Below are 72,089 nucleotides of genomic sequence, written 5' to 3'. Positions count from 1 at the left end.
CACACCTCCAGATTCAGGGGACAGTTTCTCCCCAGCTGTTATCATGCAGCTGAATCATCTTGCCAACAAAGAGAGGGCAGACAAGAGAACACAAAATGCTGGAGTAACTCAGCGGGTCAGGCAGCATCTCCGGAGAGAAGGAATGGGCGACGTTTCGGGCCGAGACCCTTCTTCAGACCGAGAGTCAAGGAGAAGGAAAACTAGAGGAATGAAAAGGTACGAAAGAAATCAGAACTGGCACCAATGACTCTGGAGAGGTGGAGCCCACAATGGTCCATTGTTGGCTGGTGAAGAGGTGATAATGAAGGTATACGAACAGTGGAACCAGCAGGATGACTTGGGTTGGGGAGGGACAGAGAGAGAGAGAGAGAGGGGCAAAGCACAGGTTACTTGAAATTAGAGAAATCAATATTCATACTGCTGGGGTGTAAGCTGCCCAGGCGAAATATGAGATGCTGTTTCTCCAATTTGCACTGGGCCTCACTCTGACAGTGGGGGAGGCCCAGGACAGAAAGATCAGTGTGGGAATGGGAAGGGGAGTTAAAATCCTTGGGATCAGGTCGGCCAAGGCAGACTGAGCAGTCCTGCGCTGCTATCTACCTCATTGGTGACCCTCGGCCTATCTTTGATTGGACTTTACTGGACTGTATCTTGCACTAAATGTTTACTGAACACAGTTTAAGAATTTGAGGAAGGATATTCTTGCTATTGAGGGCGTGCAGCGTAGGTTCACTAGGTTAATTCCCGGAATGGCGGGACTGTCGTATGTTGAAAGGCTGGAGCAATTAGGCTTGTATACACTGGAATTTAGAAGGATGAGGGGGGATCTTATTGAAACATATAAGATAATTAGGGGATTGGACACATTAGAGGCAGGAAACATGTTCCCAATGTTGGGGGAGTCCAGAACAAGGGGCCACAGTTTGAGAATAAGGGGTAGGCCATTTAGAACGGAGATGAGGAAGAACTTTTTCAGTCAGAGAGTGGTGAAGGTGTGGAATTCTCTGCCTCAGAAGGCAGTGGAGGCCAGTTCGTTGGTAGCTTTCAAGAGAGAGCTGGATAGAGCTCTTAAGGATAGCGGAGTGAGGGGGTATGGGGAGAAGGCAGGAACGGGGTACTGATTGAGAGTGATCAGCCATGATCGCATTGAATGGCGGTGCTGGCTCGAAGGGCTGAATGGCCTACTCCTGCACCTATTGTCTATTGTCTATTGTCTAATAAAGGGTAGGCCATTTAGGACTGAGATGAGGAAAAAACTTTTTCACCCAGAGAGTTGTGAATCTGTGGAATACTCTGCCACAGAAGACAGTGGAGGCCAATTAGACAATAGGCAATAGACAATAGGTGCAGGAGGAGGCCATTCGACCCTTCGAGCCAGCACCGCCATTTAATGTGATCATGGCTGAACATTCTCAATCAGTACCCCGTTCCTGCCTTCTCCCCATACCCCCTGACTCCGCTATCCTTAAGAGCTCTATCCAGCTCTCTCTTGAATGCATTCAGAGAATTGGCCTCCACTGCCTTCTGAGGCAGAGAATTCACTGGATGAATTCAAGAGAGAGTTAGATCAGCCATGATCATATTGAATGGCGGTGCTGGCTCGAAGGGCCGAATGGCCTCCTCCTGCACCTATTTTGTATGTTTCTATGTTCATTCCCTTCATACACTGTGAATGGCCTTATTGTGATCATGGGTTGTCTTTCTGCTGACTGGTTAGCAAAGATACTAGAGGAGCAAGATAGACCACTCGACCTGAAAAACCGTAGTACGTCTCGGCGCCATTTTAGTCGGCAGAAACTTGCAGAAACATTTTTAAAGAAAAAGAACAAAAATCTGTGAATTGATAGATGAGATATATTCTGCATTTTTATGGTATCATCACACATACTGTTCCCCCAAAACACTGATTACACTGCGAGAGGCATAGCGAACAACGGGTTTTGCTTACTAAAATGGCGGCCTTTGCGTACTGCACTTCAGTGTAGGCGATTTCCACGGAGTGGTCCATCTTGCTCCTCTAGTATCTTTGCTGGTTAGCACGCCACATCGGCATTTCACTGTACCTCGTTGCGCGTGACAATAAATCGAACTCACTCTAAAATAAACTAATACTGCATTTCCCTCTCTGAGGCAGCAAATCTACCGCTGCGCCACCGTTTTGCGCAGTGCTCCGGTTTTTTCCCACTTTCCAAAGATGTGCAGGTTTGTAGGTTAATTGGCTTTGGTAAAATTGTAAATTATCCACCCCACAGCGTGTAGGATAGTGCTAGTGTACGGGGTGATCGTACCAGACCGTCGCAGACTCGGTGGGCCGAAGGGCCTGGCGGAGTAGACTTGATGGGCTGAATGGCCTAATTCTGCTCCTATGACTTCTGAGCATGACCCAATGAATGTCCACTCTGTAAAGCGGCCAACTTGCCCACACCGGCCAACGTGTTCCATCTACACTAGTCCCACCTGCCCGGATTCGGCCCATATCCCTCTAAACCTGTCCTATCCATATACCTGACTAAATGTTTCTTAAACGTTGGGATAGCAACTAAATGTTTCTTAAACGTTGGCATCAACTGCCTCGGGCGTGCAGCGTAGGTTCACCACGTTAATTCCCGGGATGGTCCATCTTGCTCCTCTAGTAGGGGCTTAGGACCTTCATCGCCCTGCTCGCTCGGCCTGGGTCTTTCCATCGCCCGGCGGGGGTTTCAAAAGTCGGGAGCCTCGATCGCCTCGAGGCAGCAGTTTGACTGCCTGAGCACGGGAGAAGAACGAGGACGAGATAAGACTTTTCTTTGCCTTCTATCACAGTGAGGGTGTGCCTGGAGCAACCACTGTGATGGTTGTTTGTGTTCAATTGTAATTGTGTGTCTTGTGTTCTTAATTGTTTACTGCCGGACCCTGACGTGAGAGGACGCTGGCGCTGTTTGTTCGCCGCTTCTCCGTCAGGACAAATCTTTTGTTTGTTTGTTTGTCTTGTTCGCTCTGTAAAGCGTCTTTGAGTATCCTGAAAAGCGCTATATAAATTAAATGTATTATTATTATTATTATTATTAGTATCTTTGCTGGTTAGCACGCCGCATCGGCCTTTCACTGTACCTCGGTGCGCGTGACAATAAGCCGAACCCGAACTAAAATAAACTGACACTGCATTACCCTCTCTGCGGCCTGCCGCTAGGTGACGCTGACGGCCGAGACTGACTGCCGTTTCGCTGCCTGGAGGAGGAAGAAGCTCTACCTGTTGTTCGCCCGGCACCGCCGCATCTCCAGACTCTTCTCCGTCTTGATCGGCAAGGACATCGCGGACAAGCTGCACTCCCTGAACGACAAGGTCTGCGCCAGGAGCGGCCTGCGCTACGACATCCGGCTGCCCAGCTTCTACCACCTGGCCGTGCCCATCAGCGAGCTCTCGGAGCGCCGATCCAGGCGGCTCAAGTGATGGCGACCCTCCCTCCCTCCATCCCTCCCCGGCTGGACTGGACTGGACGGCTCGCCGGGACCCCCGCCCCGCTATCTTCCTCCGACGGGTCAAGCCGGGAGTCACGGAGTGGACCCGATGGGCCAAATGGCCTCATTCGAACTCCCACCCCCGATGACCCTCACAGGCTGTTGGGCAGAGTTTGTGTGTTTGCAGTTCGCCACCTTGCAAGGCGTGAAAGGTGGTTGTGGCGGTAGCAGGGGAGGGTGTTTATATTTAAAAAACGACCCTATCATTTACCTCACACCTCAAGAATAATAGGACGTGCCTTTCGAACTCAGACTGGAGGGGCGTAACTTTAGAAAGGAGACGAGGAGGAATTTCTTCAGTCAGAGGGCGGTGAATCCGTGGAATTCTTTGCCGCGGAAAGGCTGTGGCGGCCGAGTCAAAGGACAGAGATCGACAGACTGTTGATTCGCACGGGTGTCAGGGGTTACGGGGAGAAGGCAGGAGAATGGGGTTGAGTGGGGAGAGATAGATCAGCCATGATTGAATGGCGGGGTAGACTCGATGGGCTGAGTGGCCTAATTCTGCTCCTAGAACTTATGAACATGCTTCACCTCATCCCGCTGAAAGAGGTAACATCTGCAGACGCATCAGAAACATAAATACCAGAGAGTCTATCTCGGTGGTTTGGCAGTACTGTAATGACTTACTGTATACTGTAGTTGGGGGGAAAAACACAAGCCTTATACATCGATTTCAGCTCAGTTTGGTTTTCTGAATGAAATATATTTATCTATGGTATATCCTGATAGAAGTATATTTGATTATGGGAGGTACGGATAGGGTAGACACTAGAGGTTGCCAACTACCTCACTCCCAAATATGGGACAAGGTGACGTCACTGCCCCGCGCCCCACGTGACCTCACCCGGCCAGCGGCCACGTGCTCCGGCTCCACCAATGGCGGCCGCCCGGGCCGGGATGCAGGTTGCTATGCAACCTCCGTTAGGCGGCGCCCAGGCCTCCGAGCCTACACTGTCCGAGCTTACACTGTCCAAGCTTACCCTCTCTGGGCCTACAGCGTCCGGGCCTACAACGTCCGGGCCTACAGCGTCCGGGCCTACAGCGTCCGGGCCTACAGCGCCCGGGCCTACAGCGTCCGGGCCTACAGCGCCCCCCCAGGCCTGATAAGGGAGGTCCCGTACGGGACAAACCAACTTAGCCCAAAATACGGGATGTCCCGGTTAATACGGGACAGTTGGTAACCCTAGTAGAAATTGAGAACCTTTTACTCAAGGTGGAAATGTCAAGGACTAGAGGGCATAGCTTTAAGATGAGAGGGTCAAATGTTAAAGGAGATGTGTGGAGCAAGATTTTTTACACAGAGGATGGTGGGGACCTGAACTGCATTGCCAGGGGTGGTGGTGGAGGCAGATACAAGTGGCATTTAATACGCTTTAAGATAAGCACATTGGATAGACAGGGAATGGAGGGACATGGATCACGTTTAAAGGGGATGTGCAGGGCAAGTTTATTACGCAGAGGGTTGCGAGTGCCCGAAATGTGCTGCTGGGGACAGTGTTGGAGGTAGTTTAGTTCAGAGAAACAGCACGGAAACAGGCCCTTCGGCCCAACGAGTCCACACCGACCAGGGATCTCCGTACAGTAAAACTATCCGACACACACGTGACAATTTTTCTTTTAAAACCTAGCCAATTAACCTAAAAACCTGCACGTCTTTGGAGTGTGGGAGGAAACCGGTGCACCCGAAGAAAACCCACGCAGGTCACTGGGAGAACGTACAAACTCCGTACAGACAAACACCCGTGGTCAGGATGGAACCCGGGTCTCTGGCGCTGTGAGGCAGCAACTCTACCGCTGCGCCGCCGTTTTGCGCGATGCTCCGGTTTCATCATCATCATCATATATCTACAGCCGGAAACAGGCCTTTTCGGCCCTCCAAGTCCGTGCCGCCCAGTGATCCCCGTACATTAACACTATCCTACACCCACTAGGGACAATTTTTACATTTACCCAGCCAATTAACCTACATACCTGTACGTCTTTGGAGTGTGGGAGGAAACCGAAGATCTCGGAGAAAACCCACGCAGGTCACGGGGAGAACGTACAAACTCCTTACAGTGCAGCACCCGTAGTCAGGATCGAACCTGTGTCTCCGGCGCTGCATTCGCTGTAAAGCAGCAACTCTACCGCTGCGCTACCGTGCCGCCCGTGGGTTTCTTCCCACTTTCCAAAGATGTGCAGGTTTGTAGGTTAATTGGCTTTGGTAAAATTGTAAATTATCCACCCCACAGCGTGTAGGACAGTGCTAGTGTACGGGGTGATCGCTGGTCGTCGTAGACTCGGTGGGCCGAAGGGCCTGGCGGAATAGACTTGATGGGCTGAATGGCCTAATTCTGCTCCTATGACTTCTGAGCATGACACAATGAATGTCCACTCTGTAAAGAGGCCAAATTGCCCACACCGGCCAACATGTCCCATCTGCACTAGTCCCACCTGCCCGCATTCGGCCCATATCCCTCGAAACCTGTCCTATCCATATACCTGACTAAATGTTTCCTAAGCATTGGGATAGCAACTAATTGTTTCTTAAATGTTGGCATCAACTGCCTCGGGCGTGCAGCGTAGGTTCACCAGGTTAATTCCCGGGAAGGCGGAACTGACATATGATGAAAGAATGGGTCGACTGGGCTTGTATTCACTGGAATTTACAAGGGTGAGAGGGGATCTTATAGAAACATATAGATTTCTTAAAGGATTGGACAGGCAAGATGCAGGAAAATTGTTCCCGATGTTGGGGGGAGTCCAGAACCAGGGTTCTCAGTTGAAGAATAAGGGGTAGGCCATTTAGGACTGAGATGAGGAAAAACTTTTTCACCTAGAGAGTTGTGAATTTGTGGAATTCTCTGCCACAGAAGGCAGTGGAGGCCAATTCACTGGATGTTTCCAAGAGAGAGTTAGATTTAGCTCATTAGATCTAACGGAATTAAGGGATATGTAGAAAAAGCAGGAACGGGGCACTGATTTTAGACGATCAGCCATGATTATATTGAGTGGCGATGCCGGCTCGAAGGACTGAATGGCCTACTCCTGCACCTATTTTTCTATGTTTCAACTACCTCCTCAGGCAGCTCATTCCATACACCCACCACCCTTTGTGTGAAAAAGTTAACCCCTCAGGTTCCTATTAAATACTTACCCCTTCACCTTAAACCCACACCCTCTGGTTCTCGATTCCTCTACTCTGGGCAAGAGACTCTGCAGGTTGGTGAGAACATGCATCGCATTGATCATGGGAGAGCAGTTTCATTTTGGAGAATGGAAAATCTGATATCTGCTGCTTTAATACATCTCCCTCCTGATTAATTTCACTCTGACACCAAATGGTTAAAAAATGATGGGGATACAAGGAACTGCAGATGCCAGTTTACTAGAAAAAAAAGACACAAAGTGCTGGAGTAACTCAGCGGGTCAGGCAGCATCTCTGGAGAACATGGATAGGTGACGTTTCACAGAGTGCTGGAGTAACTCAGCGGGTCAGGCAGCATCTCTGGAGAACATGGATAGGTGACGTTTCACAGAGTGCTGGAGTAACTCAGCGGGTCAGGCAGCATCTCTGGAGAACATGGATAGGTGACGTTTGGGGTCAGAACCCCTCTTCAGACTGCAGATGTTCTACAATGGTACTGAATACATCATAAATTTCATAAGATTTCTATCATATTATGATCACTGATTCCTAGAGGTCCCTTCACCTTAAGGTCCCTAATTAGACGTCGAATCCAGAATTGCATCTTCCATAGTGGGCTCAACCACAAACTACTTTTTCGGTTAGTTTAGTTTAGAGATACACCGTGGAAACAGGGCCTTCCACTCATCGAGTACCCACCGACCAGCGATCCCCACACACTATCACTATCCTACACACACCGGGGACAATTTACAATTTTTACCAGGCCAATTACTGTAACCTACAAACCTGTACGTCTTTGGAGTGCGGGAGGAAACCAGAGATCCCGGGGGAGGGGAAACCCAAGCAGGTCAATAGACAATGGGTGCAGGAGGAGGCCATTTGTCCCTTCGAGCTAGCACCGCCATTCAATGTGATCATTGCTGATCATTCTCAATCAGTACCTTGTTCCTGCCTTCTCCCCATACCCCTGACTCCGCTATCCTTAAGAGCTCTATTTAGCTCTCTCTTGAATGCATTCAGAGAATTGGCCTCCACTGTCTTCTGAGGCAGAGAATTCCACAGATTCACAACTCTCTGACTCCCCCAACATTGGGAACATGTTTCCTGCCTCTAACGTGTCCAACCCCTTAATAATCTTATATGTTTCGATAAGATCCCCTCTCATCCTTCTAAATTCCAGTGTATACAAGCCTAGTCGCTCCAGTCTTTCAACATATGACAGTCCCGCCATTCCGGGAATTAACCTAGTAAACCTACGCTGCACGCCCTCAATAGCAAGAATATCCTTCCTCAAATTTGGAGACCAAAACTGCACACAGTACTCCAGGTGCGGTCTCACTAGGGCCCTGTACAACTGCAGAAGGACCTCTTTGCTCCTATACTCAACTCCTCTTGTTATGAAAGCCAACATTCCATTGCCTTTCTTCACTGCCTGCTGTACCTGCATGCTTCCTTTCAGTGACTGATGCACTAGGACACCCAGATCTCGTTGTACGTCCCCTTTTCCTAACTTGACACCATTCAGATAATACTCTGCCTTCCTATTCTTACCACCAAAGTGGATAACCTCACACTTATCCACATTAAACTGCATCTGCCATGCATCCGCCCACTCACACAACCTGTCCAAGTCACCCTGCAACCTCATAGCATCTTCCTCACAGTTCACACTGCCACCCAGCTTTGTGTCATCTGCAAATTTGCTAATGGTACTTTTAATCCCTTCATCCAAGTCATTGATGTATATTGTAAATAGCTGCGGGGAGGTCACGGGGAGAACGTGCAAACTCCGTACAGACAGCGACCGTGGTCAGGATCGAACCCAGGTCTCTTGGTGCTGTAAGGCAACAACTCTACCGCTGTGCCACCGGGTGACTCTAAGAGACCATCTGGTAGGCAGTCTACTAATCCCTTTTCTTGACATCCATTACCAACCTGATTTTCCCAGTCTACCTGTACATTGGAATCCCCCATGACCACTGTAGCAGCATTGCCTTTCTTATATACCACTCGCTTCTCCTGATGTGACCTGTACCTTATGTTCTGGCTACGGTTCGGAGGCCTGCCATTAGGGCATGACTGCCATTAGGGTCTTTTTACCCTTGCAGCTTCCGAACACCACCCACAAGTATTCAACATCTTCTGTGACCCTATATCGAGTCACGACAGGGAAACATAGAAACATGGAAAATAGGCGCAGGAGGGGGGCCATTCGGACCTTCGAGCCGGCACCGCCATTCATTGTGATCGCGGCTGATCATCCACAATCGGTAACCCGTGCCTGCCTTCTCCCCATGTCCCTTGATTCCGCTAGCCCCTAGAGCTCTATCTAACTCTCTTTTAAATTCATCCAGTGAATTGGTCTCCACTGCCCTCTGTGGCGGAGAATTCCACAAATTCACAACTCTCTGGGTGAAAAAGCTTTTTCTCACCTGTTTTAAATGTCCTCCCCTCTATTCTTAGACTGTGTGGCCCCTGGTTCTAGACTTCCCCCAACATTCTGAAGTCTGAAGAAGGGTCTCGACCCGAAACGTCACCCGTTCCTTCTCTCCCGAGATGCTGCCTGACCCGCTGAGTTACTCCAGCATTTTGTGTCTAACCCCAACATCGGGAACATTTTTTTCCCTGCATCTAGCTTGGTCTAGTCCTTTTACAAACAGTGAAACTGACCAGGACGACAGTGAAACTAGTAGGACCACTGGAGCTGGGGGAAGGGATGGAGATAGAAGGATTGCAAGGGTTACTTGAGATTAGAGAAGGCTATATTCTCTCGGAGAAGTCTTGCGCTTGTCGTAAGCAGTAACCTCCTCAGTGGGGAGACACTTAGAAACATAGAAACATAGAAAATAGGTGCAGGAGTAGGCCATTCGGCCCTTCGAGCCTGCACCGCCATTCAATATGATCATGGCTGATCATCCAACTCAGTATCCCGTACCTGCCTTCTCTCCATACCCCCTGATCCCTTTAGCCACAAGGGCCACATCTAACTCCCTCTTAAATATAGCCAATGAACTGGCCTCAACTACCTTCTGTGGCAGAGAATTCCACAGATTCACCACTCTGTGTGAAAAAAAACTTTCTCATCTCGGTCCTAAAAGACTTCCCCTTTGTCCTTAAACTGTGACCCCTATCCTTAAACTGTGACCCCCTATATCCTTAAACTGTGACCCCTTATCCTTAAGCTGTGACCCCTATCCTTAAACTGTGACCCCTTGATCAACATGCATTGAATGAAGCTAGATATAGCTCTTAAGGATAGCGGAGTTAGGGGGTATGGGGAGAAGGCAGGAACGGGATACTGATTGAGAATGATCAGCCATGATCACATTGAATGGCGGTGCTGGCTCGAAGGGCCGAATGGCCTCCTCCTGCACCTATTGTCTATTGAAGCTTATTTACTTTTGCACAACTGGGTTACACCATAGGAAAAAAAATTAAAAGATGCCGTCTCCTCTATTGTGCCTCAAAATGTGTTATTGTTCTCTGTCTTCTTTCACATTTCCACTCTGGAAAAAAAAAGTTCTGACTTTGGTATTGGGAAACCGGAGCACCTGGGGGAAAACCCACGCAGGTCACGGGGAGAACATACAAACACCACACAGATAACACCCCGTGGTCAGCATCGAACCCGGGTCTCTGGCGCTGTAGTAATAAAATAACATAGAAAGTAGGTGCAGGAGGAGGCCATTTGGCCCTTCGAGCCAGCGCCGCCATTCATTGTGATCATGGATGCAATCACTGGACGGATTTAAGAGAGAGTTCGATAGAGCTCTCGGGGTTAGCGGAATCAAGGGATATGGGGAGAAGGCAGACACGGGATATTGAATGTGGACGATCAGCCATGATCACAATGAAAGGCGGTGCTGGCTTGAAGGGCTGAATGGCCTCCTTCTGCACCTATTTTCTATGTTTCTATGGCCGATCACCACAATCAATATCCCGTGCCTGCCTTCTCCCCACATCCCTTGATTCCACTAGCCCCTAGAGCTCTATCTAACTCCCTTGTAAATTCATCCAGTGAATTGACCTCCACTGCCCTCTGTGGCAGAGAATTCCACAAACTCACAACTCTCCGGGTGAAAAAGTTTTTTCTCGCCTCAGTTTTAAATGGCCTCCCCTTTATTCTGAGACTGTGGCCCCCTGGTTCTGGACTCGCCCAACATTGGGAAAATTGGGGAAAAATAGTAGTAGATTAATAATTGGGAAAAATAATAGTAATTTTAAACACCATTAACTCAATCAGAAGATAATTTCTGCTGACAACACTCCATTTATATCCTGATACAAAGAACTGTACTAATTTTGAAAACCTTTTTCATAATAAGTTAAAATAAAATTTAAATCAGCAGATTGGTTTAAATACTGTCCAACAATGTTTGTTTTACATTTTCTGTTGAGTAATGTACGATTGCAAATGCGTAATGGATTGATAAGACATTCCTCTGTGTACTATTTTTAGGCAACAGGAAAGATATTACATTCCTTCAAGCATACTCGAGCTACAAGATATGTCAATGTCTATCTGAGACACCTTCAGAAATAATTCCTGTCAATACAATGCGCTGCCTTCTGCAACATAACTGTGCAGAGTTCCCTTACGAACATCAATACTTGCTATTGAGGCAGTGCAGCGTAGGTTCACGAGGTTAATCCCTGGGATGGAGGGACTGTCATATGAGGAAAGGTTGGAAAGACTGGGCTTGTATTCCCTGGATTTTAGAAGGATGAGAGGGGATCTTATAGAGACGAATAAAATCATAAAAGGACTGGACAAGCTAGATACAGGAAAAATGTTCCCAATGTTGGGGGAAGTCCAGAACTAGGGGACACAGTCCAAGAATAAAGGGGAGGCCATTTAAAACTGAGGTGAGAAGGAACTTTTTCACCCAGAGAGTTGTGAATTTGTGGAATTCTCTGCCGCAGAGGGCAGTGGAGGCCAAATCACTGGATGGATTTAAAAGAAAGTTAGATAGAGCTCTAGGGGCTAGTGGAATTAAGGGATATGGGGAGAAGGCAGGCATGGGTTACTGATTGTGGGTGACCAGCCATGATCACAACGAATGGCGGTGCTGGCTCGAAGGGCCGAATGGCCTCCTCCTGCACCTATTTTCTATGTTTTCTACGTTCTATTAATCAAGAAAGTCATCAAACACCTAAGATGGCGCCCAAGCCAGGCCACTCTCTGCATGCTGATCCCAGAAGTGGATCTGCAATCATTTATTGCAATTGCTCCACTCTTTTAAATCTCTCTTTTCTCCTGTATCTGTACACTGTGGACAGCTAGATTATTATCATAGAGTCATAGAGCATTGAAACAGGCTCAACTTGCCCACACTGACCATAGTCCCACCTGCCTGTGTTTGGCCCGTATCCCTCTAGACCTGTCCTCCTGATGGGCCAGAAGGCTTCCCGATGGTCGAGCAGCGGCCTCGATGCCTCCAGGATCGCGGCTGGGGCCCGGGTCGACATCACGGGGGCGTGAAGTGGGGTGAAGCCTCGCAACGATGGGGCCTCGGCGGTGGTGAAGCCTCGCGGCGGCGCCGATGCCTCACGGGTCGACCCGTGGTCGATGGTCGAAGAGAACGTGTAGGATCACCATGAGGGGGGAGGGGAAGAACAAAGGAGGACCCGGCAAGGGGGGGGGGAAGAACAATGGAGGACCCGGCGTGGGGGGGGAGGGGGAAGAACAATGGAGGACCCGGCATGAGGGGGGAGGGGGGAGAACAATAGAGGACCGTCATGAGGGGGGGGGGGGGAGATCAATGGAGATCCCGGGGGGAGAACAATGGAGGACCGTGAGGGGGGGGGAGGGGGAAGAACAATGGTGGGCCCGGCGTGAGGGGAGTAGGGGAAGCACAATGGAGGACTCGGCGTGAGGGGGAGGGGAAGAACAATGGACAATGGGGAACCATTGTGGGGGGGAACTGTTGGGGTGGGGGGGGGGGGGGGGGGGGGGGGGGAAGGGGGAGCCGGTGTGCTTTGTAACTGTCAGTGCCGAAGGTGGCTGCTATTTGTATACATTGTGTATGCAAGCAAAGAATCTCACTGTGCCTAGTCACGTGTGACAATAAAGTATTCCTATTCCTATCCATGTGTGAAAAGGAAGTGCAGATGCCGGGTTCAAATCGAAGAGAGGCACACAAGGCTAGAGCACCTCAGCGGGACAGGCAGCATCTCTGGAGAGAAGGAATGGGTGACGTTTCGGGTCAAGACCCTTCCTCAGACCATGTACCTGCCGGAATGTTTTTTAAACATTGCGATGGCCCCTGCCTCAACTACATTCCTCGGCAGCTGCTTCCATACATACACCACCCTTTGTGTGAAAAGGTTACCCCTCAGGGCAAGATTCACCTACTCTGGGCAAGAGACTGTGTGCATCAACCCGATCTATTCCTCTCATGATTTTGTACACTGTACATTTTGTACATGAATGTTATTCATGATTTAGACGAATAGCATTCCAGATCCTATTTACAATTGAATTAACGGAAATAGTAATTAGCCAATTTATTCACAAAATGCTGGAGTAACTCAGCAGGTCAGGCAGCATCTCGGGAGAGAAGGAATGGGTGACGTTTCGGGTCGAGACCCTTCTTCAGACATCTAGTACAGTTATGCTAGTGTGTGTCAGATGTTCTACAGATGTCCGTGTTTGATTTTGCTTGCAGTACATGAATTACTCACCTTCATTTCTTTCATACATGTTTAGTTTAGTTTAGTTTAGTTTAGTTTAGTTTAGTTTAGTTTAGAGATGCAGCGTGGAAACAGGCCTTTTAGGCCCACCGGGTCCGCGCCGAACAGCGATCCCCGCACATTAACACAATTCTATACCCTTCTAGAGACAATATTTTTTACACATTTGCCAAGCCAATTACCCTACAATCCTGCACGTCTTTGGAGTGCGAGAAGAAACCGAAGATCTCGGAGAAAACCCACGCAGGTCACGGGGAGAACGTACAAACTCCGTACAGACGGCGCCCGTAGTTGGGATCGAACCCGGGTCTCCGGCGCTGCATTCGCTGTAAGGCAGCAACTCTACCGCTGCACCACCCATTCATACGTGTCTTTGTAGAGATAACTGAAATAAACTTAGAGCACATTAAATTATCATTTATTCACAAAATGCTGGAGTAACTCAGCAGGTCAGGCAGCATCTCGGGAGAGAAGGAATGGGTGACGTTTCGGGTCGAGACCCTTCTTCAGACTGTTGTCAGGGGGGCGGGACAAAGGAAGGATATAGGTGGAGACAGGAAGATAGAGGGAGATCTGGGAAGGAGGAGGGGAAGGGAGGGACAGAGGAACTATCTAAAGTTGGAGAAGTCATTGTTCATTGGTGTTGAAGCAGGATTAAACAACATGGAGGCAGGCCCTTCGGCTCAACTTGCCCACACCGACCAACTTGCCCACATCTACACTAGTCCACCTTCCCACGTTTGATCCATATCGCCGCTAAACCTTCCCTATCCATGTACCTGTACAATGTCTTTTAAATGTTGTTATAGTACCTGCCTGATCCAGTACCAGCTCCTCTGGCAGCTCGTACCATATTCCCACCACCCTCTGTGTGAACAAGTTGCCCCTCGGGTTCCTAATTAATCTTTCCCCTCTCACCTCTGGCCTTCTGTTGTTGAGTCCCCTACTCTGAGTTGAGTTTGAGTTTAGTTTATTGCCACGTGTACCGAGGTACAGTGAAAAGCTTATGTTACGTGCTAACCAGCCAGAAGAAAGATAATTCATGATTACAATCGAGTCATCCACAGTGTACAGATACACAATAAAGGGAATAATTTGAATAACGCTTAGTGCAAGACAAAGTCCAGTGAAGTCCGATCAAGAATAGTCCAAGGGTCACCAATGAGGTAGATAATATTTCAGGACTGCTCTCTTGTGCTTGGTTGGGTGGTTCAGTTAGTCATAGAGTGAAACAGTGTGGAAACAGGCCCTTCGGCTCAACTCGCCCACACAGGCCAACAATGTCCCAACTACCCTAGTCCCACTCGCCTGCGCTTGATCCATATTCCTCCAAACCTGTCCTACCCATGTACCTGTCCAACTGTTTATTAAACGATGGGATAGTCCCAGCCTCAACTACCGCGCTACCGTGCCTCAAAGGGCGGCACGGTGGCGCAGCGGTAGAGTTGCCGCCTTACAGCGAATGCAGCGCCGGAGACCCGGGTTCGATCCCGACTACGGGTGCTGTCTGTACGGAGTTTGTACGTTCTGTGTGAGTTTTCTCGAGATCTTCGGTTTCTTCCCACATTCCAAAGACGTGCAGGTGTGTAGGTTAATTGGCTTGGTAAATGTAAACATTGTCCCTAGAGGGTATAGGATAGTGTTAGTGTGCAGGGATCGCTGGTCGGCGCGGACCCGGTGGGCCGAAAGGGCCTGTTTCCGCGCTGTATCTCTAAACTAAACTAAACCCAGAAAAAGATAGACACAAAATGCTGGAGTAATCCTTTCATAGAGTCTTAGAGTGATACAGTGTGGAAACAGGCCCTTCGGCCCACCTTGCCCATACCGGCCAACATGTCCCAGCTATGCTAGTCCCACCTGCCTGTGTTTTGTCCATACCTCCCTACACCTGTCCTATCCATGTACCTGTCTAACTGCTTCTTAAATGTTGGGATAGTCCCAGCCTCAACTACCTCCTCTGGCAGCTTGTTCCATACACCTCTGTGTGAAAAAGTATTGAGGCAGTGCAGCATAGGTTCACAAGGTTAATTCCCGGGATGGAGGGACTGTCATACGAGGAAAGATTATTAAGGGGTTGGACACGTTAGAGGCAAGAAACATGTTCCCAATGTTGGGGGAGTCCAGAACCAGGGGCCACAGTTTAAGAATAAGGGGTAGGCCATTTAGAACGTAGACGAGGAAAAACTTTTTCAGTCAGAGAGTTGTGAATCTGTGAAATTCTCTGCCTCAGAAGGCAGTGGAGGCCAATTCTCTGAATGCATTCAAGAGAGAGCTAGATAGAGCTCTTAAGGATAGCGGAGTCAGGGGGTATGGGGAGAAGGCAGGAACGGGGTACTGATTGAGAATGATCAGCCATGATCACATTGAATGGCGGTGCTGGCTCAAAGGGCCGAATGGCCTCCTCCTGCATCTATTGTCTATTGTCTATTGTCTAACCCCTCTGATTCCTATTAAATCTTTTCCTCTTCACCTTAAACCTATGCCTTCTGGTACTTGAATGACATACTCTGGGCAAGACACTCTGTGCATCTACCCGATCTATTCCTCTCATGATTTTGTACACCTCATCCTCCTGTGCTCCAAGGAATAGAGGGACCCAGCCTGCTCAACCTCTCCCTAGAGCTCACGGCCCTCTAGTCCTGTCAACATCTCCCTTGACTCCTAGCATAGCAAGAGGATTTGAGTATAGGAGCAGGGAGGTTCTGCTGCAGTTGTACAGGGCCTTGGTGAGACCGCACCTGGAGTATTGTGTACAGTTCTGGTCTCCTAATCTGACGAAAGACATTCTAGCCTTAGAGGGAGTACAGAGAAGGTTCACCAGATTGATCCCTTGGATGGCAGGACTTTCATATGAAGAAAGACTGGATAGACTAGGCTTGTACTCGCTGGAATTTAGAAGACTGAGGGGGGATCTTATAGAAACATATAAAATTCTTAAGGGGTTGGAGAGGCTAGATGCGGGAAGATTGTTCCCGATGTTGGGGAAGTCCAGAACCAGGGTTCACAGCTTAAGGATAAGGGGGAAGTCTTTTAGGACCGAGATGAGAAAACATTTCTTCACACAGAGAGTGGTGAGTCTGTGGAATTCTCTGCCACAGAAGGTAGTTGAGGCCAGTTCATTGGCTATATTTAAGAGGGAGTTAGATGTGGCCCTTGTGGCTAAAGGGATCAGGGGGTATGGAGAGAAGGCAGGTACGGGATACTGAGTTGGATGATCAGCCATGATCATATTGAATGGCGGTGCAGGCTCGAAGGGCCGAATGGCCTACTCCTGCACCTATTTTTCTATGTTTCTATGGATCTCTGCCTGCTGTTATTCCACCAGGACTCGGGGCAGGCTCAGTGCCTCCTCTTGCCAATCATAGCGTTCGAGACCAGCCTCCTGCAGTCCTGCGAGTCTATTTTGGTCAACGCACAGCGTCGCGCTGTTTAAAAGAGGTTTTCTTTTACGCAAAACACCCTCGCCCCAGTCTTCCTGCGTTATTTTGGCACGCAGAGGCTCCAAGTTATTTTGTCAGGAGCGGTTCTTTAAAAAATATATATCTATAAATCCTTGCAGCAATCCTTGAACAGACGGACTCACGACTAATTCGGGGCTGACAAGCGACTTTTGCAAAGGTAAAGTTTCGTTGCATTTTAATGAAGTTTGTTCTCCTTTCCAGCCCCATACCCCCTCCCTCCCCTCTCTCCTCTCCCCTCCCTCCCCACAGCAGCTGAAAAAAGCTCTTTGCCGGGCTGGATAAATATAGAAGCCAAGTTGCAAAGGCAGCCGCACCCAAATTGGAGAAGCAATCTGTGGGAGTCAGTCAGTTCTCTCTCTCTTGTTATTATTGTGATTGCAAGGGCAGGGCATGTCCCCCACACCCACCCCCCCCCCCACCCCCCCCCACTAACCCCCCCCCCCCCCCCTCACCCACCCACCACAGGGGTCAGGATTGCACCCTATATGCAATGCAGTGGTGCAGAGAGATGTTGGAGCTAGTGGGTGGCGTCGCTCGCCTGTCTTTGACAAACAGTGGGTCCAAAAGCGCCCTTACAATGGGACCAAGACTGAAGAAGGGTCTCGACCCCAAAGGTCACCAGGGTTCCTCCTCTCCAGAGATGCTGCTGCCCTGTCCAGCATTCTGTGTCTGTCGTCGATTGTCGTCTGTACACATGTATAAGAAAATAACTGCAGATGCCTGGTACAGATCGAAGGTAGACACAAAAATGCTGGAGTAACTCAGCGGGTCAGGCAGCATAAGTTCATAAGTGATAGGAGTAGAATTAGACCATTCGGCCCATCAAGTCTACTCCGCCATCCAATCATGGCTGATCTGTCTCGCCCTCCTAATCCATGTAGTAATCAAGAATCAATCTATCTTTGCCTTAAAAATATCCACTGACTTGGCCTTGTATCATGATTTTCCAAATGTCCTGCTATTATTTCCTTACAATAGACAATAGACAATAGACAGGAGAGAGGGGAATGGGTGACGTCTTTGGGGTCGAGACCCTTCTTCAGACTGATGTCGCCTGTACACATGCGAGTTGTGTTAGGAAAATAACTGCAGATGCTTGGTGTAAATCGAAGGTAGACACAAAATGCTGGAGTAACTCAGCGGGTCAGGCAGCATCTCTGGAGAGAGGGAATGGGTGACGTTCTTGGGTCGAGACCCTTCTTCAACAATGTGCACTTCTTAGTGCAATAGTATCTGGTCTTAAATCACAGCACTTGTATTGCAATGGGATGTGGTCTAAGTTACAAGTGTATTTATTTCACAAAATGCTGGAGTAACTCAGCAGGTCAGGCAGCATCTCAGGAGAGAAGGAATGGGTGACGTTTCGGTCGAGACCCTTCAAGGTCTCGTCCCGAAACGTCACCCATTCCTTCTCTCCTGAGATGCTGCCTGACCTGCTGAGTTGGGTCTCGACCCGAAACGTCACCCATTCCTTCTCTCCTGAGATGCTGCCTGACCTGCTGAGTTGGGTCTCGACCCGAAACGTCGCCCATTCCTTCTCTCCTGAGATGCTGCCTGATCTGCTGAGTTACTCCAGCATTTTGTGAAATAAATACCTTCGATTTGTACAGCATCTGCGGTTATTTTCTTACAGTAACATTTGCAAATGCCCATGTAGTGTAATGGTGTGTGTGTGTGTGTGTGTGTGTGTGTGTGGGGGGGGGGGGGGGGGGGGGGGGGACTAGATGAGAATACTTGCAATGTGCATACAATGCAATGTGTTTTGGGTCCAAATCACAGCAAGGTGCATGTACATGCAATGGTGATCTGGACAAGGCGTCTGGAGTAACTCAGCGGGTCAGGCAGCATCTAGAAGAAGTCTGAAGAAGGGTCTTGACCCGAAACGTCACCCATTCCTTCTCTCCGAGATGCTGCCCGACCTGCTGAGTTACTCCAGCATTTTGTGAATAAGCATCTAGAAGAGAGGGGGATGGGTGACGTTTCGGGTCGAGACCCTGGACGAGTGTCTTGTACGCTACGCTTAGCGCGCAGGTAGCCTACGAGACACATGTCCGGGGTCTCGACCCGAAACGTCACCCATCCCCCTCTCTCCTAGATGCTGCCTGACCCGCTGAGTTACTCCAGCATTTTGTGACACCTTCGATTTATTTACCAGCATCTGCAGTTATTTTCCTACCCGACTTGTCCGCCCACTGTTGGAATATTGCCAGACAATATGGGACCCTCACCCAGAAAAATAACATTGACACCCTTGACAAGGCTCAGAGGCGCGCAGCACGGTTTGTTTGTGACGACTACTCAAGATAGTCAAGCATCTCCCGATACGTTAAATCGCCTTGGCTGGGAGTCGCTGGAGTCAAGACGCACAAAAGCCCGCTTATGTACAGTCTACAAAGAGACTCGTGGCATCATCCCCAGTAACATATCTCACTTCATTCAATCCCATACCCAGAAATTGGACAAGACAGTCCTCAGGTCATTTCATTTGTACTAGAATTAGAGCAAACAACAATAGTCACTGCATCCATGAACCATCCCAGAGTGGAACGTCCTTCCCGACACCACCAGGTGTGCACCAACCTTGTCACTCTCCAAGTCAATAGACAATAGACAATAGGTGCAGGAGGAGGCATTCTGCCCTTTGAGCCAGCACCGCCATTCAATGTGATCATGGCTGATCTTTCTCAATCAGTACCCCGTTCCTGCCTTCTCCCCATACCCCCTGACTCCGCTATCCTTAAGAGCTCTATCCAGCTCTCTCTTGAATGCGTTCAGAGAATTGGCCTCCACTGCCTTCTGAGGCAGAGAATTCCACAGATTCACAACTCTCTGACTGAAAATGTTTTTCCTCATCTCAGTTCTAAATGGCCTACCCCTTATTCTTAAACTGTGGCCCCTTGTTCTAGACTCCCCCAACATTAATAATAATAATAATGTATTTTATTTATATAGCGCTTTTCATATACTCAAAGACGCTTTACAGAGATTTAGAGAACATAGGGAAATTAATAATAGATAAAATAAGTAAATAATAAACGAACAGAGAAAGGAGACAGAAGGTGAGGTGACCTTCAGTGGTTGAAGCAGTACTGAACAGGTGAGACTTCAGCGATGTTTGAATGTGGTGAGTGTGGAGGAGTCTCTAACGTTTTGGGGTAGTGAGTTCCATAGGGTGGGAGCAGCGATGGAGAAAGCCCTGTCCCCCCAGGATCTGAGTTTGGTCCGGATGTGGGGGATAGGAGATTGGCAGCAGCAGAGCGGAGGGTGCAGGTGGGAGTGTGCCTGTGGAGGAGGTCGGTCAGGTAGGATGGGGCCAGGTTATGGAGGGCTTGTAGGTTATGAGGAGGATTTTGTACTGGATTCTCTGGGGATGGGGAACCAGTGGAGTTTATAAAGGACGGGGGTGATATGGTCACGGATCGGGGTGTGGGTGAGTAGACGGGCAGCGGAGTTTTGAATGTATTGAAGTTTACTGATGATTTTTGAGGGTGCGCCATAGAGGAGGCTGTTGCAGTAGTCCAGACGGGAGGTGATGAAAGCGTGGATGAGGTTTCTGCAGCTGTGGAGGAGAAGGGATGGACGGAGACGGGCAATGTTTTTGAGGTGGAAGAAGGCTGTCTTTGTGATGTGTTTGATGTGTTTTGTCGAAGGAGAGGGCTTGATCAAAGATGATTCCAAGATTCCGGATGTGAGGTGAGGTGGATACTGGGAGACCATCAATGTTGAGGATGAAGTTTTGGGTGGATTTGGTGAGCGTTTTTGGACCAATGATGATGATTTCAGATTTGTTGCAATTGAGTTTGAGGAAATTTGATTGAAGCCAAGATTTTATTTCAGTGATGCAGTTTGTCAGTGTAGAGTGTGTGGTGGGGGAGATTGACTTGGTGGAGATGAGGAGCTGGATATCATCGGCGAAGCAGTGGAAGTTGAGACCATGACGGCGGATTAATTGACCAAGGGGGAGCAGGTAGAGGATGAAGAGGACGGGGCCAAGGACTGAGCCTTGGGGGACACCTTGGGGGAGGGGAGCGGTGGGGGATTTACAGTTGTTAATGGAGATGAACTGGTGTCTGTCAGAGAGGTAAGATTTGAACCTGGGAACATGTTTCCTGCCTCTAATGTGTCCAATAATAATCTTATACGTTTTGATAAGATCTCCTCTCCTCCTTCTAAATTCCAGTGTATACAAGCCTAGTCGCTCCAGTCTTTCAACATATGACAGTCCCGCCATTCCGGGAATTAACCTAGTAAACCTACGCTGCACGCCCTTAATAGCAAGAATATCCTTCCTCAAATTTGGAGACCAAAACTGCACACAGTACTCCAGGTGCGGTCTCACTAGGGCCCTGTACAACTGCAGAAGGACCTCTTTGCTCCTATCCTCAACTCCTCTTGTTATGAAGGCCAACATTCCATTGGCTTTCTTCACTGCCTGCTGTACCTGCATGCTTCCTTTCAGGTCACAGCTCGACAACTTGGACATGGATCATCTCACCAAACTTGCCCACATAAAAATCTAAATGACCTTTTTGCAACCGGTACCCACGCCAGCGAAACCTTCACGATAGCCCAGCTGTTGGCGGTTGTGCAGTAGAAAGCAGAAACAGAAACTTGCAACGTGCATGTAATGCAATGGGGAACTGGACAAGATCACAACACTTGCAATTTTGCATGTAATGCAATGGGTTCGGGATGATTGGAATACTTGGAATGTGCCTGGAATGGAAGGGGACCTGGACTAGATGCGAATAGTTGGAATCTTTTGTAAATAGTTGGAGTATTGTGTGCAGTTTTGGTCTCCTAATTTGAGGAAGGACGTCCTTGCTATTGAGGTAGTGCAGCGTAGGTTCACGAGGTTAATCCCCGGGATGGAGGGACTGTCATATGAGGAAAGATTGGAAAGACTGGGCTTGTATTCACCCACCGCGTCCGTGTCGACCAGCGATCCCTGCACACTAAGTGTGAATTGTCCCTAGTGTGTGTGGGATAGTGTCAATGTGCAGGGATCGCTGGTCGGTGTGGACTCGATGGGCCGAAGGGCCTGTTTCCCTGCTGTATCTCTAAAACTGAAAACTAAAAAACTCACACTATCCTACGCACACTGGGGACAATTTACATGTATACCAATCCAATTAACCGGCAAACCTGTGCGTCTTTGGAGTGTGGGAAGATCTTGGAGAAAACGCACGGGGAGAACGTACAAACTCCGTACAGACAAGCACCCGTTGTCATGTCTACAGTTGTATACAGTTCAGTACAAGTATTACTCTACATAAGCACCTAGATACATCTTAGATCAGCATCTCACAGTACACGTGTACAGCAGTGATACACTGAGACAGTGTACGGAGTGGCCAGTTTGGGGCCATTTCCAAGTCCCAGTTGTTGTAAGGGCAGGGATCTTCATCCGACCGTGAAGGTCTGTTGTCATGGCGACGTTGCAGGGTGGGCCTGGACAAGCGTGGCCACGGTGACCTCCGCCGCTGTAGGCCGCGTGCGGTCCACGCGCTCGGCCGGCCTCTTGGAGCGGTGCCCGGTCCAGCCGGGCCCCAGGATGCGATGACCTCCTGTTCTGTGGTCCTGGGCCTCCTCCGTTGTCAGTGTGAGGCCAAACACAAATTGGAGGAATAGCATCTCATATTTCGCTTGGGCAGCTGACAACCCAGCGGTACGAACTGATCTCTCCGCATTCAAGCAACCCTTGCATTCCCTCTCTCTCCATCCCTCCCCCACCCTAGTCGTACCAGCTGAAGGGCCGAATGGCCTCCTCCTGCACCTATTGTCTATTGACAGTGACGATATTATGACCAAAAGTCTCATGTGTAGGAAAAAAAACTGCAGATGCTGGTTTTACACCCCAGCGGTATGAACATTGACTTCTCTAACTTCAGGTAGTCCTTGCTTCCCCTCTCTATCCCCTCCCCCTTCCCAGTTCTCCCACCAGTCTTCCTGTCTCCGACTACATTCTACCTTTGTCCCGCCCCCTCCCCTGACGTCAGTCTGAAGGAGGGTCTCGACCCGAAACGTCACCCGTTCCTTCTCTCCCGAGATGCTGCCTGACCTGCTGAGTTACTCCAGCATTTTGTGTCCACTTTGTTGAGTCTCATCGTAACTAGTTCTCACCTGGGCCACAGCTAACAATGGCCTGTTTCCTTTGTCATCATTACTTTTTTGCATAACTTACATTCATCTATATACTAAAATTCTCGTTTGTTTGTTTGTTTGTTCCTGAACTACGGCCAAAACGGTTCACGATAGCGCGACAATTTTAGGCCCACCTTACTCACCGTCGTCCCTTTGGTGCCAATGGAAGAAGTTTCATTGAAATCGGTTATATTTTAAAAGTTATTCACATTTTAAAGTTTAAATTTATCTCCTAGGGAGGGAGGGGGAAGGGATGGAGGATAAGGGGGGTTGAGGGAGATGGAGTGGGAGGGAGGGGGAGGGGGAGACTGAGAGGGGGGAGAGGGGAGGGAGGAAGGGGGGAGGAGGGAGGATAGGTGGCTATGATGTTGGGTAGGTTATGTTGGGTAGGTAATGTTGGGTAGGTTAGGTGGCTATGATGTTCAGTAGGTTAGGTGGCTATCATGTTTGGTAGAAGAGGTTGCTATGATGTTGGGTAGGTTAGGTCGCTATGATGTTCAGTAGGGTAGGTGGCTATGATGTTCAGTAGGTTAGGTGGCTATCATGTTTGGTAGAAGAGGTGGCTATGATGTTCAGTAGGTTAGGTGTATTAAATGCCTTTTCAACGTACGATATTTCAGATTTACAATGGGTTTATTGGAACGTAGCCCCATCGTAAGTCGAGGAGCATCTGTACACCTCTCGTCTTCCCCTCTCCCCGACTCTCATTCTGAAGAAAGGTCTCGGCCCCAAACGTCGCCCGTCCCATCTCTCCAGCGCTGCGATCTGTCCCGCTAACTGACTCGGGCCCTTTGTGTCCGTGTGCTTATTCTGTTCGGTCGCTTCAGGTCTGGCCGAATGAACGCTGCACGGGACGACCTCCGGACGCTCAGCTTGGCGGCGATGAACGCCTCCAGCCCCGGGGGCTACGGCTACGGCAACGGCACCGAGCCCTTCCCCGCCGGGATGGAGAGCTGCGACAGCTGGAAGGAGATCCAGCATTTAGTCTTCCACCTCGCCAACATGTGCCTCGCCGTCGGCCTGCTCATCCCCACCACCATCAAGGTCCACATGATTCTACTCCGCGGCATGATCAGCGTCGGTAGGTGGCACGTCGGGAACATCTGGGCCAGGGGGTTGTGTGGCACCGTGCAGCAGACCGGGTGGTTCACGAGGGTGTTTACCAGGACCAGAGGGCGTGAGCTGCAGGGGGAGGTTGACCAGGCTGGGTCTCTATTCCATGGAGCGCAGGAGGATGAGGGGAGATCTTACAGAGGTGTACAAAATCATGAGAGGAATAGATCGGGTAGAGTCTTTTACCCAGAGTAGGGGAATCGAGGACCAGAGGACATAGGTTCAAGGCGAAGAGGAAAAAGATTTCATAGTAACTTTTTCACACAGAGGGTGGTGGGTGTATGGAACAAGCTGCTGGAGGAGGTAGTTGAGGCTGGGACTATCCCATCATTTAAGAAACAGTTGGACAGGTACATGAATAGGACGGGTTTGGAGGGATATGGACCAAGCGCAGGCAAGTGGGACTAGGGTAGCTGGGACATTGTTGGCCGGTGTGGGCGAGTTGGGCCGAAGGGCCTGTTTCCACACTGTATCACTCTATGGCTCCAGGTGTGCTAGGAGGGTCAACATCTGGACCAGTTGAATCTCAATATGTGTTATATTTGTCACATATGCAACTGCACAGTGAAATTATTTTTTTCATATGTTACACACGTAGGCGCCAACATTGTTCAAAGTCGGGTCGGCCCGTGCGCGCTCGATATGCTGGAGCAGTTCCCGTGAACTGGCCTCCTCTCCTCTCTCCTCTCCTCTCCTCTCCTCTCCTCTCCTCTCCTCTCCTCTCCTCTCCTCTCCTCTCCTCTCCTCTCCTCTCCTCTCCTCTCCTCTCCTCTCCTCTCCTCTCCTCTCCTCTCCTCTCCTCTCCTCTCCTCTCCTCTCCTCTCCTCTCCTCTCCTCTCCTCTCCTCTCCTCTCCTCTCCTCTCCTCTCCTCTCCTCTCCTCTCCTCTCCTCTCCTCTCCTCTCCTCTCCTCTCCTCTCCTCTCCTCTCCTCTCCTCTCCTCTCCTCTCCTCTCCTCTCCTCTCCTCTCCTCTCCTCTCCTCTCCTCTCCTCTCCTCTCCTCTCCTCTCCTCTCCTCTCCTCTCCTCTCCTCTCCTCTCCTCTCCTCTCCTCTCCTCTCCTCTCCTCTCCTCTCCTCTCCCCTCCCCTCCCCTCCCCTCCCCTCCCCTCCCCTCCCCTCCCCTCCCCTCCCCTCCCCTCCCCTCCCCCGGCCATCTTTGTGTCTCCTCCTGCAGCTGACCGTGAAGGCTCTGGAGGCATTACCCCGAGCTGCCCACCGACCAGCCCTTGCTCCTCGCGTCCCACGTCTCCAAAAGCTCCCTCCCGGTTACGCCGACTGACCGACGAGCCTTCGGGCGGGTTCCAGCGGCCGCAGCACCCGCGGGCTGCGGGTGTAGATTTTATACACCTCTATAAGATCACCCCTCTTCCTCCTGCGCTCCAAGGAATAGAGTCCCAGCCTGCTCAACCTCTCCCTGTAGCTTAGACCTTTTGCCGTTCTGTGCTGTTCCACAATCCATGGGTATGGGTATGCCCTGGGTGAATTCTAGAAATCTTCAGCTTCGGGTTTGAAACGATAAGCCCAGAGCTTTTTCAGGTGCTTGGAGAAGGGCGGCACGGTGGCGCAGCGGTAGAGTTGCTGCCCTACAGCAAAAGGGACCCAGGTTCGATCCTGACCTCGGGTGCTGTCTGTGTGGAGGTTGCACGTTCTCCCCGTGACCCGCGTGGGTTTTCCCCGGGTGCTCCGGTTTCCTCCCACACTCCAAAGACGTGCAGGTTTGTAGGTTCGTTGGCTTCTGTAAAAAAAATGTGTGAGACATGTGGGTGGTCACGGTGGCGCAGCGGTAGAGTTGCTGCCTTACAGCGAATGCAGCGCCGGAGACCCGGGTTCGATCCCGAATACGGGCGCCGTCTGTACGGAGTTTGTACGTTCTCCCCGTGACCTGCGTGGGTTTTCTCCGAGATCTTCGGTTTCCTCCCACACTCCAACGACGTACAGGTATGTAGGTTAATTGGCTTTGTAAGTGTAAAAATTGTCTCTAGTGTGTATAGGCTTGTGTTAGCGTGCGGGGATCGTTGGTCGGCGCGGACTCGGTAGGCCGAAGGGCCTGTTTCCATGCAGTAGCTCTAAGCTAAACTAAGCAAAGGACTGCCTATGTGACTGTGCAGGGCGGCAAAGTTAACCTTGCAAACACTGGCATGCATGGAACGTCAAGATTGTGCTTGAAAAGACCAGGGGACCTGAAAGGCAGATTAGCAAGAAATGTGAGGAATGGGGACAACTATGGAATGGAAAATAAATGCCGGCATTTATCGAAACGTATAAGATTATTAAGGCGTTGGACACGTTAGAGGCAGGAAAAAAGTTCCCAATGTTGGGGGAGTCCAGAACCAGGGGCCACAGTTTAAGAATAAGGGGTCGGCCATTTAGAACTGAGATGAGGAAAGACTTTTTCAGTCAGAGAATTGTGAATCTGTGGAATTCTCTGCCTCAGAAGGCAGTGGAGGCCAATTCTCTGAATGCATTCAAGAGAGAGCTAGATAGAGCTCTTAAGGATAGCGGGGTCAGGGGGTATGGGGGAGAAGGCAGGAACGGGGTACTGATTGAGAATGATCAGCCATGATCACATTGAATGGCGGTGCTGGCTCGAAGGGCCGAATGGCCTCCTCCTGCACCTATTGTCTGTTGTCTATTGTCTATTTCAAGAGGGCTAGAATACAAACAAAGCAGGGATGTAATGTCAGGCTACATTTGGAATATTGTGAGCAATTCAGGGCACCATATTTGAGGAAGGATGTGCTGGCTCTGGAGAGGGACCAGAGGAGGTTTGCAAGAATGATCCCAGGAATGAGTGGGTTAACATATGATGAGCGTTTGTCAGCACTGGGCCTGTACTTGCTGGAGTTCATTAAAACGTACCAAATAGTGAATGGCTTGGATAGAGTGGATGAGGAGAGGATGTTTCCACTAGTGGGAGAGTCTAGGACGAGACAATAGACAATAGGTGCAGGAGTAGGCCATTCGGCCCTTCGAGCCAGCACCACCATTCTATGTGATCATGGCTGATCATTCTCAATCAGTACCCCGTTCCTGCCTTCTCCCCATACCCCCTGACTCTGCTATCCTTAAGAGCTCTATCCAGCTCTCTCTTGAATGTATGCAGAGAATTGGCCTCCACTGCCCTCTGAGGCAGAGAATTCCTCAGATTTGCAACTCTCTGACTAAAAAAGTTTTTCCTCATCTCTGTTCTAAATGGCCTACCCCTTATTCTTAAACTGTGGCCCCTGGTTCTGGACTCCCCCAACATTGGGAACATGTTTCCTGCCTCTAACATGTCCAACCCCTTAATAATCTTATACGTTTCGATAAGATCCCCTCTCATCCTTCTAAATTCCAGAGGACTAGAGGACACAGCCTCAGAATTAAATGATGTTCCATTAGGAAGGAGATGAGAAGGAATTTTATTTTAGTCAGAGGGTGGTGAATCTGTGGAATTCTTTGCCACAGAAGGCTGTGGAGTCGAAGTCTTCGGATATTTTTAAGGCAGAGATAAATAGATTCTTGATTAGTACTGGTGTCAAGGGTCGTGGTGAGAAGGCAGGAGAATGGTGTTGAGAGGGAGAGATAGATCAGCCAGGATTGAATTATGGAGTAGACTTGATGGGCCGAATGGCCTAATTCTGCTCCTATCACTTATGACCTTATGACAACAGCAGGTGAATGCGGAGTGAAGAAAGCCAGACACAGCTTCTGGAAAGTCACACGGGAAACCCAACAAAGCCTTGGGTTAGAACATGGAACATGGAACAAGCCATATCAAGGCCTGGATGGAGTGGATGTGGAGAGGATGTTTCCACTGGTGAGGGAGTCTAGGATCAGAGGGCACAGCCTCAGAATAAAACGACTTTCCTTCAGGAAGGAGATGAGGAGGAATTTCTTTAGTCAGAGGGCGGTGAATCTGTGGAATTCATTGACACAGACGGCTGTGGAGTCCAAGCCAATGGACATTTTTAAGGCAGAGATAGATAGATTCTTGATTAGTACGGGTGTCATGGGTTATGGGGGAGAAGGCAGGAGAATGGGGTTAAGAGGGAAAGATAGGTCAGCCATTATTGAATGGCGGTGTAGACACGATGGGCCGAATGGCCTAATTCTGCTCCGAGAACGTATGAATTTATGAGATATAAATAATCAGATTACAAACTGTGATATCCATGCAATATGGAAGAACAGACAATGAAGCGGAAGAACTCGAATCGTGAGCCATGGAAGTTAGTTCACCTTCTTGTTTAGTTTGGTTTTTTACTAGGGGCGGCACTGAGAATTGTACAAATGTGCATTGTATAATCAGGGCGGCACGGTGGCGCAGCGGTAGAGTTGCAGCCTCACAGCGCCAGAGACCCGGGTTCGATACTGGCCACGGGTGCTGTCTGTACGGAGTTTGTACCTTCTCCCCGTGACCTGCGTGGGTTTTCTCCGGGTTCCTACGTGGTCAGGATCGAACCGGGGTCTCCGGCGCTGTGAGGCAGCAACTCTACCGTCGTGCCACCCTGATTGTACAATTCTCTCCCATTCGGCCCTTCGAGCCAGCACCTCCATTCAATGTGATCATGGCTGATCATTCTCAACCAGTACCCCGTTCCTGCCTTCTCCCCATACCCCCTGACTCCGCTATCCTTAAGAGCTCTATCTAGCTCTCTCTTGAATGCATTCAGAGAATTGGCCTCCACTGCCTTCTGAGGCAGAGAATTCCACAGATTCACAACTCTCTGACTGAAAAAGTTTTTCCTCATCTCCGTTCTAAATGGCCTACCCCTTATTCTTAAACTGTGGCCCCTTGTTCTGGACTCGCCCAACATTGGGAACATGTTTCCTGCCTCTAACGTGTCCAACCCCTTAATAATCTTATACGTTTCGATAAGATCTCTGGAGAACATCTCTGGATGTTTCGGTTCGGGACCCTCTTTACACTGCTCAAATGTTTCTCGAAACTGTTTTAGATGGAGTGATAATAATGTGGAAACAGGCCCTTCGGCCCAACTTGCCCTCACCGGCCAACATGTCCCATCTACACTAGTCGCACCTGCCTGCGTTTGGCCCATATTCCTCCAAACCTGTCCTGTCCACGTACCTGTCTAACTGTTTCTTAATGCACTGGCATCCGTCCATCTGCAGGAGATGGTGGTGTGGCTTGGCGTTGTCCTGCTTGGAGAGGGGGATTTAAATGTTTCTTTCTTTAAATGTTTCTTAAACGTTAGGATAATCCCTGCCTCAACTACCACCTCTGGCAGCTTGTTCCACCCACCCACCACCCTCTGTGTGAAAAAGTCACCCCTCAGACTCCTATTAAATCTTTTCCCCTTCACCTTAAACCTCTGTCCTGTGATTGAAAATCGTGCAGTAAAACTAATGCATTTGTGTAGTACCGAGCTTAGGTAGACGTGTAAAACTCTCGTTGAGATGGTGAACTAAGTTTCATGGCTTGGAATGTGACAGAAGAGCACACCCGTTCTTCTGCTAATTCACAATCAGGCGCAGCGGTAGAGTTGCTGCCTTACCGCGCCGGAGACCCGGGTTCCATCCTGACTACGGGTGCTGTCTGTACGGAGTTTGTACGTTCTCCCCGAGACCTGCGTGGGCTTTCTCCGGGATCTCGGGTTTCCTCCCGCACTCCAAAGACGTGCAGGTTTGTAAGTTAATTGGCTTGGCATCATTGTAAATTGTCCCTAGTGTGTGTAGGATAGTGTTAGAGTGCGGGGATCGCTGGTCGGCGCGGACTCGATGGGCCGAAGGGCCTGTTTCCACGCTGTATCTGTAAACTAAACTAAACTATCTTTTTAGCTTAGATTACTCTAGGAGATATAACTTGGAAACAGGCCTTTCGGCACACTGAGTCCAAGCTGACCATCGATCCCATTCACATTAGTTCTATGCGATCCCACTTTCTCATCCACTCCCTGCACACTGGGGGCAATTTACTGTACGTCTTTGGAATGTGGATGGAAACCGGAGCATCTGGAGCTCACAAGGAGAACTTGCAAACTTCAAACAGACAGCACCCGAGGTCAGGATTGAGCCCGGGTATCTGGGGCTGTGAGGCAGCAGCTCGACCCGCTGTGCCACCGCAATGCTTGGAGATTATACAATACAATACAATACAATGCAATACAATACAATACAATACAATACAATACAATACAATACAATACAATACAATATATCTTTATTGTCATTGTACAGGGGTACAACGAGATTGGGAATGTGCCTCCCATACGATGCAATAAATTAATTAGCTAGTCAGTATTAATTTAAACAACCCAATGAAACAAATTAGAACAGTTTTAAAACAGAATAAAGTGCAAGTAGGTCTGTGCCGGTTCACTGTGCGATGTGACCATCCGGCTCAGCAGGACCGGTTCATAGCAGCTATGGCCCTGGGGATGAAGCTGTTCCTGAGTCTGGAGGTGCGGGCGTAGAAGGCCTTGTATCCTCGGTCCGATGGTAGAAGGTCGAACAGACTGTTGCAGGGGTGTGAAGAGTCTTTGTGGATGCTGGTGGCTTTTCTGAGGCATCGTGTGTTGTAGATGCCCTCCAAGGCTGGTAGCTGTATTCGGATGGTCCTCTGAGCTCTATGGACTACCCGCTGAAGAGCTTTCCTCTCTGCCTCCGTGCAGCTGAGATACCACACAGGGATGCCATGCGTTAGGATGCTCTGTATGGTGCAGCGGTAGAAGTACGTAACATTATTTATATTTAGTTACCATTGACGAGAGAATTAAGAATTAAGAATTTCTACAATCACATCATCTGAATTTGTTGATTTGTTATATCATTGGTTGATTTGTTATATAATTGAAAGTGACAAGCAATAGAAATTGACAAGCCATTGAAAGTGACAAGGAATTGAAATTAATGAGTCATTGAAAGTGACAAGCAATTAAAATTAACACGCAATTGACATGGACAAGGAATTGAAATTAACAAGCCATAGAAAGTGACAAGGAATTGAAATTGACACGGTTTTGAAATTTACAAGGCTTTAGAGATACAGCGAGGAAACAGGCCCTTCGGCCCACCGAGTCTCCACTGACCTGCGATCCCCGCGCACTAACACTATCCTACACACACTGGGGACAATTTACATTTATATTAAACCAGTTAACCTACAAACCTCTATGTCTTTGGCATGTGGAGGGAAACGGAAGATCTCGGAAAAAAATTCACGAGGTCACAGGAAGAATGCGCAAACTCCGTACGTACAGCACCCGTAGTCAGGATGGAATCCGGGTCTCTGGCGCTGCAATGCAGCAACTCTACCGCTGCGCCACCGAGCTATTCTCTCTCGCTGTTTCGTGGCACTTTGCCCTGCCACATATCTATGTCACATATCTGTGCCAATTTGAAGTTGACGGCACTTGCCTTTTCTGTTCACAGGCTGTGCGTTCTTCATTGCCTGGGCAGTACTGTACCGATGTGCTTTAGACATAATGATCTGGAACTCACTGTTCCTTATCCTCAACATGATGCATTTTATCTACCTGCTCTACAAACGGAGACCTGTAAGTATAATAATAATAATAATAATACATTTTATTTATATAGCGCTTTTCATATACTCAAAGACGCTTTACAGAGATTTTGAGAACATAGGGAAATTAATAAATAGATAAATAAGTAAATAAATAAATGAACAGAGAAAGGAGACAGAAGGTGAGGTGACCTTCAGTGGTTGAAGTCAGTACTGAACAGGTGAGACTTCAGCGATGTTTTGAATGTGGTGAGTGTGGGGGAGTCTCTAACGGTTTGGGGTAGTGAGTTCCATAGGGTGGGAGCAGCGATGGAGAAAGCCCTGTCCCCCCAGGATCTGAGTTTAGTCCGGATGTGGGGGGATAGGAGATTGGCAGCAGCAGAGCGGAGGGTGCAGGTGGGAGTGTGCCTGTGGAGGAGGTCAGTCAGGTAGGATGGGGCCAGGTTATGGAGGGCTTTGTAGGTTATGAGGAGGATTTTGTACTGGATTCTCTGGGGGATGGGGAGCCAGTGGAGTTTATAAAGGACGGGGGTGATATGGTCACGGATCGAGGTGTGTGTGAGTAGACGGGCAGCGGAGTTTTGAATGTATTGAAGTTTATTGATGATTTTTGAGGGTGCGCCATAGAGGAGGCTGTTGCAGTAGTCCAGACGGGAGGTGATGAAGGCGTGGATGAGGGTTTCTGCAGCTGTGGAGGAGAGGGATGGACGGAGACGGGCAATGTTTTTGAGGTGGAAGAAGGCTGTCTTTGTGATGTGTGTTGATGTGTTTGTCGAAGTATAGACAGTCGTAGAGTGATACATGCGTGGAAACAGGCCCTTCGGCCCAACTTGCCCACACCGACCGACATGTCCCATCTACTCTAGTTTTTTAATCTTGTTTGTGACTGAACTTCAGCCAAAACGGTACACGATAGGGCGACAATTTTAGGCCCACCTTACTCACTATTGTCATTTTAGTGATAATGCAAGTAGTTTTATTGAAATCGGTGTTATATTTTTTAAGTTATTCACATTTTTAAGTTTAAAAGGAGGGGACGGGGAGGGGAGGAGGGAGGGAGGGGGGAAGGGGGGAGATGGGAGGGGGGGTTGAGGGGGAGGACAAGGTGCTGCACCAATGCAGGAGAGGTTTGGGCCCAACGGGTCCACTTGGTCTAGTATCCCTCTAAACCTGTCCTATCCATGTCCCTGTCTAAAACGTTGCGATAGTCCCTGCCTCAACTACCTCCTCCAGCAGCTCATCCTATACACTAATAATAAGGGACCCATTTAAGAATAAGGGGTAGGCCATTTAGAACAGAGATGAGGAAAAACTTTTTCAGTCAGAGAGTTGTGAATCTGTGGAATTCTCTGCCTCAGAAGGCAGTGGAGGCCAATTCTCTGAATACATTCAAGAGAGAGCTAGATAGAGCTCTTAAAGATAGCGGAGTCAGACGGTATGGGGAGAAGGCAGGAACGGGGTACTGATTGAGAATGATCAGCCATGATCACATTGAATGGCGGTGCTGGCTCGAAGGGCCGAATGGCCTACTCCTGCACCTATTGTCTATTGTCTATTGTCTACACCTACCACCCTTTGCGTGAAAAAGTTACCCCTCAGGTTCCTATTAAATCTCCCCCCCCCCCCATCCTTAAACCTATGACCTCTGGTTCTCGATTCCCTTACTCTGAGCAAGAGACACTCTACCTAATCTATTCCTCTCATAATTTTGTACTCTTCTATAGGATTACCACTCATCCTCCTGCGCTCCAAGGAGATGACACCAAGCTTTCAATTCCATTTCCCCCTTGTCTTGACTCATGTCTGTTACGATGGTTCTTTAAAATATTCTGCCGATTATAAACCAAATTGATCAATACGAAGCTTCTCAAGGCAATCTGTGTCCATTTGCGTCTATATACTAAAACTCTCGTTTGTTTGTTTGTTTGTTCCTGAACTACAGCCAAAACGGTACACGATAGCGCGACAATTTTAGGCCCACCTTACTCACCGTCGTCCCTTTGGTGCTAATGGAAGAAGTTTCATTGAAATCGGCGTTATATTTTAAAAGTTATTCACATTTTAAAGTTTAAATCTATCTCCTAGGGAGGGAGGGGGGATGGGGGAGGAGGGAGGGGAGGGGGAGGGGGAGGTGGGGGAGGGAGGGGGAAAGAAGGTGGGAGGGAGGGGGGGAGAGTGGAGAAGGAGGGAGTGGGGAGAGGGGGAAGGAGGGGAGGAAGGGGAGGGGGGGAGAGTGGAGAAGGAGGGAGTGGGGAGAGGGAGGAGGGAGGGGAGAGAGGGGGACAAGGGAGGGAGTGGGGGAGGATAGGGTGCTGCACCAATGCAGGAGAGGTTTGGGCCCAGCGGGTCCACTTGGTCTAGTTTTAATTAAATGAAGGTTCTTGTTCACTTTCACCCAATACAAAGATTGTCCCTCTTATCGATTTACCTATGGGTCTGTCCTGGGCCACCCAGATTGAAGGAATGTCCAACGCCTCTACTTCCTTACAAGGCTTAGGAAGTTCAGCATGTCCCCAACAACTCTCACCGACTTCTACAGTTGTGCCACGCCTTTGGAGTGTGGGAGGAAACCGACGATCTCGGAGAAAACCCACGCAGGTCACGGGGAGAACGTACAAACTCCGTACAGACGGCGCCCGTAGTCAGGATGGAAACCGGGTCTCTGGCGCTGTGAGGCAGCAACACTACCGCTGCGCCACCGTGCTGCAGTTCCTGCGACACATTTCTATAATTCATTTCTTGAACAGCTGACTGTCATTTCTTACATATGATTTGAGCCTATATTGGGGACTGGCATCCATAGACTTGTGGTGTTGGGCTGTTTGCACAGGGTTATGGAATGCTGCCCACTTCAAGAGCTCAGTGACACAACAAAGTGTTGTCACTGGTTCTTCCGAGTGGAGATTGGAACTGTTTCCAACCTTTCGAAGGTACTTTGCAACCTTCTCAATCTTTCAATCCCTGTTTGTGATGTTTGACCGAGAGGTCTGGAGAAAATGCACATCTTTGGACCAGCGAGAGTTAAAAAAATAGAACATGGGATAGAAATTGGGCGGTCACGGTGGCGCAGCGGTAGAGTTGCTGCCTTACAGCGAATGCAGTGTCGGAGGTTCGATCCTGACTACGGGTGCTGTACTGTACGGAGTTTGTACGTTCTCCCCGTGACCTGCGTGGGTTTTCTCTGAGATCTTCGGTTTCCTCCCACACTCCAAAGACGTACAGGTTTGTAGGTTGAATCGAGTCTGAAGAAGGGTCTCGACTCGAAACGTCACCCATTCCTTCTCTCCTGAGATGCTGCCTGACCTGCTGAGTTACTCCAGCATTTTGTGAATAAATACCTCAGGTTTGTAGGTTAATCGGCTTGGTAAATGTAAAAATTGTTGTAGTGAGTATAGGATAGTGTTTATGTGTGTGGGAATCACTGGTCGGCATGGACCCGGTGGACCGAAAGGGCCTGTTTCCACGCTGTATCTCTAAACTAAACTAAACTAAACACAGTAATAGGTCCTTCTGTCCACAATGTCTGTACTGAACATAATGCCAAGTTAAATTGATGATAATAAACCTAAACCAAAACTACCACCTTCAAGGCTGTAGAAGGGTCTCGACCCGAAACCTCACCTATCCATGTTCTCCAGAGATACTGCCTGACCCGCTGAGTTACTCCAGCACTCTGTGAAACGTCACCTATCCATGTTCTCCAGAGATGCTGCCTGACCCGCTGAGTTACTCCGGCACTTCGTTTTTTGTTTCCAAACCCTGAACATCTTGACTTAAGTTGCCCTCAGTCCGAACAAGTGGCCCGACCCAAAACGCTACCCATCATTTTCCTCCAGGGACGCTGCCTGACCTGCTGAGTAACTCCACCTCTTTGTGTCTGTCTTCTGAAATAGTTTAACCATGTTTGTTTTTTTAATTTTTAATTTTTTAAAGCATATGTACAAATAATAATAAACGACAAACTGGTTATAGAATTCTTACATAGCTTCAATTTTTAAATTTTTAAAGAAAAAATAAAGTTGAAAAGAGACTATAAACTAATAGAGAGAAAGCAAAGAGAAAAGAGAATTACAAATATAAAGATTATGGGGATAGACAATAGACAATAGGTGCAGGAGGAGGCCATTCGGCCCTTCGAGCCAGCACCGCCATTCAATGTGATCGTGGCTGATCATTCTCAATCAGTACCCCGTTCCTGCCTTCTCCCCATACCCCCTGACTCCACTATCCTTAAGAGCTCTATCCAGCTCTCTCTTGAATGCATTCAGAGAATTGGCCTCCACTGCCTTCTGAGGCAGAGAATTCCACAGATTCACAACTCTCTGACTGAAATAGATCCGGGAGTTAATGAGTATAGTTGTACATCCAACCCTAAGCTCAAGTTTTAACTTTAGTTTTAAATTTTAACCATGTTTTAACCGTCCAAATTATCTCCTTGCAGATAAAGCTTGATAAGGAGCTCAGGGCACTTTACCGGAGAATGTTTGAGCCTCTTCACGTTCCTCCTGACTTGTTCCAAAGACTCACGGGGCAGTTCTGTAGCATCATGACCCTTGCAAAGGATCAGACCTACGCCGCAGAAGATAAAACATCTGTTGATGACCGGCTCAGTATCCTGCTCAAGGGAAAGTAAGTCCACAGTCCTCCTGTTGTGTCTCATTGTCTGTAACAATCTTGCTATTGAGGGGGTGCAGCGTAGGTTTACTAGGTTAATTCCCGGAATGGCGGGACTGTCATATGTTGAAAGACTGGAGCGGCTAGGCTTGTATACACTGGAATTTAGAAGGATGAGAGGGGATCTTATCGAAACGTATGATTATTAAGGGATTGGACACGTTAGAGGCAGGAAACATGTTCCCAATGTTGGGCGAGTCCAGAACAAGGGGCCACAGTTTAAGAATAAGGGGTAGGCCATTTAGAACGGAGATGAGGAAAAACTTTTTCAGCCAGAGAGTTGTAAATCTGTGGAATTCTCTGCCTCAGAAGGCAGTGGAGGCCAATTCTCTGAATGCATTCAAGAGAGAGCTAGACAGAGCTCTTAAGGATAGCAGTCAGGGGGTATGGGGAGAAGGCAGGAACGGGGTACTGATTGAGAATGATCAGCCATGATCATATTGAATGGTGGTGCTGGCTCGAAGGGCCGAATGGCCTCCTCCTGCATCTATTGTCTATTGTCTATTGTAACTTGAAAACGGATGGCGGGACTGTCCTATGAGGAAAGATTGGAAAGATTGGGCTTGTATTCACTGGAATTTAAAAGGACGAGAGGGGACCTTACAGAAACGTATAAAATCATGAAAGGACTGGACAAGCTAGATGCAGGAAAAACGTTCCCAATGTTGGGGGAAGTCCAGAAGCAGGGGCCACACAGTCTAAGAATAAAGGGGAGGCCATTTAAAACTGAGGTGAGAAAAAACTTTTTCGCCCAGAGAGTTGTGAATTTGTGGAATTCTCTGCCACAGAGGGCAGTGGAGGCCCCCCCAATTCACCGGATGAATTAAAAAGAGAGTTAGATAGAGCTCTAGGGGCTAGTGGAATCAAGGGATATGGGGAGAAGGCAGGCATGGGTTACTGATTGTGGATGATCAGCCATGATCACAATGAATGGCGGTGCTGGCTCGAAGGGCCAAATGGCCTCTTCCTGCACCTATTTTCTATGTTTCTATGTTTCACCTAGCCCACAGCTAACAATGGCCTGTTCCCTTTATCATCATAATGTTTTTTCACATCATACGATCATGTTATAGGTGCAGAATTTATCAATTATGAACGGGAAACGTCACCTATTCCTTTTCTCCAGTTACTCCAGCTTTTTGTGTCTGTCTACGGTTTAAACCAGCATCTGCAGTTCCTTCCGACGCATAACTTGGCACCAGGTTCAGCACAACCATTGTGGACCGAAGGGCCCATTGCAGGGCTGTCCTGTTCTATATACTGAAACATAGAAAATAGGTGCAGGAGGGGGCCATTTGGCCCTTCGAGCCAGCACCGCCATTCATTGTGATCATGGCTGATCTATGTTCTTCAGTTATTTAACACTGAGAGGCTGAAATGTTTATCTGGTACTGTGTAAATCTTATCAGCAGACTGCTGAAGGATTCCTGGTGGAGGAATGGCTGTTATTTATAATCTGTTTGGCTTCATTCCATTCCATTGCTTCCCATATTTGGGCAGAAAGCAAAGGGGTCAGACCAATTGAACATAATGTACAGAAGACGCTTGAAAGAATGTGAGACATGATGTGTGTTCTTCACCCGTGCCGAGTAGTGTGTGGACAGGGCAATGAGTTTGGATTAGTTTAGAGATGCAGCGCGGAAACAGGCCCTTCGGCCCACCCAGTCAAGGGAAATGGGGAGAGGGCAGGAACGGGGTACTGATTGTGGATGATCAGCCATGACCACGGTGAATGGCGGTGCTGGCGTGAAGGGCCGAATGGCCTCCTCCTGCATCTATTGTCGATTGTCTGTTGTCTATTGAGTCCGCGCCAACAGCGATCCTCGCACACTAACACTATCCCACACACACTAGAGACAGTTTGCAATTTTGACGAAGCCAATTGGTTCAGAAGTTCATGAGTGATAGGGCAGTGGAGGCCAATTCTCTGAATGCATTAAAGAGAGAGCTAGATAGAGCTCTTAAGGATAGCAGTCAGGGGGTATGGGGAGAAGGCAGGAACGGTGTACTGATTGGGAATGATCAGCCATGATCACATTGAATGGCGGTGCTGGCTCGAAGGGCCGAATGGCCTCCTCCTGCACCTATCGTCTATTGTCTGATGGGCCGAATGGCCTAATTCTGCTCCCATCACTTATGACCTGCCAGAGGACCATCGAATAGATCGTAGAACAGTGCATCACAGGAACCCACCATGTCTGTGCCGAACATGAACCATCCTGTCACCAACTAGAGAGTGGTCCTGACCTGCCACCAACCTCATTGGAGAGCCACAGACTATCTTTAATCGGACTTTCCTGGACAATGTCTTGCACTCAACGTTATTCCCTTTATCCTGTATCTTAGTTTGTTTTAGTTTAGAGATATAGCGCGCAAACAGGTCCCTCTCGGCCCACCGAGTCCGAGCCGACCAGCGATCCCCACACATTAACACTATCCTGCACACAGCCAGGGACAATTTAGATACACCAAGCCAATCAACCTACAAACCTGTACGCCTTTGGAGTGTGAGAGGAAACCGGAGCTCCCGGATAAAACCCACGCAGGTCACGGGGAGAACGTGCAAACTCCATACAGGCAGCACCTGTAGTCTGGATCGAACCCGGGTCTCTGGCGCTGTAAGGCAGCAACTCTACCGCTGCGCCACCATGCCGCATGTAGTTCTATCACTGCCACTATCAGTACACTGTGGACGGCTTGTTTGTAAACATATTCAGTTTAGTTCAGTTTAGAGATACAGCGTAGAAACAGGCCATTTTGGCCACCGGGTCCGCGCCGACCAGCGATCCCCGCACATTAACACTATCCTACACCCACTAGGGCCAATTTTTACATTTACCAAGCCAATTAACCTACAAATCTGTACGTCTTTGGAATGTGGGAGGAAACCAAAGATCTCGGAGAAAACCCACGCAGGTCACGGGGAGAACGTACAAACTCCGTACAGACGGCGCCCGTAGTTGGGATCGAACCCGGGCCTCCGGCGCTGCATTTGCTGTAAGGCAGCAACTCTACCGCTGCACGACCCCAAATGTGTAGGAAGGAACTGCAGATGCTGTTTTAGACCGAAGATAGACATAAAAAGCTGGAGTAACTCAGCGGGACAGGCAGCATCTCTGGAGAGAAGGAATGGGTGATTCTTCAAACTGAAGAATCATAGTGAGGACTGAGGAATCATGACTAGTCTGTTTGTTGACCGGATAGCAGGCAACAAACAAAAATCAATGCACTAATAAATTAAAGTGAGCTATGATGCCAAGTAAAAATGGATCTCATCTTCCTATACACGACACATCCCTTCCCAGCACTTCCACGTGGCCATGTAAAAGCCTCTTCAAAATCTCACGAGATCAGGTGCGTAGGTGTGATTTATGGGGGCAATGAAACCTGAATGAATGAATAAATGAAAGTATGAATGATGCTTTGTTGTCACATGTGACAAGTCTCAGCGATATGCTTTGATTTGCACACCTTGGGTATGCAAAGAGTCACCACATAAAGGGCGCCGAGTTACACAGAGTATTGGGCGGCACGGTGGGGCAGCTGTAGAGTGCTGCCTTACAGCGAATGCAGCGCCGGAGACCCGGGTTCGATCCCGACTACGGGTGCCGTCTGCACGGAGTTTGTACGTTCCCCCGTGACCTGCGTGGGCTTTCTCCGAGGTCTTCGGTTTCTTCCCACACTCCAAAGACGTGTGAGTTTGCAGGTTAATCGGCTTTGGTAAAATTGTAAATCCTCCCTCGTGTGTAGGATAGTGCTAGTGTGCGTGGGTCGCTGGTCGGCACGGGCTTCGTGGGACGAAGGGCCTGTTTACCGCGCGACACTAAAGTAAACTCAAGTAAAGTAAACCCGCTTGTCTGGAGTGTGGGAGGAAACCGGAGCACCCAGAGGAAACCCACGCGGGTCACGGGGAGAACGTACAAACCCCGCACAGACAGCACCCGTAGTCAGGATCATACCAGGGTCTCCGGCGCTGTGAGGTAGCAGCGCCAGTATGTGTAAATATGTAAATTGCTGGTAGATTGAGCTAACATGTCAGGGCTGAGATCATTTAATCAGAACCGCGATGTGATTGATCTTCCCCAATCTTTACTTTAGACTTTCGAGATGCAGCGCGGAAACAGGCCCTTCGGCCCACCGAGTCATGCCGACCAGTGATCGCCCCGTACACTAACGGGGCGGCACGGTGGCGCAGCGATAGAGTTGCTGCCTTACAGCACTTGCAGCGCTGGAGACCCAGGTTCAATCCCGACTACGTTTGTACGTTCTCCCCGTGACCTGCGTGGGTTTTCTCCGAGATCTTCGGTTTCCTCCCACACTCCAAAGACGTACAGGTTTGTAGGTTAATTGGCTTGGGTTTGTATACTTGGTATAATTTTAAATTGTCCCTAGTGGGTGTAGGATAGTGTTAATGTGCGGGGATCGCTGGTTGGTGCGGACCCGGTGGGCCGAAGGGCCTGTTTCTGCGCTGTATGTCTAAACTGAACTAAACTGAACTAAACTTAAATTAAACTAACACTAGCCTATACACTCGGGATAATCTTTCTTAACAACTTACCGAAGTCAATTAACCTACAAACCTGTACATCTTTGGAGTGTGGGAGGAAACCGGAGCACCCGGAGAAAACCCAAGCAGGTCACGGGGTGAACGTACAAACTCCGTACAGACAGCACCTGCGGTCAGGATGGAACCTGGGTCCCTGGCGCTGCGAGGCAGCAACTCTACCGTTGCGCCACCGTGCCGCCACTCAATAGATTGTTCTTGGAGAATGTACTTAAAGCAGCTCTTTGACTCGACAGGATGACAGTTTCTTACCGGGGGCACTTCCTGCACAACATTTACCCCACCGCCTTCATCGACTCGCCCGAATACCGATCCACCCAGCTCAACAAAGGAGAAAAATTCCAGGTAGGGTAGTAGAGGGGAGAAATGTGACACAGGTGGTCCTCGACTTACCATGGGGGTTACGTTAAGAGCAAACCCGTCGGGAACCCAAAATACCATACGTCGAAATACATTGAATACACGCGATCACGTGGCCGGAAGCGGTTCCGGCTTGCTAGGGATCATCGCTGCCGTTTGTACCATCGCAAAGTCGAAATATATCGTAAGTCGAAGCATCGTAAGGAGGGGAGCACATCTCTATACACTAATCAAAGGTATTTATTCACAAAATGCTGGAGTAACTCAGCAGGTCAGGCAGCATCTCGGGAGAGAAGGAATGGGTGACGTTTCAGGTCGAGACCCTGAAGAAGGGTCTCGACCCGAAACGTCACCCATTCCTTCTCTTCCGAGATGCTGCCTGACCTGCTGAGTTACTCCAGCATTTCGTGAATAAACACCTTCCATTTGTACCAGCATCTGCAGTTATTTTCGTACACTCTCTATACACTAAAACTCTTGTTTGTTTGTTCGTTTGTTTGTTCCTGAACTACAGCCAAAACGGTACACGATAGCGCGACAAGTTTTAAGGGCCATTTTACTCACGGTCGTCCCTTTGGTGCTAATGGAATAAGTTTCATTGAAATCGGTGTTATATTTTTAAAGTTATTTACATTTTAAAGTTTAAATCTATCTCCTAGGGAGGGAGGGGGGAGGAGGGAGGATAAGGGGGATGGAGTGGGGGAGGCGCAGGGAGGGGAGGGGGAGGGAGGAGGGGGTGGGCTGGAGAGAAGGGAGGGGAGGGGGGGGGGGAGAGGGTGCTGCACCAATGCAGGAGAGTCCAGAACCAGGGGCCACAGTTTAAGAATAATAGACAATAGACAATAGACAATAGGTGCAGGAGGAGGCCATTCAGCCCTTCGAGCCAGCACCGCCATTCAATGCGATCATGGCTGATCATTCTCAATCAGTACCCCGTTCCTGCCTTCTCCCCATACCCCCTCACTCCGCTATCCTTAAGAGCTCTATCCAGCTCTCTCTTGAAAGCATAAGGGGTAGGCCATTTAGAACGGAGATGAGGAAAAACTTTTTCAGTCAGAGATTTGTAAATCTGTGGAATTCTGTGGAGGCTAATTCTCTGAATGCATTCAAGAGAGAGCGAGACAGAGCTCTTAAGGATAGCGGAGTCAGTATGGGGAGAAGGCAGGAACGGGGTACTGATTGAGAATGATCAGCCATGATCACATGATGACATTGAATGGTGGTGCTGGCTCGAGGGGCTGAATGGCCTCCTCCTGCATCTATTGTCTATTGTCTATTGTTTGGGCCTAACAGGGTCAACTTGGTCTAGCATAATTCTAATTTCAACTGCTGGTGGAAATGTTGCTTTTGTCTCAGAAGAAACAGTTGCAGACTTGTTATCATGTCCTTTTATTCCTTTGTGTATGTTTCATTCTATTCAGAGAGTGAAACAATGTGATCCCAGGGCACCAGTGTTGTGAAATCCCATGCAGGGTAGAGAAGGAAGGGGGCTCTGGTTTGGCTTTAGGGCAGCACGGTGGCGCGGCGGTAGAGTTGTTGCCTCGCAGCTGCAGAGACCCGGGTTCCATCCTGACTACGGGCGCCATCTATAAGGAGTTTGTACGTTCTCCCCGTGACCTGCGTGGGTTGTCTCCGGGCGGAAAACTGCTCACAATGCTCCAATGCAGCCCAACCAGCGCCGTGGGCCGAAGGGCCTGTTTCCGAGCTGAATAACTGGTATGTTGTTTTATTTGTCACATGTACAGTGAGATAACTATGGGTCTATTGTGGTTATGGATTCAATTATGGCTGGGACTCAACTAATGTATGTTTGGCAGATTAACAAACCGACCTCCATCGACTCCATTTACGCCTCACGCTGCCTCGGCAAGGCCAGCAGCATAATCAAGGACCAGTCGCACCCCGGCCACTCCCTCTTCTCCCCTCTCCCATCGGGCAAGAGGTACAGAAGTGTGAAAACGCACACCTCCAGATTCAGGGACAGTTTCTTCCCAGCTGTTATCAGGCAACTGAACCATCCGGAGAACAGTGCTGAACGACTATCTACCTCATTGGTGACCCTCGGACTATCCTTGATTGGGTTTTACTTTGCACTAAACGTTATTCCCTTATCAGAATCAGAATCAGAATCACCTATCATGTGCCGACACACTGTAAGTGGCTCGATTGTAATCATGCATTGTCTTTCCGCAGACAACAAAAGCTTTTCACTGTACCTCGGTACACATGACAATAAACTAAACTGGACTAATGTGAGGTTAAGATAGTTTTTCTTCGTAGCCATCATGGTACTCATAGAGTCATAGTGTGTCTTTAACGATGGGATAGTCCCAGCCTCAACCACCTCCTCTGGCAGCTTGTTCCATACACCCACCACCCTCTGTATGAAAAGTTACCCCTCGGATTCCTATTAAACCTTGAACCTATGTCCTCTGGTCCTCGATTCCCCTACTCTGGGTAAAAGACTCTGTGCATCTACCCGATCTATTCCTCTCATGATTTTGTACACCTCTGTAAGATCACCCCTCATCCTCCTGCGCTCCATGGAATAGAGACCCAGCCTGCTCAACCTCTCCATATAGCTCACACCCTCTAGTCCTGGCAACATCCTCGTAAATCTTTCTTAAACCCTTTCAAGCTTGACAATATATTTCCTATAACATGGTGCCCAGAACTGAACACGATATTCTAAATGCGGTCTCACCAACGTTGGCGCAGCGGTAGAGTTGCTGCCTTACAGCGAATGCAGCGCCGGAGACTCAGGTTCGATCCTGACTACGGGCGCCGTCTGTACGGAGTTTGTACGTTCTCCCCGTGACCTGCGTGGGTTTTCTCCGAGATCTTCGGTTTCCTCCCACACTCCAAAGACGTGCAGGTATGTAGGTTAATTGACTGGGTAAATGTAAAAATTGTCCCTAGTGTGTGTAGGATAGTGTTAGTGTGCGGGGATCGCTGGGCGATGCGGACTCGGTGGGCCGAAGGGCCTGTTTCCACGCTGTATCTCTAAAAATAAAATAATTTAATTTTTTTTTAAACGTCTTCTACCAGGAATATTGCAGGACAGTCATGATATTTCCCATCCATGTTCTGTCTCCTTAGGTGACCGTGGTGGCTGAGGACAACTGCAGGTTTCTCTGCTGGTCCAGGGAGAGACTGACTTTCTTCCTGGAAACCGAATCGTTTCTTCACGAAGTATTCAAGTACCTCATCGGCAAAGATATCACCAACAAGCTGTACTCCTTGAACGACCCAACACTCAGCGACAAAGTAGGTATTAAAACCTGGAGTGTTGAGTAAAAGTCCCGTGGAACTGAACGCATTAAGGATACCCAGTTCTGAAATCTTTTGCATGAAACACATCTTCTTTCTTCTTAAGCCCTTGGCTCCTCTGGTGAGCAGAGGCCATTGACAAATGTCCTCCACCTCACTCGGTTGTTGGCGGTTCCTTCGAGATCTCCCCAGTTGAGCCCACTCCCAGACATTTCTGCCTGGACACCTCTTCTCCAGCTGTTCCTGGGTCGACCTCTTTTCCTTTTTCCTTGGGGGTTCCATTTCAGGGCTTGCCGGGTGATTTTTTTGTGGCAGGTTTTCTGAGGGCGTGTCCAATCCAACTCCATTTTCTCCTTCGAATTTGTAAGTCAATGGGATCCTGGCTTGTTCTTTCCCACAGGTCCACATTGCTTACTTCATCTCTCCTCCAGATGTTTAGTATTCTCCCGAGGCAGGTGTTAATGAATGTTTGCAGCCTGTTTGTTGTGTTTTTTTTGTTGTTTTCCACGTCTCTGATCCATACAGCATTCACATTTGAATGAAAGATGCGTATTTTGGCGTTGATTGATCAGGCAGCATCTCGGGAGAGAAGGAATGGGTGACGTTTCGGGTCGAGGCCCTTCTTCAGTCTGAAGAAGGGTCTCGACCCGAAACGTCACCCATTCCTTCTCTCCTGAGATGCTGCCTGACCTGCTGAGTTACTCCAGCATTTTGTGAATAAATACCTTCGATTTGTACCAGCATCTGCAGTTATTTTCTTACACTTGGTGTTGATTGAGATGTATTTTGAGCTCCAGATCTTCCTGAGCATGTTAAACACCACCCTAGCCTTATTGATTCTGCTTTTAATGTCTGCATCTGCCCCTCCGGTGGTGTCCACAATACTGCCTAGGTATGTGAATGTTTCTACCTCCTCCAAGGCAGTGCTGGGCATGTTGCTGGTTTTGGCATCACCTGTGTCTTTGCTGTATTGGGTGTAAGACCACGTTTCGTTGCAGCTTGCAAGAGTCCGTCCGTCTTCTCCTGCATGAAACACATAAATTAAATATATATAAAATATTCTCTAAACATACACCAATTAATCACTCATGTTGCTGCATATTTTGAGTCATTATTAATACCTAAAGTAAACTATATTCAACATGAAAAGTATATAAATGTATGTTCTAGATGTGAGTGAATACAAATATACACGGACACACACACACACATAAAAATAAATATAAACACCCACTCTACATATATACATTCGAAGGAAGACACCAAATGCTGGAGTATCTCCGCGGGACAGGCAACATCTCTGGAGAGAAGGAATGGGTGATGTTTCGGGTCAAGTCCCTTCTTCAGACCCCTTCTTCCGACTTCTTCAGTCTGAAGAAGGGTCTCGATCCGAAACGTCACTCACTCCTTCTCTCCAAAGATGCTGCCTGTCCCGCTGAGTTAGTCCAGCATTTTGTGCCGACCTTTGCTTTAAACCAGCATCTGCAGTTCTTTCCTACACATATATACATTCGATCTGTACCATGTATACATAGAGGGATGTATACAGGCTATATATATATATATATATATAACAGTTTATATATATATATATATATGCTACACCAATACAGGAGAGGCTTTGGGTCCAGGGCTCACTCAGTCACACCCTCTCCCCTTCCCTGTCCCCCCTCTATGAAGAATGGGTCCACTTGGTCTTGTAAATATATATATATACACGCATACACATATATATAGTATAAGAAAATAACTGCAGATGATGGTACAGATCGAAGGTATTTATTCACAAAATGCTGGAGTAACTCAGCAGGTCAGGCAGCATCTCGGAAGAGAAGGAATGGGTGACATTTCGGGTCGAGACCCTTCTTCAGACTGACCTTGAAACCTAGTTTAATTTATTGTCACGTGCGATAAGCTTTCAGTGGAAAGCTTTTGCTGCGTGCTATCCAGTACACATATATATATATATATGTTTGTGCGTGTAGTGAGCTGTGGAACAATAAAATGTGGCTTAGTATGAACACCATGTATATACAACTATACATAAACATCATGTATAATAAGCTGTAAAATCATAAAATGTAGCTTTATTGTAATAGTTTTTAACATTTTCATGAATCCAGGTATCAGTGTTGTTTCTGTTCTGTTTACCTTCTTTGAAGTACTGAGCTTCCACTGGGTGCCATGTCCTTTGGTAAACCTCGTCTGGTTTCCATGAGTGAGCTTCAATATGAAGTGGTAACGGTTGTAAAGGCAAGTTGCATCACCATGGGTGTGGATGGCAGTGGGAAAAGACCTTAACTAAGCTTTGTGTCTTTTTTCTTAAACAACAGTTTAGTTAATGTGGAATCCACTGTGATGGATGTGTATGTTAACTTTTATGTGGTTGTGTGTCTTGTTGCTTTTCACTTAGTATGGCTGTATGGTAACTCAAATTTCACTGTACCTTAACTGGTACATATGACAATAAACTGACCTTGAAACCTAGTTTAATTTATTGTCACGTGCGATAAGCTTTTAGTGGAAAGCTTTTGCTGCGTGCTATTCAGTCAGCAGAAAGACAATACATGATTGCAATCGGGCCATTCACAGTGTACAGATACAATAGACAATAGGTGCAGCAGTAGGCCATTCGGCCCTTCGAGCCAGCACCGCCATTCAATGTGATCATGGTTGATCATTCTCAATCAGTACCCCGTTCCTGCCTTCTCCCAATACCCCCTGTCTCCGCTATCCTTAAGAGCTCTATCTAGCTCTCTCTTGAATGCATTCAGAGAATTGGCCTCCACTGCCTTCTGAGGCAGAGAATTCCACAGATTCACAACTCTCTGACTGAAAAAGTTTTTGCTCATCTCAGTTCTAAATGGCCTACCCCTTATTCTTAAACTGTGGCCCCTTGTTCTGGACTCCCCCAACATTGGGAACATGTTTCCTGCCTCTAACGTGTCCAACCCCTTAATAATCTTATACGTTTCGATAAGTTCTCCTCTCATCCTGGGGCAGCTTATACCCCAGCGGTATGAACATTGACTTCTCTAACATCAAGTAACCCTTGCTTTCCCTCTCTCTCCATCCCCTCCCCCTTCCCAGTTCTCGCACCAGTCCCACTGTCACTACATATTATCTCTGTTTGCCTTGTTGTTATCTTCTCCCAACTAACACACATTTTCATTGAACTTCATTCCCTTTGTCCTATTTTCACACCTTGCCCTTCCTTATGTATGTAGCTCCTACTCCCCTGACGTCAGTCTGAAGAAGGGTCTCGACCCGTTCCGTCTTTCCGGAGATGCTACCCGTCCCGCTGAGTTACTCCAGTTTTTTGTGTCTATCCACAATGTCAATGTTCACTGCCCCAGGGGGTGACTCATGAACTCATTGTGAACTTAACGCAATGTTAAGTACCGACCTTGACTACTGAAGATGGCTATTATTAAGTAGCCATCTCACCTGGCGCACATCTTTGCCACTGAATGTCCTTGTCGTCTAGATGAAGTGCATGATAAGATTTACTTACACATCGGATGTTTTCCAGACCAGCTGTATTAAATGCCAGTAGATTGCCAATCAGAGCACCATGGTGGTGCAGCGGTAGAGTTGCTGCCTTACGGCGCTTACAGCGCCAGAGACCCGGGTTCGATCCCGACCACGGGTGCTGTCTGTATGGAGTTTGCACGTTCTCCCCGTGACCTGCGTGGGTTTTCCCCGACTCTTCAGTTTCCGCCCACACTCCAAAGATTGTAGGTTAATTGGCTTGGTATAAATGTAAAAATTGTCCCTAGTGTGTGTAGGATAGTGTTAATGTGTGGGGATCGCTGGGCGGTGTGGACTCGGTGGGCCCAAGGGCCTGATTCTGTGCTGTATCTCTAAACTAAACTAAACTAAACTAATCTAAACTAAACTAAACTTCACAAATCCCTGGATTCAGTAGTGGCAATGTAATTCTGTTTTGATATGGCCAGTCATAAAAGTAGACATGAAGTGTGGAAGAAGGAACTGCAGATGCTGGTTTACACCAAAGGTGGACACAAAGTGCTGGAGTAACTCAGCGGGACGGGCAGCATCTCTGGAGAGAAGGAATGGGTGAGGTTTCGGGTCTAGACCCTTCTTCAGACTGAGAGTCAGGGGAGAGCGAGACAGAGATATGGAAGGACATGGTGTGAAAATGAGAGATCAAGGAAAATGTAGAATGGTTCATTGTCAGCTGAGGGGAAGGTGACAACGAGGCACACAATCAGTGATATTTAATCAGGAGGACAGTGAAACCGGTCGGAGAACTAGGATGGGGGAGGGGACGGAGAGGAAGAGAAAGCAAGGGTTACTTGAAGTTAGAGAAATCAGTATTCATACCACTGTGTTGTAAGCTGCCAAGTGAAACATGAGGTGCTGTTCATCCAATTTCCATTGGGTCTCATGAAGTGTAGTTACCCCTCATAAGGTCCATGAGTTGTAGGAGTAGAATTAGGCCATCAAGTCTACTCCGCCATTCAATCATGGGTGTTCAATCTCTCCCTCTCATCCCCATTCTCTTGCCTTCTCTCCATAACCCCTGACATCTGTACTAATCAAGAACCTATTCAATATCCACCTTGAAAATATCCATTGACTTGGCCTCCACATCCGTGTGTGGCAATGAATTCCACAATCTATCTGTCCATGTGCCTGTCCTATCCATGTACGTCTAAATGTTTGTTAAACATTGTTTTTTAATGTAATATATGTTGCAGTTAGAGGTGTGATAAGACCATCAGACATAGGAGCAAATTTAGGCCATTCGGCCCACCGATAGTAATGCTGCCATTCAATCAGAGCTGGTCTACTTTTCCCTCTCTACTGCAAAGGTCTCCCCGCGGTTACTATTCAATCTTTCCCCTCTCATCTCAATCTTTCCAGCTTGTCACAGAATGGCCAGCATTGATGAACAATTACTCAATTATAACGCAGTTTTTTTACACTCTCCACAGATGCTTCCTGTGACCTGCAGAGGATTCCCAGGATTGTTCTATTTAGGGTCTCCAGTGCCTGTGTCGTTTGGTGTTTCATGTTTCCACCATTTTTTTTCTCTCTCTTTCTCTCTCTCACTCTCTCTTTCTCACTCTCTCTCTCTCTCCTCATCTCTCTCCCTCTCTTTTCCCTCTCTCTCCCTCTCCCTCTCTCTCAGCCTCTCTCTCTGTCTCTCTCCCTCCCTCCCCTCCCCCCCCCTCTCTCTCTCTCTCTCTCTCTCTCTCTCTCTCTCTCTCTCTCTCTCTCTCTCTCTCTCTCTCTCTCTCTCTCTCTCTCTCTCTCTCTCTCTCTCTCTCTCTCTCTCTCTCTCTCTCTCTCTCTCTCTCTCTCTCTCTCTCTCCCCCTCCTCCCCCCCTCCCCCTCCCCCTCTCTCCCTCCCCCTCCCCCTCCCCCTCTCTCCCTCCCCCTCCCCCCCTCCCCCTCTCCCCCTCTCCCTCTCTATCTCTCCCTCTCCCCCTCTGTTCACTTTTGGCTGCTTGTATTTAGGTCTCCTGTGGACAGATTGTTGACAACAGGCCTTCCCCACCCCACCCCACTGCCTGTGTCACCACAAACCATGTGTCTGATATTACCCAAAGTGCGGGAGTAACTCAGCGGGTCAGGCAGCCTCCCTGGAGAAAAAGGATGGGGTGCTAGTGTACGGGGATCCCTGGTCGGCACAGACTCGGTGAGCCGAAGAGACTGTTTCCACGCTGTACGTTTAGTTTTGTTCAGTTTAGAGATACAACGCGGAAACAGACCCTTCGGCCCGCCGGCTCCATGCCAACCAGCGATCCCCGCACACTGACACTATCCTACACATGCTGGGGACAATCTACACTCACACCGAGCCGATTGACCTTCGTACCTGCACATCTTTGGAGTGTAGGAGGAAACTGAAGCACCCGGAGAAAACCCACGCAGGCCATGGGGGGAACGCACAAACTCCGTACAGACGGCACCAGTGGGTAGGATCAAACCTGGGTCTCTGGTGCTGGAAGGCAGCAACTCTACCGCTGCGCCACCGTGCCGCTCCGCATCTCTAAACTAAACTGAGTCCGAAGAAAGGTCTCGACCCATTCCTTCTCTCCAGAGATGCCGCCTGACCCGCTGAGTCGCTCCAGCGTTATAAAATTATATCTTCAATGTATAAATTGTTACAAAAATCTAGTCCAAAGACAGGAATTCAAAAATCAAGACAAAGATGGGAAACAGATCTGAATATTAGCATTGATGAACCAAGTTGGGAAAGATTATGTTTAGAAAGTATGAAAAATACTATTAATGTGAGATATAGTTTAGTACAATACAATTTTTTACATCAACTATATTTAACTCTGAAAAAATTAAACAATTTAAATCCAAATTTACCTGAAATTTGTTTTAGATGCAACCAGGATGTGGGTACTTTTTTACACTCCACATGGGCATGTCCTAAGGTAACTCCTTTTTGGAAAGACCTAAAAAACTTTTTGGAACAATTGATGAATAAGACCATACCATTGGATTCAAGGTTGTTTTTATTGGGAGATACTAAAGAAATATTACCAAGATTAATTTTAGATAAATATCAGGAAAGATTTCTCAAAATAGCAATAGCAATAGCAAAAAAATGTGTGGCGGTCACTTGGAAAGATCACAATGAAATAAGAATTGCAAGATGGTATGCAGAAATGCGTAGCTGTATCCCATTAGAAAAAGCTACTTATAATCTGAGAAATAAATATGATTTCTTTTTGAAACTTTGGAACCCATTCACTTTAAAACTAGGATTAAGAATTGGAAATATTTAATTTCAGGATTCTTTTGATACCCCTAAAAAGAATTTAATTAGAAATTAGCCGGAAGTGTTTCCTGCTTGTCTCCAGGTTTCCTTCTTTCTTTCTTTCTTTCTTTCCTTTTTTAATTTTTAAAAATTTTTCTTTATCTTTCTTCTTCTCCTTTTTCCTCTTTTTTCTAACTGGGGGGTGGGAGGGAGGGGGGTTGTGGGTGGGGAGATAATACAGAACGATACAGGTATAATCGAATTAAAAATGTATAATCGAATTTATAATGTAGGTACCATCGCGTACTATGAGTTCATACATGTATTTGTTTTGTTAAAATTTAAATAAAATTAATTAAAATTTTTAATTTTTTTTAAAAACTGAGTCCGAAGACCCATTCCTTCTCTCCAGAGATGCCGCCTGACCCGCTGAGTCGCTCCAGCGTTTGTGCGTCCAAACTAAACCGAGTTGCGCCGGGGAACCAGCGTTGGTTCCGTCCACCTTGTGTCTGAGGACTCAGTATCTCTTTTCCATTGCAGGCGGCCAAAAAGATAGAGAGGCAGCCGAGCTTGTGTTCGCAGCTTTCAATGATGCGTGTGAGGAACAGTATGGGCAGTACCAGCGACACCGACGATGGTCTCTCCTACTTCCTGCAAGGAGGTTCCACCACATCGTCAATCCGTGAGACTCCGCTAAATGCCCCCCCCCCCCCTCCCTCTACCTGCACGTCGGCCAACATTGCCGTCACCCCTCCAGCCCTGAACTCACAAAACAGTCACACTAACCGGTGATCAAAGCATGAATCGGCTCGAAGAGTTTTTTTAGTTATTTTGGACCCATTACAATGAAACCAGAAATTTAGGGACCTTTTCAGATTCAATGGACAATAGACAATAGGTGCAGGAGGAGGCCATTCGGCCCTTCGAGCCAGCACCGCCATTCAATGTGATCATGGCTGATCATTCTCAATCAGTACCCCGTTCCTGCCTTCTCCCCATACCCCCTGACTCCGCTATGCTTAAGAGCTCTATCTAGCTCTCTCTTGAATGCATTCAGAGAATTGGCCTCCACTGCCTTCTGAGGCAGAGAATTCCACAGATTCACAACTCTCTGACTGAAAAAGTTTTTCCTCATCTCAGTTCTAAATGGCCTACCCCTTATTCTTAAACTGTGGCCCCTTGTTCTGGACTCCCCCAACATTGGGAACATGTTTCCTGCCTCTAACGTGTCCAACCCCTTAATAATCTTATACGTTTCGATAAGATCTCCTCTCATCCTTCTAAATTCCAGTGTATACAAGCCTAGTTGCTCCAGTCTTTCAACATACGACAGTCCCGCCATTCGGGGAATTAACCTAGTAAACCTGCGCTGCACGCCCTCAATAGCAAGAATCCTTTTAGGTTAGAGACGCTGCGCGGAAACAGGCCCTTCAGCCCGCCGAGTCCGCGCAGACCAGCGATCCCCGCGCACGAACACTATCCTACGCACCACCAGCGACAATCTTTTTACACTTCTACCCAGCCAATTGACCTGCAGACCTGCAGACCTGCACGTCTTTGGAGCGTGGGAGGAAACCGGAGCACCCGGAGAAAACCCACGCAGTCACGGGGAGAACGTACAAACAGTCAGCACCCATAGTCAGGATGGAACCCGGGACTCTCGTGCCGTAAGCACCATAAGGCAGCAACTCTTACCCCTGCGCCACCGTGCCGCCACCTTACTTGAACAAGGGTTCTGTAGTTTAGTCTAGTTTAGTTTAGAGATGCCGATGGAAACAGGCCCTTCGGCCCACCATCGATCTCCTGTTCACAGACTAGTTCTAGGTCATCCCACTTTCACATCCACTCCCTACACGTGAGGAGCAATTTCACAGAGGGACAATTAACCTACCAACCCGCACCTCTTTGGAATGTGGGAGGAAACCGGAGCACCCGGAGGAAGCCCAGGCAGTCATAGAGTCATAGAGTGATACAGTGTGGAAACAGGCCCTTCGGCCCACATCGCCCACACCGGCCAACAATGTCCCAGCTACCCTAGTCCCACTTGCCTGCGCTTGGTCCATAACCCCCCAAACCCGTCCTATCCATGTACATGTCTAACTGTTCCTTATACGATGGGATAGTCCCAGCCTCAACTACCTCCTCTGGCAGCTTGTTCCATACACCCACCACCCTCTGTGTGATAAAGTTACCCCTCGTATTCCTATTAAATCTTTTCCCCTTCACCTTGAACCTGTGTCCTCTGGTCCTCGATTCCCCTCGATTCTGGGCAAGAGACTCTGTGCATCTACCCGATCTCTTCCTCTCATGATTTTGTACAACTCTATCAGATCTCCCCTCGTCCTCCTGCGCTCCACGGAATAGAGACCGCGGTCACAGGGAGAACGTGCCAACTCCATGGCGGTCCATCTGGTAGAGTTGCTGCCTCACGGCGCCGGAGACGTGGGTTCGATCCCGACCCCGGGCGCTGTCCGTGTGGACTCCGCATGGGCATTCTCCCTGGGACCGGGTGGGTTTTCTCTGGGTGCTCCGGTCTCCCCCCACGTCCCAGAGATGCGTGGATTTGTAGGTTAATTGGCCCTCTTGTGAAATTGCCCCTCGTGTATAGAGCAGACGAGAATAGACAATAGGTGCAGGGGAGGCCATTCGGCCCCTCGAGCCAGCACCGCCATTCAATGTGATCATGGCTGATCATTCTCAATCAGTACCCCGTTCCTGCCTTCTCCCCATACCCCCTGACTCCGCTATCCTTAAGAGCTCTATCCAGCTCTCTCTTGAATGCATTCAGAGAATTGGCCTCCACTGCCTTCTGAGGCAGAGAATTCCACAGATTCACAACTCTTTGACTGAAAAAGTTTTTCCTCATCTCAGTTCTAAATGGCCTACCCCTTATTCTTAAACTGTGGCCCCTTATTCTGGACTCCCCCAATATTGGGAACATGTTTCCTGCCTCTAACGTGTCCAACCCCTTAATAATCTTATACTTTTCGATAAGATCCCCTCTCATCCTTCTAAATTCCAGTGTATACAAGCCTAGCCGCTCCAGTCTTTCAACATATGATAGTCCCGCCATTCCGGGAATTAACCTAGTGAACCTACGCTGCACGCCCTCAATAGTGGGTCAACATGGTGTCGGTGGGCCGAAGGGCCTCTTTCCATCCACATCTTTAAATTAAACTAAATTTCAGAATCCTTAGTCCACACTCCTTAAATCTTTATCTGAGGTCCTAAAATGTAATCTATTAAAGGACTTTAACATAAACCATAGTCTTTAAGGCTGACCATGACTTGGAATGTTACTCAATATCCCACTCAATTCCTCTCGGATATATCAAGTATCAGTCTAATACTGAGTGCTGTCTACAATTTTAATCCAGTTAACACCATGTTACCAATGAATTTAAAAAGAGAGTTAGATAGAGCTCTAGGGGCTAGTGGAATCAAGGGATTTGGGGAGAAGGCAGGCACGGGTTACTGATTGCGGATGATCAGCCATGATCACAATGAATGTCGGTCAGGCAGCATCTCTGGAGAACATGGATGGAAAGGTGACATTTCGGCTCAGTCTGAAGAAGTGTCTCGACCTGAAACCTGTCACCTATCCCCTATCCGTGTTCTCCACAGATGCTGCCTGACCCGCTGAGTTACTCCAGCACTCTGTGAAACGCCACCTATCCATGTTCTCCAGAGATGCTGCCTGACCCGCTGAGTTACTCCAGCACTCTGTGAAACGTCACCTATCCCCTGTCCTCCAGAGATGCTGCCTGACCCGCTGAGTTACTCCAGCACTCTGTGAAACGTCACCTATCCCCTGTCCTCCAGAGATGCTGCCTGACCCGCTGAGTTACTCCAGCACTCTGTGAAACGTCACCTATCCATGTTCTCCAGAGATGCTGTGTTTCTCCAGCACTCTGTGTCCTTTCCGAAATTTCTGGTGGCAACTTTCCAAAAGCAGATTCATCCTTTTTTCAATGCCCTCCCAACGGAATAATACTTGGTTGCCTCTCTGCCTCCTGACCTAAATCCGTGCCTGCCTGTACTCATTCAAGGTCGTGATGCTAACTGTGTGCTCCCTTGTGCGTGTGCCTATAAATTTCTCATGCGTCTGACTTTAACACTTTACACTGTTCCCGTTTTCTAAAAAGGAAATAACTTGCGAGACTGCTCTTATTTTCCTCAACGGAGCCAGCGACTGCACCTTGTTCATCCTTGACCCAATTGCTGCTAACGACAGTCGTCCTGATCCCAGAAGGCAAAAGGTCTCTGTGTTGGTATAAAACCCTCAAATTATCTTCCTCTAATTATAGGAAAGCTTTGCTTATATCCCTAGGTCTTCGGCTGGTGCACTGGTTCAGTTGGGATGTCATGTTGCAGTTGTATAAGACGTTGGTGAGACCGCATTTAGAATATTGTGTTCAGCTCTGGGCACCATGTTATCGGAAAGACATTGTCAAGCTTGAAAGGGTTCAGAAAAGATCTACGAGGACTTTGCCAAGACTAGAGGGTGTGAGCTATAGGGAGAGGTTGAGTAGGCTGGGTCTCTATTCCATGGAGCGCAGGAGGATGAAGGGAGATCTTACAGAGGTGTACAAAATCATGAGAGGAATAGATCGGGTAGATGCATGGAGTCTTTTACCCAGAGTAGGGGAATTGAGGACCAGAGGACATAGGTTCAAGGTGAAGGGGAAAAGATTTAATAGGAATCCGAGGGGTAACCTTTTTCACACAGAGGGCGGTGGGTGTATGGAACAAGCTGCCAGAGGAGTTAGTTGAGGCTGGGACTATCCCATCATTTAAGAAACAGTTGGACAGTTACATGGATAGGACAGGTTTGGAGGGGTATGGACCAAGCGCAAGCAAGTGGGACTAGGGTAGCTGTGACATTGTTGGCCGGTGTGGGCAAGTTGGGCCGAAGGGCCTGTTTCCACACTGTATCAATCTATGACTCTAATGGTTCCATTATTATCACGTGTACCAAAGGTACAGTGGATTTTATAGGAATCTGGGGGGTAACTTTTTCACGCATAGGGCGGTGGGAGTATGGTACGAGCTGCCGGAGGAGGCAGTTGGGGCAGGGACTATGGCAACGTTTAAGAAGCATTTGGACGGGTACATGGATAGGACAGGTTTAGAGGGATATGGACCAAACGCGGGCAGGTGGGATTAGTGTAGATGGGAAATGTTGGCCGCTGTGGGCAATTTGGGCCGAAGGGCCTGTTTCCAAGCTGTATCACTTTATGACTCCATTACAAATATTCTCACGCTCCTCTAGTCAAGCAGAGGGCTAATGGACTGGTTTGTAAGTGGAAGGATCAACGCTGAGCCAATCCTCCCATGTTCTGGCTTCGTGATCCATTGCAACACTTCAGAGCTGGACTAATGCGGGTTGCTTTTACAGGTTTGGTTGTCTCACGAACCATGGAGTTGTTTCTTGAAATGGTAATGAATTCCATTCAGCTTGGTCAGGTCAATCGCTACTTGCTAGCTTTCACACAAAGGTTGGTGGGTGTATGGAACGAGTTGCCAGAGGAGGTAGTTGAGGCTGGGACTATTCCAACATTTAAGAAGCAGTTAGACAGCTACATGGATAGGACGGGTTTGAAGGGTTATGGACCATGTATATGCAGCCAGGTGGGACTGGTGTGGATGGGACATTGTTGGCCGGTGTGGGCAATTTGGGTCGAAGGTCCTGTTTCCACGCTGAATCACTCCATGAGTTGGATGATCAGCCATGATCATATTGAATGGCGGTGCAGGCTCAAAGGGCCGAATGGCCTACTCCTGCACCTATTTTCTATGTTTCTATGACTAATTATTTAAAAATGTAAATTTCTTTCCCAAAATTATATTTTCAGTTTGGATTGTTTTCAATGGGAAGGTTAGTTCATCACATGACTGGTGCATGTACCTGCATTTGGAGTGTGTTCCTTTAACTGCATGAAGTGAATCTGGTGCCTACTCATTTTGGCCCCCGTATCAAGAGAGTTTTGTAATGTCAGATGTCCCGGAGAGAACAATGAAATTCTTACTAGCTGCAGCACAACAGAATATGTAAACATAGTACACTGTAAGCAATATAATAAACAAGAGAGAAAAAGTTCAGAATATGTATACGCGCGCACACACACGCACACACACACACACACATGCTCACAAATACACACACGCACACACATACACGGTTCAATATATACATATATACTGAAGTTTTTTTGCAGTTACGGTTTAGTTTATTGTCACGGAATGGCGGGACTGACATATGTTGAAAGACTGCAGCGACTAGGCTTGTCTACGCTGGAATTTAGAAGGATGAAAGGGGATCTTATCGAAACGTATAAGATTATTAAGGAGTTGGACACGTTAGAGGCAGGAAACATGTTCCCAATGTTGGGGGAGTCACAGTTTAAGAATAAGGGGTAGGCCATTTAGAACAGAGATGAGGAAAAACTTTTTCAGTCAGAGAGTTGTGAATCTGTGGAATTCTCTGCCTCAGAGGGCAGTGGAGGCCAATTCTCTGAATGCATTCAACAGGGAGCTGGATAGAGCTCTTAAGGATAGCGGAGTCAGGGGGTATGGGGAGAAGGCAGGAACGGGGTACTGATTGAGAATGATCAGCCATGATCACATTGAATGGCGGTGCTGGTTCGAAGGGCCGAATGGCCTCCTCCTGCACTTATTGTCTATTGTCTGTTGTCTATTGTAGTTCTGGACAGACCTCTGGTTGTGTAAGATGGTGGAAGGACGTACTGGTCCAGGGGAGGTTTACGAGAATGATCCCAGGAATGATCGGGTTAACATATGATGAGCATTTGATGGCACTGGGCTTGTACTCACTGGAGTTTAGTAGGAACCTCATTGAAACTTATCGAATAGCAGAATGCCTGGATAGAGTGGATGTGGAGAGGATGTTTCCACTGGTGGGAGAGTCTGGGACCAGAGGTCGCAGCCTCAGAATAAAAGGACGTTCCGTGAGAAAAGAGGAGGGATTTCTTGAGTCAGAGGGTGGTGAATCTGTGGAATTCATTGCCACAGACGGCGGTGATGAAATTATTTTTAAAGCGGAGATAGATAGATTTCAATATTAGCACGGGTGTCAGAGGCGATGGGGAGAAGGCAGGAGAATGGGGTTAGGAAGGAGAGATAGATCAGCCATGATTGAATGGCGGAGTAGACTTGATGGGCCGAATGGCCTAATTCTGCTTCTATAACCTATGGACTTACACATTGATGGGATTGACTGCAGGAGGCTTATTATTGCAGAGCTACAATGGCCATAATTCCAGGTTGATTGTTAAGGCAGTATATTGTCAGATATGTCCAGCTCCATTTATACAACTAGTAGTGGTTGCTAATGAGGGATAAAATAATATCTGTACTGGCCAAAGACCTTAAGGTTTTTGATTAGCCATTGGAGCTAGGCACTGAAGAATTCCTAAAAAAGACACAAAGTGCATTGAGAGACATTTTTGTTTCAGTTTAGTTTATTGTCACGTGTACCGAGGTACAGTGAAAAGCTTTTGTTGCGTGCTAACCAGTCAGTAGAAAGACAATACAGGATTACAATCGATCCATTTACAGTGTACAGATACACGATAGGGGAATAACGTTTAGTGCAAGGTAAAGCCAGCAAAGTCCAGTCAAGGATAACCCGAGGGTAGACACAAAGTGCTGGAGTAACTCAACGGGACAGGCAGCATCTCTGAGGGGAGAAGGAATGGGTGACTTTTCGACTTGAGACCCTTCTTCAGACCAGCATCTGCAGTTCTTTCCTACACATCGTCCGAGGGCAGACAATAGACAATAGACAGTAGGTGCAGGAGTAGGCCATTCGGCCCTTTGAGCCAGCACCGCCATTCATTGTGATCATGGCTGATCATTCACAATCAGTACCCCGTTCCTGCCCTCTCCCCATACCCCCTGACTCCGCTATCCTTAAGAGGGTAGGGTTACCTACTGTCCCGTATTAGCCGGGACATCCTGTATATTGGGCTAAATTGTTTTGTCTCATACGGGACCGCCATTGTCCCGTGTTAGGCCTGGGGGGAGGGAGAGCTGTAGGCCTGGACACTGTAGGCCCAGACGCTGTAGGTCCGAACTCTGTATGTGCGGACGCTGTAGGTCCGAACGCTGTAGGCCCGGACAGTTTAGGTCCGTAGGCCCGGGCGCCGCCTAATAGAGGATGCGTAGCAACCCGCCTCCCTAGCCGGGTGGCCGCCATTGTTGGAGCGGGGGCAGGTGGCCGCTGGCTGGGTGAGGTCACGTGGGGCGCGGGGCTGTGACGTCACCTTGTCCCTTATCTGGGAGTGAGATAGTTGGCAACTCCTATCTGAGGGTCATCGGAGAGGTAGCTAGTAGTTCAGCACTGCCCTCTACTGGTGGTACAATGACATTAAGAGGATACTTGAACTTATATAGACATACATGGGATGAACAGTCAGAATCTTTTTAACATGATGGTAAAAACAAAGCCAAGAGGGCATAGCCTTAATGGCGAGAGAGGCAAAGTTTAAAGGAGATGTGCGGGGCAGGTGTTTTGTACTTAGGTGCCCGGGACCCACTGTCAGGGGTTGGTGGTAGAGTTAGATATGATACTGGTGTTCATGGAGGGATATGGCTCATGGGCTGGCAGATAAGCTGGTCTTGGCATCATGTTCAGCACAGATATTGTTCTTGATGTTCTACAAACAAGCTAAGCTTTGATGTGGAGGAAGGAACTGCAGACGCTGGTTTACACCGAAGATAGACACAAAATACTGGAGCAACTCAGCGGGACAGGCAGCTTCTCTGGAGAGAAGGAATGGGTGACGTTTTGGGGTCGAGATCCTTCTTCAGTCTAAGCTTTGAGTTCAGTTCACATCTTCTCAGTTACATCAATGGTAGCAATTCAGTGGATTTGAGTGGCATGTCAGTCTGCCAAGACCCCAGGAACACTAATGAAGTTTGTAACAAACAACCTGCATGTATTATTGTGGGTCGGTTGGGTTGAGAAGCGTTTGGTGGCAGAGATTTTATTGTTCATTTTTGTTTCTGTTTCCACAGAGCGGTCTTCATATGCTAAGACCTCTGAAAAAATGAGGCCCATTGAGGAGAGCATTGAGGATGATGTCTTTGACCCGCCTTCACCAGTTGTCCATGCTGCCCCCAACTGGCCCTGATCTCAGCCTAAAACATCTTGCAAATAAGCGTTGTTACTCCCAAGCTCTAAAGCAGTGGCACATACAGCCAGCTATGGCAATTGTGTAATGTGTACAGCAAACCCTCGTTATTACGGACCTCTTCACAATGGATTTGGGTTATAGTGGACTGTCTATTTGAGAACATACTGTAGGTTGCTAGTTACACAGCAGAGGCTATTGAAACTGACGGGCAATTGAAAGTGAGAATTGAAATTGACAAGCAATTGACATTGACAAGGAATTGAAATTAACAAACCATTGAAAGTGACAAGGAATTGAAATTAACGAGCCATAGAAAGTGACAAGCAATTGAAATTAACACGCAATTGACATTGACAAGGAATTGAAATTAACAAGCCATTGAAAGTGACAAGCAATTGAAATTAACACGCAATTGACATTGACAAGGAATTGAAATTAACAAACCATTGAAAGTGACAAGGAATTGAAATTGACAAGGTTTTGAAATTTACAAGGCTTTAGAGATACAGCGCGGAAACAGGCCCTTCGGCCCACCGGGTCCATGCCGACCAGTGATCCCCGCACACTAACACTATCCTACACCCACTAGGGACAATTTACAATTTTTAGCAAAACCAATTAATGCACAAACCTGTACGTCTTTGGAGTGTGGGAGGAAACCGGAGCACCAGGGGTGAACCCACGTGGTCACAAGGAGAACGTGCAAACTTTGTACAGACCGCACCCTTAGTCAGGATCTAACCTGGGTCTTTCATGCTGTAAGGCAGCAACTCTACCGCTGCACCAACGTGCCGCCCATAAGTAATTGATATTGATAAGGCATTGATATTGACAAGCCATTGATATTGACAAGGCATTGATATTGACAAGGCATTGATATTGATATGGCATTGATATTGACAAGTCATTGATATTGACAAGGCATTGATATTGACAAGGCATTGATATTGACAAGGCATTGATATTGATATGGCATTGATATTGACAAGGCATTGATATTGACAAATCATTGATATTGACAAGGCATTGATATTGATATGGCATTGATATTGACAAGGCATTGATATTGACAAGGCATTGATATTGACAAGGCATTGATATTGATATGGCATTGATATTGACAAGGCATTGATATTGACAAGCCATTGATATTGACAAGGCATTGATATTGATATTGATATGGCATTGATATTGACAAGTCATTGATATTGACAACGCATTGATATTGACAAGGCATTGATATTGATATGGCATTGATATTGACAAGCCATTGATATTGACCAGGCATTGATATTGATATGGCATTGATATTGACAAGCCATTGATATTGACAAGGCATTGATATTGATATGGCATTGATATTGACAAGCCATTGATATTGACAAGGCATTGATATTGACAAGGCATTGATATTGACATGCATTGATATTGACAAGGCATTGATATTGACAAGGCACTGATATTGACAAGGCATTGATATTGACAAGGCACTGATATTGACAAGGCATTGATATTGACAAGGCATTGAAATTGACAAGGCATTGATATTGACAAGGCACCGATATTGACAAGGCATTGATATTGACAAGGCATTGATATTGACAAGCCATTGATATTGACAAGGCATTGATATTGACAAGGCATTGATATTGACAAGTCATTGATATTGACAAGGCATTGATATTGACAAGGCATTGATATTGATAAATCATTGATATTGACAAGGCATTGATATTGACAAGCCATAGATATTGACAAGGCATTGATATTGACAAGGCATTGATATTGACAAGGCACTGATATTGACAAGGCATTGATATTGACAAGGCATTGAAATTGACAAGCAATCACTTGAATCAACACTTAACTCCATTAAACAACGTAGCAAACAGCCTTTAGTATTTTTAGCTTGCAGTCACAAACATACATTTTACATTACAAAAATACATTAAAATGAACTTTGTATTTGAAAACAACTCGTCGTTTTATGGAGTGACCGCAAGGTGGTCGGAGCAAATCCCTTGGAGGGTGTGATAACAAGAGGGATACTAGGTGTAGTTACCGCGGACAATCGGCAATATAGGCCGCCACTCCTCCCTCCCATATGGTCCGTTATAACAAGGGTTTAATGTACAAAGATCCAGGATTTGCTGTGTGTTCATTTCCTTCATCACCCCGTCACTCTCTGTCACTTTCCCAAGTATTGATTGTTAAATAAAGCACTTGAACACATTATTGGTCGTTTGAAAAGTACTGCCTGGAAACACCGTTCGATCACCCATCCACACTAGTTCTCTGTTCGTCCATTTTCTACATGCGAGGGGAAATTTTACAGAGGCCAAGTAAGCTACGAACACGCGCGTCTGAGATGTGGGAGGAATCTGGTGCGCCCGGACAAAATCTGTCAAGAGTGTTTTATTGCCATGTGTTCCAGATAGAATACAGAAATTCTCACTTGCAGCAGAACAACAGAATATGTAAACATAGTACACTGTAAACAGTATAAGAAAATAACTGCAGATGCTGGTACAAATCGAAGGTTTTTAGTCAGGCAGCATCTCAGGAGAGAAGGAATGGGTGAGGTTTCGGGTCGAGACCCTTGTAAACAGTATAATAAACGGAAAAAACGGTTCAGTGTGTGTTCACATACACACAAAACCAAAGAATAGTGCAAAAAGACAAAACCAAAGCCCCAAGTCTAGTTGAGAGCTTTTTTTGAAGATTGTAGTTTTAATAGCCTAATGGCTATGGGGAAGACAAGGCCAGGACAAACCAGGGCCAGCTCCTGATTACCTCAGGGACAGTGGAGCCCATGATGGCCCATTGTTGGCTGGGGAGGGTGTGATAACAAGAGGGATACAAGGACTAGTTCAGTTCAGTTATGTTTATTCTCACCTGAACCGAGCTACAGTGATAAAGGTTTTGCGTGCTGTCCAGTTAACGGAAAGACAGTACATGATTACAATCGAGCCATTTACAATACAATACAATATAATATTTCGTTCGGTACCTCGGTACAGAATGACAAATAAAGCTCTGTATTGTTACTGTATTGTTATATCTTTATTGTCATTGTACAGGGGTACAACGAGATTGGGAATGCGCCTAATTTAATTAGCTAGTCAGTATTAATTTAAACAACCCAACGAAACAAATTGGAACAGTTTTAAAACAGAATAAAGTGCAAGTAGATCTGTGCCGGTTCACTGTGCGATGTGACCATCCGGCTCAGCAGGACCGGTTCATAGCAGCTATGGCCCTGGGGATGAAGATGTTCCTGGGTCTGGAGGTGCGGGCGTAGAAGGCCTTGTATCGTCTGCCCGATGGTAGAAGTTCGAACAGACTGATGCAGGAGTGTGAAGAGTCTTTGTGGATGCTGGTGGCTTTTCTGAGGCATCGTGTGTTGTAGATGCCCTCCAAGGCTGGTAGCTGTGTTCCGATGGTCCTCTGAGCTCTATGGACTACCCGCTGAAGAGTTCTCCTCTCTGCCTCCGTTTAGATACATGATAAGGGAATAACGTTTAGTGCAAGGTAACGGCAGCAAAGTCCGTGGCTTATCAATGAGGATGATAGTAGATAATCGCTGCTCCCTGTTGCCTGATTAAGGGGTAGGGCCATTTAGAACGGAGAGGAGGAAAAACTTTTTTCAGTCAGAGAGTTGTAAATCTGTGCAATTCTCTGCCTCAGAAGGCAGTGGAGGCCAATTCTCTGAATGCATTCAAGAGAGAGCTAGATAGAGTTCTTAAGGATAGCGGAGTCAGGGGGTATGGGGAGAAGGCAGGAACGGGGTACTGATTGAGAATGATCAGCCATGATCACATTGAATGGCGGTGCTGGCACGAAGGGCCGAATGGCCTCCTCCTGCACCTATTGTCTATTGTCTATTCTTTATGATCTATGACCTTCTAGGGCAATGTGGTTCCATTCACATCCATGCTATCTCTGGAGTGGGAGAATAGGTGACGTTTCGGGTGGGAACCCTTCTTCAGACCTTCCTTCCACCCTGCCCTCAAATTCACCTGGACTGCCTCGCACACCTCCCTCCCCTTTCTTGATCTCGCCGCCTCCATCACAGGAGACAGACTAGCGACCGACGTCTGCTACAAACCTACTGACTCCCACCTCTCTGGACTGCACTTCTTCCAACGCTGGAAAAGCAGTCTGAACAAGGGTCTCGACCCGAAGCGTCACCCATTCCTTCTCTCCGGAGATGCTGCCTGACACCGCTGAGTTACTCCAGCATTTTGTCTCTATTTTCGGTGTAAACCAGTGCCTGCCTACACATGCTATTGCTGCTCTCTGCTGGTGTATTACTGTAAGTGCAAGTATGATCCACCATTGATATATGATCACCTAAGATACATAAGTTCATAAGTGATTGGAGCAAAATTAGGTCGTTCGGCCCCATCAAGTCTTCTCCGCCATTCAATCGAGGCTGATCTATCTCTCCCTCTTAACCCCATTCCACTGCCTTCTCCCCATAACCCCTGACACCCGTACTAATCAAGAATCTATCTCTGCCTTAAAAATATCCATTGACTTGGCCTCCACAGACTTCTGTGGCAAAGAATTCCACAGACTCACCACCCTCTAAAGAAATCCCTCCTCATCTCCTTCCTAAAGGAACGTCCTTTAATTCTGAGGCTAAAGGCTACTCTCCCACTAGTGGGAACACCCTCTCCACATCCACTCTATCCAGACTTTTCACTATTCGGTAAGTTTCAATGAGGTCCCCCCCTCATTCCTTCTCAACTTCCGTGAGTAGAGGATACATTGATTAATGGATTGACAGCATAGAAATAGGACTCTTCGGCCCATCGAGACCGTGCCGTCCTGTTCACACCGGTTCTATGTTATCCCACTTTCTCACCCACCCCCTACCCACAGAGGGCCGTCTAGTTTTGTTTAGTTTATTGTTTAGTCTAGTTTAGACTAAACTGTGGATAGGGTGAGCAGTTTTAAATACTTGGGAGTCCACATCACAGAGGATCTGACATGGGCAACGCACATCGTCGCACTGGTGGGTAAGGCAAAGCAGCTCCTTTACCACCTTAGACAGCTGAGGAAATTCAGAGTGTCTCTGAGGATCCTTCATTGCTTCTACTCTGGGGCTGTAGAGAGCATCCTGTCCGGCAACATTACAGTCTGGTTTGGGAACAGCTCTGCCCAGGACAGGATGGCCCTGCAGAGAGTAGTGCGTTTGGCAGAACGCACCATGGGAACTACACTCGCCCCCCTGCAGGACCTATACATCAGGAGGTGCAGATCCAGAGCAAGCAATATCATGAGGGACCCCTGCCACCCCAGTAACGGACTGTTCCAGATGCTACGGTCAGGCAAACGCCTCCACTGTCACGCTGTGAAAACGGAGAGGATGAGACGGAGTTTCTTCCCACAGGCCATCAGGACTGTCAACTTTTATAACTCCAGGGACTAAATTTTGTCTTCTCTGTATTAACTTTATTAACTTTATTTATATGCTGTAACTGCAATTCTTTTTTGTGCACAATCCGCAGGCATTGCCACTTTCATTTCACTGCACATCGTGTATGTGTATGTGACAAATAAACTTGACTTGACTTGAGTTTATTGTCACATGCGCAAGGTACTGTGAAAAGTGTTTTGTTGCACGCTATCCAGTCAGCGGAAAGAGTGCACTTGATTATAATCGAGCCGCAAAAGTGTACAGATACAGGAGAAAGGGAATAATGTTTAGTCTCACAATAAAGCCCAGTAAAGTCCGATAGAAGGTAGTCTGATGGTCTCCACAATAGACAATAGACAATAGACAATAGGTGCAGGAGGAGGCCATTCAGCCCTTCGAGCCAGCACCACCATTGAATGCGATCATGGCTGATCACTCTCAATCAGTACCCCGTTCCTGCCTTCTCCCCATACCCCCTCACTCCGCTATCCTTAAGAGCTCTATCCAGCTCTCTCTTGAAAGCATCCAACGAACTGGCCTCCACTGCCTTCTGAGGCAGAGAATTCCACACCTTCACCACTCTCTGACTGAAAAAGTTCTTCCTCATCTCCGCTCTAAATGGCCTACCCCTTATTCTTAAACTGTGGCCCCTTGTTCTGGACTCCCCCAACATTGGGAACATGTTTCCTGCCTCTAATGTGTCCAATCCCCTAATTATCTTATATGTTTCAATAAGATCCCCCCTCATCCTTCTAAATTCCAGTGTATACAAGCCCAATCGCTCCAGCCTTTCAACATACGACAGTCCCGCCATTCCGGGAATTAACCTGGTGAACCTACGCTGCACGCCCTCCATAGCAAGAATATCCTTCCTCAAATTTGGAGACCAAAACTGCACACAGTACTCCAGGTGCGGTCTCACCAGGGCCCTGTACAACTGTAGAAGGACCTCTTTGCTCCTATACTCAACTCCTCTTGTTACGAAGACCAACATTCCATTGGCTTTCTTCACTGCCTGCTGTACCTGCATGCTTCCTTTCATTGACTGATGCACTAGGACACCCAGATCTCGTTGAACTCCCCCTCCTCCTAACTCCAACGAGGTAATTAACCGAATTAGGGGCCTGTCCCGCTTAGGCGTTTTTTTAGGCGACTGCAATTGTTGTAGCAGTTCGCCGAGAAAACGTCGACTAGACCCGCCCCCCCCACGACAATGTCCACGACAATGTCCACGACAATGTCCACGACAAGCTACCACCTAGTCGACGTCAAGCTACGGCAAGCTACCGACAACCGGCGACCCAATCGTCGCGACTTAGGACGTCCATCTACGACCGCACCTACGACGACTTACGACCACACAGGTGACAACCTACGACAACCGAAGTCAACCTACGTCCGCCTGCAACAAGCCACGACAAGCTACGACCGTGTCAGCGACAACTGAAGACAATTCACGTCATTTTGTCCTCCGGTTTTGACGCCGGTGCCTGTCGCCGGTTGACGTCGGTAGTCGCCAATGGAATTCACCGAAGTCAGCACCGGGGACAACCTACGTCACCTGGCGACAACCCACGACAGCGCCCCCGTCAGGAGACGTCAAGCTACCCTCACTGGCGTCAAACCAACAGTCGCCGAAAATGTTTAAACATCTCAAAATCCAGCGGCGACCAGAAAGACGCTACGACTCTTTGGAGACGACTCACGGCCGCACAGGCGACACCCCGGCGACCGTGTGGTGACAGCCTAGTCGCCTGTAGTCGCCTAAACAAATCGCCTAAGTGGGACAGGGGCTATAGGCTGCATTTGGAGTATTGCGTGCATTTGGAGGCTTTGGAGAGGGTGCATAACAAGTTTACCAGAACGCTGCCTGGATTGGAAGGTTTCAGCTGCCAGTTTGGATAAACGTGGATTGTGTTCTCTGAAACTTCAGAGGTTGTGGGGAGACTCGATAGAGGTATATAAAATGACCTCAGATAGGGGAGACAATAGACACAACATTTGAGACAATAGACAATAGACAATAGACAATAGACAATAGGTGCAGAAGGAGGCCATTCGGCCCTTCGAGCCAGCACCGCCATTCAATGTGATCATGGCTGATCATTCTCAATCAGTACCCCGTTCCTGCCTTCTCCCCATACCCCCTGACCCCACTATCCTTAAGAACTCTATCCAGCTCTCTCTTGAATGCATTCAGAGAATTGGCCTCCACTGCCCTCTGAGGCAGAGAATTCCACAGATTCACAACTCTCTGACTGAAAAAGTTTTTCCTCATCTCTGTTCTAAATGGTGGGTTCTGTTTTGTTTTATTGTATTGTAAATATTATTTTTGATAATTGAATAACTTTGTTGATAATAAAACACAAATGGGGTGGTGGTCGAGGCAGATACAGTCGTGGCAGCACGGTGGCACAGCGGTAGAGTTGCTGTCTCAGAGCGCTTAAAGCACCAGAGTCCCGGGTTCAATCCTGACTATGGGTGCTGCCTGTACGGAGTTTGTACGTTCTCCCCGTGACCAGCCTGGGTTTTCTCCGAGATCTCGGGTTTCCTCCCACACTCCAAAGACGTCGAAGGTTTGTGGGTTAATTGGCTTGGTGTAAATGTAAATCGTCTCTAGTATGTGTGGGATAGTCTTAATGTGCGGGGATCGCCCGTCGGCGCGGACCCGGTGGGCCGAAGGGCCTGTTTTCGCGCAGTACCCCTAAACCAAGTGGCGTTTAAGAGACTTTTACATGGAAGTGCAGGGAAAAGAGGGATATGGATCATGCACAGACGGACGAGGTCAGTGAAACTTGGCATCATGTTCGGTCCAGACAGTGTGGGCTGAAGGGCCTGTTCCTGTGCTGTACTGTCCCATGTTCTATGAGTTCTATTAGAGGCAGGAAACATGTTCCCAATGTTGGGGGAGTCCAGAACCAGGGGCCACAGTTTAAGAATAAGGGGTAGGCCATTTAGAACAGAGATGAGGAAAAACCTTTTCAGTCAGAGAGTTGTGAATCTGTGGAATTCTCTGCCTCAGAGGGCAGTGGAGGCCAATTCTCTGAATGCATTCAAGAGGGAGCTGGATAGAGCTCTTAAGGATCGCGGAGTCAGTGGGTATGGGGAGAAGGCAGGAACGGGGTACTGATTGAGAATGATCAGCCATGATCACGTTGAATGGCGGTGCCGGCTCGAAGGGCCGAATGGCCTCCTCCTGCACCTATTGTCTATTGTCTATTGAGTTGAGAAGCCACTGGGTGAAAGGGCAGTCAGATGCAGTGCAGTAGACAGCCTGATGGTGGCAGTGGTGAGATTCACGAGTCCTTGTTGTGGATCAGAGGTAACAGGGATAGGAAGACAAGCGTTTAGTGAGCGTAAAGAGAAAAATAAACCCACAGTATTTCGGAGAGAAATAGAGAGGATAAATGCACGTAGTATTTTATAATAATAATAATAATAAGCATTTATTTTATGTAGCGCTTTTCCAGGTGCTCAAAGCGCTTTACAAAAACAGTCATAACATAAAAACAAACAGACGAACTGTCCTGACGGAGAAGCGTCGAACAAATAGCGCCAGCGTCCTCTCACGTCAGGGTCCGGCAGTAGACAACAAAGAGCACAAGACACACAGATACAATTTTAACACAAACAGCCATCACAGTGATTGCTCCAGGCACACCCTCACTGTGATGGAAGGCAAAGAAAAGTCTTATCTCCTCCTCATTCTTCTCCCGTGGCGCCACGAGGCGATCGAGGCTCCCAACTTTTGAAGCCCCCACCGGGCGATGGAAAGTCCCAGGCCGAGCCGAGCCGAGCAGGCCGATGAAGGTCCTGAGCCCCCACCGGGCGATGGAAAATGCCGCGGCCAGGCCACGCAGGGCGATGAAGGGCCTGTGAGCGGGTCGATCAAACCTCGCGCTTCGGGGCGGTCGAATGACTTTACCCCCAACAATCTTACATCTTCTCAGAGATTCTAAATGTAAGTATTACAATACGAGGTTGTAGTGGGTCTGGACGCGGTAGGAATCGGGCAAGACACCAGGTAGGTATTAACAGTAATCTTAATGCAGCAACAGAACATCCACACTCTCTTCAGTCTCAAGCACGAGTTATCTCTCCAGCCCTTCAGGCAAACCCCGTAGCACTAGTCCCTTCCCCAGCCCTGTCCAACCCGTGCCGAGGGGATGATCCAGGGAGTGGCCTAATCCCTGGGTAGCACGGTGGCGCAGCGGTAGAGTTGCTGCTTTACAGCGAATGCAGCGCCGGAGACTCAGGTTCGATCCTGACTACGGGTGCTGCACTGCAAGGAGTTTGTGCGTTCTCCCCGTGACCTGCGTGGGTTTTCTCCGAGATCTTCGGTTTCCTCCCACACTCCAAAGACGTACAGGTATGTAGGTTAATTGGCTGGGCAAATGTAAAAATTGTCCCTAGTGTGTGTAGGATAGTGTTAATGTGCGGGGATCGCTGGGCGGCACGGACTTGGTGGGTCGAAAAGGCCTGTTTCCGGCTGTATATATATGATATGATATGATATGATACTAGCCACAGGGGACATTATAAATATACCTGTGCATTATATCAGCCTCCCTTTATAAAAAGAGCCTTTAGATGCAATTATCTGTAGACCTGTTTCTACGCTGCATCTCTAAATTAAACTAAACTATACTAAACTAAACTAAACTAAACTAAACTAAACTAAACTAAACTAAACTAAACTAAACTAAACTAAATTAAACTAAACTAAACTAGGGATTTAGATTTTTTTAGATTTAGAGATACAGCGCAGAAACAGGCCCTTCGGCCCACCGGGTCCGTGCCGCCCAGCGATCCCCGCACACTAACACTATCCTACACCCACTAGGGACAATTTTTTACATTTGCCCAGCCAATTAACCTACATACCTGCACGTCTTTGGAGTGTGGGAGGAAACCGAAGATCTCGGAGAAAACCCACGCAGGTCACGGGGAGAACGTACAAACTCCATACAGACGGCACCCGTAGTCAGGATCGAACCTGAGTCTCCGGCGCTGCATTCGCTGTAAGGCAGCAACTCTACCGCTGCGCCACCGTGCCACCCCCATAATTCAGGGGTTATGGGGAGAAGGCAGGAGAATGGGGTTAGGAGGGAGAGATAGATCAGCCATGATTGAATGGCAGAGTAGACTTGATGGGCTGAATGGACTAATTCTGCTCCTACCACTTAAGACCTTATGACCTTATAACTGAAGTAACAGAGCCTAACCTAACGAAACCTAATCGAACTTAAACTAACCTAAATTAAACTAAACTAAAGTAAATGAAACAAAACGAAAACTAAACTGAACTAAACTGAACATATATTTAATTTTTTTAAATTGTTTATTATATTTATTAGTTTTAGTTTTTAGTTTTAGAGATACATAGTGGAAACAGACTACCGAGCCTGCACTGACCAGCGATTCCCGGACACTAGTTTTATCCTGAAAACTGGGAACAATTTACAGAGAGCCAATTGACCTAGAAACCTGCAAGACTTTGTAGTGTGGGAGGAAACCTGGGGCACCCGGAGAAAACCCACACAGGTCACAGGGAGAATGCACAAACTCCGTACGGGCAGCAGCCGTGGTCAGGATCGAACCCAGATCTTTGGCTCTGCAAGGCAGCAACTCTACCGCTGCACCACTGTGCCGCCCTTTATTATTTGCAAGTGGCTACTTGAGTTTCATATCAGTATTCTGGTTTCCTCAAACATCCGGTAGATGTGTGGGTCAGTCGGTTAAACGCCCCATGAAAGGTAAGTGGTAGAATCTGTGGAGAATGCGGGTGGGTGGCACGGTGGCGCAGCGGTAGAGTTGCTGTCTCACAGCGCCAGGGACCCGGGTTCCATCCTGACTACGGGCGCTGTCTGTACGGAGTTTGTACGTTCTCCCAGTGACCTGCGTGGGTTTTTTCTCCGAGAACTTCGGTTTCCTCCAACACTCTAAAGATGTACAGGTTTGTAGGCTAATTGGCTTGGTATAAATATAAATATTGTCCCTAGTGTGTATAGGATAGTGTTAGTGTGCGGGGATCGCTTGTCGATGTGGTCACAGTGGGCCGAAGGGCCTGTTTCCGCGCTGTATCTCAAAGCTAAAGTAAACTAAAATTGATGGGAATGTAGGAGAATAAATTACAGGGGAAGATTACATGGGGGAATGGGATTGTTCTGAGCCAGCATCAATTCAAGTGGGCCGAATGGACTTCTATGTGGCATTGAAATATTTGTTCATCCTATGATGTCTGTCCTTTTAACATGGGGCGATTAAATTATTTTTTTCACTGGCCCCAAACATCTCCTTCAAACTTTGTCCCTCTCAATTCAAAGCTATCTCCACTAGTCTTTGACATTTCCACCGTGGCTAAAAGATTGTGATCTCAAGGGCGG

General features: G+C 47.9%; 2 protein-coding genes across 2 annotated transcripts in view; both read left to right on the top strand.

Moving 5' to 3' along the window:
* popdc3 (popeye domain cAMP effector 3) overlaps positions 1-4,472 on the top strand; it is an 18,310-nt gene extending 13,838 nt beyond the window's left edge. The window contains exon 3 of the mRNA XM_078400073.1: positions 3,170-4,472. Coding sequence (XP_078256199.1) covers positions 3,170-3,430 — 261 coding nt within the window. The 3' untranslated portion in view covers positions 3,431-4,472. The remainder of the gene's footprint in view (positions 1-3,169) is intronic.
* A 12,330-nt stretch (positions 4,473-16,802) lies between these two features.
* popdc1 (popeye domain cAMP effector 1) lies at positions 16,803-62,504 on the top strand. The gene is made up of 8 exons (XM_078399852.1): positions 16,803-16,939; positions 23,754-24,007; positions 31,414-31,538; positions 35,949-36,136; positions 40,982-41,090; positions 44,205-44,372; positions 51,661-51,802; positions 60,160-62,504. The coding sequence occupies exons 2-8, from the start codon at positions 23,764-23,766 to the stop codon at positions 60,273-60,275; spliced, it is 1,092 nt and encodes a 363-aa protein (XP_078255978.1). The 5' UTR covers positions 16,803-16,939; positions 23,754-23,763; the 3' UTR covers positions 60,276-62,504.
* The last annotated feature ends 9,585 nt before the right edge of the window (positions 62,505-72,089 follow it).

Source organism: Rhinoraja longicauda, chromosome 5 (genome assembly GCF_053455715.1).
Source record: "Rhinoraja longicauda isolate Sanriku21f chromosome 5, sRhiLon1.1, whole genome shotgun sequence".
Taxonomy (NCBI): domain Eukaryota; kingdom Metazoa; phylum Chordata; class Chondrichthyes; order Rajiformes; family Arhynchobatidae; genus Rhinoraja; species Rhinoraja longicauda.
The sequence above is the reverse complement of the archived record's forward strand: the minus strand, read 5'-3'. Positions and strand labels throughout refer to the sequence as shown.

What these genes read in the sequence shown, in the direction of transcription:
- popdc1 (XM_078399852.1), top strand. Translation starts at nt 23,764, where the DNA reads ATGAACGCTGCACGGGACGACCTCCGGACGCTCAGCTTGGCGGCGATG. An exon ending in TGCTCTACAAACGGAGACCT is followed by an intron (nt 31,539 to 35,948) that starts GTAAGTATAATA and finishes ATCTCCTTGCAG; the next exon opens with ATAAAGCTTGATAAGGAGCT. An exon ending in TTCCACCACATCGTCAATCC is followed by an intron (nt 51,803 to 60,159) that starts GTGAGACTCCGC and finishes CTGTTTCCACAG; the next exon opens with AGCGGTCTTCATATGCTAAG.